Consider the following 60,948-nt stretch of genomic DNA (forward strand, 5'->3'; position numbering starts at 1 on the left):
CTCAATGCACCAAATTTTTACTATTACTCACTGGCAAATCAACTTCAATATATATATAAATGGACACATCACACTGAGTCAGATAGCACATGGTTAGATATAGAACAGACAATCAGTAAAGAAGTAGAGATTTGCCATTTCTTAGTCAGACAGTAAAACAACAACTCTGTTTCCAAAGCCCTACAATATCATCCTCTCTGACAGCCTGGTGGAAATTCTACAACATCACTAACTCCACTTTGGCCCCGTCTTTCTTTACCCCGATCTAAAAATAATAATAATAATAAACAACCATTAAACATAAACACATGGATAGAGAAAGGGATCACCCATTTTAAACACATCATTCAAAACAATACTCTGGTTCAACTGTCTGTCCTGGTACAGAATTTCGGCATTGGGAGCCATCAATTTTTACATTATCTACAAGTTTTAAAGTCTATCCAATCAAAACTGAAAAACAAGAACATAAACCTAGACCTTCCATCTTCAGCCTCTGCACTCATTAACATTTCTTCTTCAAAAAAACTTCTTTCTAAAATCTATAAATTAATATTACAGGCTGACACAACACTGTCCTTACCCTCAGAAAAATGGGAATCTGATCTGTTCTTTGCTCCCAATGCCGACTTCTGGTCCCATATCTGCCAAAACATTTACTTCATGACAAAAAACGCCAACTTGCAACTTATACAATACAAAATCATCCATAGAACTCACCTAACTGGACAAAAAAATGCAAAAAATGGGTTTCTCATCTGGACTCTGTTCACATTGCTTACAAAACTGCACAGATACAGATAGTTACATCTATGCATTCTGGCAATGCACACCTGTCCAACACTTCTGGAAAAGCATTACAGACATTTTATCCTATAACATGGGCTGCCACGTCCCTCTCTCCCCCTCCCTCTGTCTGCTAGGAGACATATCCTCATTAACACTGGACAAATCACACAGCCGCTTACTTCTTGTGGTGCTAACCATCACCAAAAAAGTTATCCTCATGAACTGGAAATCATGGAGCTCTATACACATCACACACTGGAAAAACCTGATCACTGACTACATCTCCTTAGAAGCTACAAACTCAGCCAACCATGATCATAACCCTATATTTACAATCATGACCCAACATAAAATACATAATCAATACATCATTTTGTCAGTTATATTCCCATACCCCATAATCATTATTTATTTATTTATTTAGTTTCAATTCAGTTTGTTTCAGTTTTCAACTAATTTTTATGACCACACGTTATATTTTTTGTAATTTTTGTTTCTGTCTTTTACTACTGTTAGTGTGGTTTTCATGTAGTCTTGATATCTTTACTGTTTGATAAAAGATTCTGTCTGATGTCCCTCATCTGTCTATGGCTAACAATGTCCTTAAATGGTGTTTTGATTAACACCTCACGATGTGTGATAAGTTATAGAGTTCCCGTCAGGATTCGCATGGTCTGATGGTAACACGGAGACACAGAGAATCAGAACTGGAGGGACTGTATCACCAGATACTACCATTGCAGTACAGCTACTGGTAAATGAGAAGTCAGCTGAATGAGAAGGACAAGGTCAGCTGCCAGCTGGTACTACGAGCTGGCCAAAGGAGGTTATGGAGGCCACTGACCTCAAGACAAGAAAGTTTCTCACCATGCATCCAACACAATGAAACTGTACACTTAGGAAGGATGCTGAGGTCAAGTAGACATTAAAGCTACTATCTAGGATGATAAAAACAAAGACCAAAAAGATGTCACCAAGCAATGAAGAGCTTTCGGAATAGCACAGGCAGCACAACCTCAAGGAAGGACAAAACCATCTTGGCAAGACAAATGGTATGTTCTGCTGGAGTATAGCAGGAGTGAAACGTGTTGAAAACCCTTAATAGTGGTTAGGGTTCGGGTTAGGAAAAAGGTTGGACCACAGCATATAAGTTCTAATCATGGCAGCACAGAGGGTGGGGTCTACCACACAAGACAGGGTCCTAGATACAAGCTGTGCAATGACACCCTATAGAGACAATCCAGCACATAACAGCGGGGTGTAAGAGGAACATGAAAAGCACAAGAAATACCAAAGTCTAAAGAACCCTAGGGCACCAGTACAGTTCTTGTCATGGCTACCTGCAGCTTTATATGCTTGTAGCGGGCACAGCAGAGGTCAAGCTGTTGACCAGGTGTTTTGTAAGAGACACTTGTGTGGGCCAATCACAGTCCAGTATCTGGCTCTGAGCAGTATTCAATCCATCATTGTTCAGTCTGAGTGGCAGAACAATCTAACCATGGTCTGCCCCTGTGAGAGGTCATCCTGTGTGAAGGGCCTTGAATGAGTAACAACTTCTTTGCTATATGAAGAGGGAACAGTGTGTTCAGTGGGAATGACACTGTGAGTGAAAACACAGGTTTCCTTGAGTGGCTTCTATTAGAGAGGGTCATCCCTACAAGTCAAACACTATACAGCTCTCTCCAAGCATAGCAGTTCATACATTTGCATTAATTTAAGTACTTTTTCATAATGTCTGGGTAATTGAATTTTAATGACAAAATATAATAATCTTTTAATGATTTTTTTCTAGTGTGCACAAAACAAGCCAGACACTACAACACGAGACACAAGAGGTTTAATATAAATATTACATAACAAATATACTACACTGCTCAAAAAATAAAGGGAACACAATGTAACTCCAGGAGATGTGGAAGGGGCCATAGGAGGGCAACAACCCAGCAACAGGGCTGCTACCTCCTCCTTTGTGCAAGGAGGAACAGGAGGAGCACTGTCAGAGCCCTGCAATATGACCTCCAGCAGGCCACTGCTGGGGGAATCATGAAGCTTGTGTCTACCACTCCCCTTTCCATGTGTGGCCCAAAGCTTTCCTTAAAAATGTTTGTCACCAAAAAGAAACTAGCTGCTACAGGCACTGACTCTACCAGCTGTACCCCTCCTGGTACCATCCAGAGCAACCGAACCACTCTCACTGTGCTGGGCACTTCCTTCTACGTATGCCTAACTCTTCTGCTATTATGATCCCTGGTTCGGTTGGTCCCTGGTTTTGCTGGTTTTTGCCCCATTTTGATTGTTTCCTGTTCTACTTTGAAAGTCTAGTTTCCTTGTGTGTGTTTTACTTCCTCTTCCTTACCCAAATGTGTTACCTATGCCTTGTGCTCTAGGGGTGGGCGATATTGAAAATTTTAGTATCGATCCAATACCAAGTAAATACAGGGCCAGTATCGCCCATGATCATTTCATGATCATACAATGATTATTTTTTGCCTTCTTTTTGCCTTTAATTAGTTGATCATGATTAGCAGAATAATAATACACAATAAACATTTGTTAAGTAAATCAAGCTGCAAACAAAAGTGCAAAACTGTATAACTTGTATGAAATGATAACTTCACAATCATATCAGCGATGCTCCTTGTGACAGCCATGGCTCTTTATGAATCATGTAGGTTTAATGAAGATAATTTGATAAAAGTCTAACACCTATATGCATGTAGCCTGAATATAAAGAATAAAGGTCCTTCTACAGTTAATAATAATTATACTAACCATACTGAAATACATATCATTATATAAACTTATATAATTATTTTATTAGATATATTTTGGAATTTGAGAAAAACATTTATTTCATCTGGTGATATGATGACATTTAAGTCATTCTGCTAAAAACACATCTTATCACTGCACTTAGAAAGACACCATTAATTCATGCTGCAGATTACTTAAGCACATTTCTGTAACTATTGGCTATTTGTGCAAAACTCTACACACAAATAAAAAAACCTTACACCAAATCAGCAAAACATTGTAGATCTCTTGCAAAAGCCAATACATCTTGCTTAACTCTTCAAACCTTTGTAAAAATGGTATTTTTGTACCACACAGTTAACACAAACCATCATATTACTAAGCACACAATGTGCCAACTACACACTGATGGTATTAACTGAAAACACATCTGGCTTTTGCTTTCTCTGTGCACAAGGTATGTCCATGTGATGTCAAACTTTTGTCATAAATAGTTCTATAAACACAAGGATTCAAATTTCAAGTATGAATGTTTATTCACACACATCAAAACAAACACAAGAAAACATACAATTTCACTGAAAGAGAGAGAGAGAGAGAAAGTCAGTCTCATTGTCTCTCTGGGTCTGGCCACAGAATTTCATCAACATCACATGCATGCAATGTCTTCTAGTCCAAGGCACCAGGGAACATGTCTCCTGGAGTGCCGTATCCAGGCCTGACATGATGCCTGGTCCATATCCTCGCATGCCTCCTTCCAGATGCTGGATGTCTAGTAATTCTGTGGAGTAACAGTTTCAGTTTTACATGTACAGTATTGTTGTTTTTCTCATTAGAGTATGGTACAGCTACAAAACTTAGTGTGAGGGAACTGTACTAACCCATTCTCATCAATATGTCCTTATGATGCTTGCTACAGTGTAGCGGCTCAGGCTGAACCCGTTGTCCAGCTTCCCTCAGGGTCATTCCATGGTTGATCACATGATCCACTATTGTAGCTCCGATGACATCAGTAATTCTATTTCTTCTTACCCTTCCTCCTTCCTCTTCACCTCCTCGTCCTCTTCCTCTAAATTCACCTCCTAGTCTTCGTCCTCCTCCTCTTCCTCATGTTCCTCCTCTAATTCTCACTCTTCTCAGTTTCCTTCTCCCTCCATTGTTCTCCACACTGAAGCTTACCTGTGGCTTATTCACAGTGCTCATGCTGATTGCAAAGTGAACTAAAAAAAAACAGTTCTCACATGTGACAGTGTAGACAGAGAGTTGGCAAAATAGTGTAAATACTAGCCATACATGTGTATAGTTTTACTAGGAGTGTGTTGATCATTTGGAAATTGTGTGTAAAGCAGTGAGTTGTGTTTACAGTTCAGCAACAAGAGTGCTGTGAAGTGGATTATATTTATACATTTGCAAATTGTGTGTTACAAAAGTGCAAATTGAGTGTAAAGCAGTTTTTTTGCTTTTAGTTTTGCAAACTCAGTGAGTGATTTTGCTATAACTATTAATAGTTTTAGAAATTGTGCTATAAGAATCATTGTTAGTGTTTAAGCAATCAGAAAAAACTGTAAGCAATCAGAAAAAACTGTAAGCAATCAGAAAAAACTGTAAGTTTGGTTGCACACATTGCCGTGCCTCCCTCATAGTCATGCCCTGCACCACAACATGATCTATGACAGTTGCTCGAAATTCATTTGAAATTATTGATCTGCTTGGTCTTTGTCCTCGCCCACCACCTCTGACACAGACTCCTCTTCCTCTTCCACCTCTTCCTCTGTTCTGCTCCATTGTTGGATCAACTCATGGCTTAAATACTGCTTGCTAATTGTGCGCACTGATTAGACACATGTGTTTTCAATTTTGAGTGGTAGTGTGTAAAGGATGAGAACAGTGTGTTAGTTGTGTTTAACTTCTGTAGCCTGTGTGCACCATTCTGGGTACAAGTGTATGACACTGCAAAGTTGTGTTCTGTGTTTGAGAATGTGTTTAGAGTTTTGGTAAATGGGCGATTCAGATTCGCAAATTGTGTCCTAAACAGATGAATAGTGTTTAAGATTTTGACAACAGTGTGATTGATTTGATAAAAGAGTTTTGGCAGTTGCCAGTTTAGTTTTTACAATGGGATTTAGTGTTTTAGCAATTCAGAAAAACTGTAATATAAATTTCTCAGTTACATAATGTAACTAATTACATTTGATGACATTACTTTTCTAAATTATAGGTGTCAACCATATTCACATTTTAAAACCTGGCAGTGTTAACCTTTCAGCAGTAGCCTGTTTAAAATACTAACCGTATTTTCTGGACTATAGGTTGCACCGGAGTATAAGTCGCACCAGCCAAAAAATGCGTAATGAAGAAGAAAAAACCATAGATAAGTCACACAATTCCGCTTAACTTCAGTGGTGCGGCTGCAGGACATTGAGAGTGAGACACACGCATTTCAACAAGTCCTCACACGGAGAAATGATTATCTTCACCACACAGAAATTCCTATAAATATCGTATAAATGAGTAAAAGGCAACGCAAATGAAAGTGCGCTTCACCTGTGCTCGGAATGCAAAGTGTGGACAAGCTGGAGGTGGAGGAGAACCATCAGGAGAGGGACAGAACAGCTAACATTATATTTGTAATGGGACGTCAGGACGCAAGGCTAACTAATTGTATATTTTTTCATATATAAGTCTCACCTGAGTATAAGTCGCATACCCAGCCAAAGGATAAAAAAAGTGCGACTTATAGTTCGGAAAATACGGTACATTATAGATAAATACAATAATAAAAGCAGTCACAAGATTGAATTTCAGTATCTCTTTTGACTTTAGTGAGGGGGATCTGTAGTTCACTGGTACAGGCGTCTTATTAGATGTCAGTAGCTCTAAAAGCAGGGGTGCCCAATAGGTCAATCGCAGAGGGGCTGCGGGTCGATGGCGTGCCATTCAAAAAGACTTTTCATGTTAGTCTCATCTATCCTCATGGTGCCTCAAAGATCCTTTATAACACAGATGTCTCACTCTCTTCTGATCGCCCGCATCGTTGCGTGTTTGTGTGTGTATGTAGTAGCGAGAATGATCGAAGGAGTGAGAGGACTTACCATTAATACAAGACCTTTGGGGCAAGTTTTTGGGCGGTGTCAACAAACCGGACAAACAGGTGAGTGCTGCAGACGGAGAGACAGAGGACCGTAGCCTGATGCCAGTTCAGACTGGATGCTGTGCACTGTGTTTTTATAATGTTCTTCAATCATGGTGCCGGTGCTCTGGCTCGTTAGTTAGCTAACTTGTTAGCTAGCGTCTGCTAACATAAGTCCGTCCGTCAATGACAAGCTGATTAACAATAAACTAAAGTAGGAACAGCGGTTGAAAATGGATGAAGTAGGAAGACTTTGCTTGGTGTCAGCTAGTTTTATCACTTAAAACACAGTAATAATAAAAAAGTAATAAAATAATTAATATAAATATAATACATATAAATATAATAAAATAAAGTAACAGGGATTGTTTTTTTTTATTGCCTTTATTTATCATCCATTTAGCAGCCTCTCTCTTCACTTAATGGCCACAGCCTGCCTCATGACACCCAGAGTTGACTGGGTACCTTTATAACGTGTTTGTACTGAAAAATGTAATTTAACTACACATTGTTATTTTTAATTTGATAAAGATGTGTAATTTTATGATTTCTGTGTTGATTATTATAACCTTTTTATATATACTGTTCATATATCCTAAAATGGAAATCAATTATATACACACACATATACGTGGATTAGAGTAGGTAGATCATTTTGACTTGGTCATTGTAAAAAGTAGCAAGCGAGCCGAAAAAGTGTGGGCACCCCTGCCCAAAAGGGTCCTAAACCCTATGAATTTCACACCAGCATTTGTGGAGCTTTTCAATAGGGAGAGTGATGAAATGACAGATGTGAATGTTTCATGCTCAAAATTCATTTGTACATACATAATGTAGCAAAAAAGTGAGATATGTTATGACTCTCCAGAGCTAATATGCTGCTTTTTTTAGTGCTGTTGCCTTGCATGATGCTCATCACTGAATTCAGGGGCCGAGCTTCTGAAGGAGAATTAGAGGTGTGCTTATTTTCCTGTTGAGTTCAAATATAAACACTCCATCTCCGGGATCTCTAACTCCACCTTTGAGTGTAATATGTAATCAGCCTACTGCTGTGAACTGATAACTGTACTGGCAGTACATCAGATAAATGAATGTATTTTCCTATGCAGTCATACAGGCCTTTGTAAGATCTTTGTTCCAGCTCTGCACTGGGAGCATGGGTAATGTGTTTATTTAGCAGACGGCAGCACCTTCATCAGCAGAGCCTGCTTGCTGCGCAAAGTGGCAGCCAAGCAACAGACGTCAGTAGGTGATGATGATGTAAAGTAGATGTGTGTCTGATTACAATCAACTCGGGAACTTGCAGCAAAGCATTGAGGTGGAAGTTCTCCATCTGCTCCAATTATTCACCATAAGCTTTCAGCTTGAAAAGGCATCATCTATACTTTACAACTCCCTTGCTGTGCACAGATTCTTTCTTGAACATTCACTACTGTAACTTCTTTTAGAAACTGTTTTTTTGTCAAATACTTCTTTTGTACAGTGTATTTAACACATCAATAATTCTTTGTATACTCACATGGTATATCAGGAAACATGGAAAATGCTGTATTTCCAGAATACTGCTTTGAATCGTGCTCATGACAGTTTTAGGTCAACTTTAAGTGCTGAAACCAATTTCCTCCAATGAGTCAGTCACTTTTTCCGCTAATTGTCAGATGTAAATGTGTTGTCAGGAATTTTGACTGCTATGACATCATACTATGTTCACAGCACAGACTGTGCTGTGCGAGCTCATAAGCCTTACATAGGGCTAGTGGTGCAATGGATCACGTCTGACTACGGATCAGAAGATTCTAGGTTTGACTTCTGGCTACCTCGTTTGGCTTTTGGTTGCTCATCTGTCTATAAATTTTTCCACATTGACTTTGTATAACAGGAAGTGTTCCAGAATGTAGTGTCAACTTTCGTAAAACCCGGACGAAAGTTACTCTCCATGTCATTCTTCTTCTTCTTTTAGTTGTAACTCACAGTTAAAGTAAGCAAGATAATACTACAAGGATGCAGGTGAAATCCAAGGACTAATAGTGTAGCAACCACTACACTGGCTCAGTAACATTATGTCAAGGTACAGTATTCCACCCTCAAAATAAGTGGCCATAAATGTCATTTTTAGAATGTAACTCCTGTGATTAACATGAGACCACTGTACAATGTAAATAAAAGCTTTGATCGAGCTAGCCAGGAGTCAAATCTAGAATCGTTATCCATTGCGCCACTAGCCCTCTGTTTGGTTATGTAATAATGGGTGTTTCACAGCAGCATCACAACACATCACAATTCCTGATATTGATGACCACATCTTGGCTACCCATAGACTACCTCACGGCCTGGGCAACTATAGAGGAGCGCAGGAGGAACATTCAGGCTCAGATGGACGAGCTGGAGTCTCTGTCCCCATCCCCACTGGACAGGCTGGAGAATTTGCGACTTGGACACTTGTCTCTATAAAATAAATGTAAGAAACACAAATAAGTATAACAAAATACATATTTACACAGTATGATTACTTCATTTCTTATTGTCATTATATATATTATTTTTCAGATGGAAAAATCTTCTGCCAGTGACTTTTTTGTCCCTGCAATAGTTGTGTGGCAAAAGTTGAAAAATGAAGCTGCGCTACATGAAAGCGCTGTTTACTGTGAGCATCTGACAGCGAGCTCCCCTGTTCATCCGGAACGTCTTCGATGTAACTTCCGGGTTAGCGTAACAAAACATAGCACCGCTAATAAGTCAAATAAAGGTTTCCAGTAAGAAATAACAGTGAATAACAGTATATAACAGGGGTATGCAGAACAATGCACCTTCCGGCTGAGATAACAGTCCGCTACACATCTATTATTGCGTTCAGAGATGCTTTTCAGTTGTGTAGACGACTCAGCTAGTTAGTGGAGATACTTCTCTTGTCTTCAGAAGACATCTTTGATACACCACGTCAGAGGCACAAGGCTCTACAATTGGATATTTGAGCCCCTTGTGATATCGCTCAATGGTCCGATTGGACACTGACTTGCCCGTAGAATAATACAGCCGGGTTAGGTCACACAGACATGCCTGAAGTGTCCTCTTTTCGAGGAAAGAAATAGAACGTCTCTAGCTATTACTTTCCTGATATATGAGCGACTTTGTAAGACATATGCTCTCATGACATATACGACGTGGTCAACTCCGAAATAATCAAGATAATAATAATAAATAAAATATTGCCGCAAATTATAGGGGGGCCTTGGATTATTTTAGGGAGGCTGAAGTCCCCCTAAAATTAAAAAATAGGGCTAGCGACGTCCACGACTTGGCCTGCTCCCTGCACCTGAGTCTTCACCTCTACCCACCTGGTTCACCCCGTTAGCCCCCAAGCCTGCCGCTGTTGCAAGGGGCTCCGCCTGGCTGGCTGGGTTCATCCCGGAAGCTTCCCGGCCAGCAGAGAAATGCTGGCAGTGTTGCCATTGGTGCCCAGCTGTTCTTGTGGATGCCAAGGAAGCTCTGGCACATGAAGATACTCTGCCCTCGTAAAGACTGTGGGAAGGAGGAACTGATATCTGCTGGACTGCATCAAAGGGTACGTCAGGTCATTGGTGTCAATGGCACATATTTCTTAGGTACCCGAATATCAAAAGAATACTTTTTTTTCACAAAGTTCTCTGCAAAGAGCTTAGAAAGGACCAAGAAACTGTGTCACAAAGATTCACAAATGGTCATAGGCAACTGTCTAAAAAGAAACAAGAAAAAAAGAAAAAATATCTCCAGCTCATCAGCCAGACAGTTAAGGAATTCTTTGAGAGCTCATTATGCATGATCACTGATAAAACTGACACAATCACCAGAAACAAAATCAAGCGCCAGCAAATGGTTCTGACTGACTCCATGCTAAATCTCCATGCTGAGTTCCTGAGTTTACGAACCCAACTCTGAAACTCAGTTATTCTTCCTTCTGTGCACTGCGGCTATTCTGTTACACTTCATCTGACAGAAACACATGCATGTGTCATTACCATAAAAATGCCAACTTTATGTTTCAAGCTTTTGTGACATCAGGAATCTCAAGAAGCAGTGATATACCGTTTAATTGCACACAAATGATTTGTTCAAAGAAGTTTATAAAATACAGCTTTATGAGCAGTAAAGACTGCAAATAATCTCTTGCTGCAGATTAACGCATTACAGCTTGGGACAAAATTTATTTGTATGCAATCCTGGGAGTAACAGGAGTAATTAAAAGCAACCTTATGGAAACAGGCTCATTCAATGCACCCATGTGTAATTAGACTATTAAAGCAAATGACACATGAATTTTGTCATCCAAGCACTGTGTATTAGTCATTTCTCGTTGTTTTAGTTTATAACATCACCTCGGTAAAATGACCAACATATTTAGTGTAATTTAAGTGCAAATAGTAGTATTCCTCCTTTTAAATGTGGCCATCAATGTTAGAAAGTACCTTGATATGATGTGATGCTGCTGTGCAACAGTTATTACACAAACCATACATGGGGCTAGTGGCACGATGGATAACATGTCTGACTACGGATCAGAAGATTCTAGGTTTGAGACTCAATGAGTCGATGGTTCGTAAGTGGAGGAAGCAGGAAGACGAACTGCGGCAAGCAAAGAAAACAAAACTGAGTTTCCGTGGCAACAAAGCGAGGTAGCCACAGTTAGAAGACCGACTCGAGCAGTGGATTGTTGAACAAAGAACTGCCGGGAGAAGCGTCTCTACTGTCACCATTCGACTGAAGGCAGCAACGATAGCACAGGACATGGATATCGAACACTTTAAAGGAGGTCCCGCTTGGTGCTTTCGTTTTACGAAAAGGCGTCATGTCTCGATCCGCACATGGACTACCGTGGCGCAGCAACTTCCAGCGGATTATAAAGAAAAGCTGGCCAGCTTTCGCGCCTACTGCAGTGGCAAGATTTCCGGTAAAAACATTCAGCCCAGCCACATTAACATCATCCATGTCCATGGATGATGTTAATGTGGATGAGGTCCCCCTCACTTTCGACATCCCCGTGAACCAAACTGTGGAGAGAACGGGGACCAGCACTGTATCGATACGGACCACGGGGCACGAGAAGTCAGCGTTCACTGTTGTTCTCGGTTGCCTTGGCAATGGACAAAAACTTCTGCCTATGGTGATTTTTAAGCGGAAGACGGTGCCTAAAGAACAGTTTCCAGCAGGACTCGTCATTAATCAGTGGCTCAGGGAAGTTTACGTAAAGAGACCGGGTGTTTTTTTCCACGTATCACCCTCGCTGCTGATCTGTGACTCCATGCGCGCCCATCTCACCGCTGGAGTAAAAAAACCAGGTGAGGCAGACGAATTCGAAGCTTGCCGTTATCCCGGGAGGGTTAACCAAAGAACTTCAACCGCTGGATATCGGAGTAAACAGGGCGTTTAAATACGGTATTCACAAGTGGAAAACATTCAAGCCAGCTGTCTGTCTTCACTGGAGTGGACATCCCAGCTAATTCACTCCAAGATCAGAGAAATACAAGAGCTACGTGTCAGAGCCTACAGGTCTCACTGAGCATGCTCAATGTAAATGTGACAGCACAATTATTAGAAGACTGAAAAAGTACAGTTTGTTTGAAGGGTTACCATGAGAAAGACTCTTCTGTCTAAAAAGCACATAAGAAGCACGACTGAAGTTCACTAAACTAAACAAAGAACAACACTTGTTGTCCTATGGACACATGAGACACATGAGACCAAAGTGGAGTTGTTTGGTCTTAATGATCACCACCATGTCTGCTGAAAACCAAACATAGAAACACTTCATACACACTGTCAATGATGGTTTTGACTTTTTCTGCAGTCACAGGACCTGGACACCTTGCAGTCATTGAGTGGACCATAAACTCCTCTGTATACCAGAGTGTTCTAGAGACAAATGGGTAAAGTCCATATGAAGACATTGGGTCATAAAACAATTCAAAGCACAGCAGCAAATCTACCTATCAGAAAATGGCTGAAAAATAAAAGAATCAAGGTTTTGGGATGGTCTAGTTAAAGTCCAGACCTCAACCCAATAAAATACTGTGGTGGGAGACTTTAAGAGTGCTGTAAGTGAATGTCCATCGGGGACAGAACCGGAAACGGGCCGAATAAGGGCTGTCGCAATGTTATCTTAAAAATACAGAAGACAGGTAGTCACCATGTATATTTAGATAAAAAAAAACTCTGTATTGATAGCTGAAATATTCACACCATGAAGGAAAACAGTGGACTTTTGAGGTAAACAGGTACAATTGAGTAGAAGAAGTCCGGCCTGGAGGCGGACTAATTTTTACTCACACACTAGCTGGACAGAGGAACACACAACGGAGTTAGGTGAACAGTTAGGCCCCGTTCACACTGGAGAAAGTCATTCCAGCTAGAGTAGGATTGTATCTGGATAGGCTTTAAGCTGGATACGTTCAGACCTATTTTCAAATCTGGCTATCACACAAGCGTGTTCGCACTCAATCCGGCTTAATCCGGCTTGTTTGTGGTCCTCCAAACCACTAGGTGGCTCCTCGTAATATACAGAGACTGTTCAGGCCACTGTAGGACCGCATGTGCGCATGCGTCGTGCGTTTTTTTTTGTCCCGGATTCGCTAGCCGGATTCGCTAGCCACATTTGCGTTCACACCTGAGCCACATTTGAGCCAATCAGGCTAGATCCACCTCTCGTAGGTGGATCTAGCCAGATTGAAGTCAAACTGGATACAGCCGGATTCAAGGTGTTCACACAAGGTGTTCACACAAAAAAACATCTGGATACATCTGGATGCGGCCCTAATCCCGCTTTAGCCGGATTTATTTCCCCATTGTGAACAGGGGCTTACAAGAATAGCCACAAGGTAAGTGATTAATTTTAACTTTCTTAAGTTTGGTCAGTGGTCATGTGTTTGTGGTCATTTGTGGTAAAGCTGAGCATTTTTAAGCCTTGTCTGAGCGTTAATAGGAAAAAGAGAGAGAGCCAGAGAGAGCACAAGAAAGTAGTTCTTTTACAAGCTAACGATTACATTTTAGCTAAATTTAGCTGATGTTACAAGGGTTGTGGGGGCTCAGCAGTAAAAACACTAAGTGACTACGCACTTATGAAAAATAAAAATTCAAATACAAAAATTATGTTTTCAGAGATTCAAAACTCCTTTTCAGCCTTTCAAAATATTATTCAAGGTTTCAAAACTTATTTTCAGACTTGCAAAAAATGTTTGTGAGGTTGTATTCATCTGTTGTTAAGACTCACTCTAATCAGATGATCTTTGTGATGTTTTCACACATAAAAACAGAGCACAGACTGTATAGAAAACATACTGTACATTACACAAGGTATGTGGTGGGCTCAGGTTGATAGAAAAAAAAAACAGTCATCCCATTTTTTTCATCAGTTTGTTGATAAATGGAGATGATCAGTGAGTCCAAGGCAAATGATGCAGTGTCTGATTTTGGGTGTGACACTGAAATAATGTGAGAGCCAACAGAGTAATGAGGTGACACTGGGACCTGACCCTTCCTCATCTGTCTCTATTTGTCTGTTTTGTCCTTTGCAGCCACCCTGGCTGCTGCATTTTGTTAGTTTTTATTTTTTTTATCTCATTTTCTGAAAATTTCATAAGCCACAAAAAACGTGCAAGGTTATTCAATCATGTGATAATAAATATTTTTTTTTTATTTACCCTTTATTTAACCAGGTAAAAAACCCATTGAGATCCAGATCTCATTTACAAGGGTGACCTGGCCAAGTGGTCAGCAGCACACGTCAAGAACATTAGAACAACAATTTAAAGTTGGTAAACAAGATGAACACAGTTATCAAAGCAGTAAAAAGTGAAAAAAGTGCAGCAATAGAAAGATATCTTAAAAACACAGGCATTGATGAATGGATGCTTTTTGCCTAATGCATAATAAAGAATTAAAAGTTTTAAATGAGATAAGCTCAGAAATTTTTAAATCAGTCTGGAGGGTATTCCAGGCTGAAGGGGCAGAGTAGCTAAATGCCCGCTTTCCTAATTCATATGACTGATTCTCCAGACTGCTCCTGTTTGTAAGATCCCATAATTACACTCTTATAATTAAATATTATTTGCTTCTAACTACAGCTTGAAGATGCTAATCGGTATGAATAAAAGCTGCTATAGCTCTGTGCTGTGTGCCTTCTGTATAATCATGTGTTCAGACTGTTGGAACAGGTTTCTTCTTGTCCTTTTTAATGACACGTTCAGTGTTCCACCACCAGCTGTTATTACACGACAGACTCTTTGTGTTGTCACATCCTGAAGAGATGGTTTCATAAAATGTGAACATTTTAAGCTTCTGGCAATGGTTCCTGAAGGCATTTATACTTCTTTTACAATTAATATATTTCCTAAAATGCATGGGACTATACAGTCTTCACAGCTCATATTTGGATTGACATATGAAAACTTAAAAACCACAATGTAACTCCAAGTCAATCACACTTCTGTGAAATCAGCCTGTCCAGTTAGGATCAACACTGATTGTGAATCAATTTCAGCTGCTGTTGTGCAAATGGAACAGACAACAGGTGGAAATGAGAGGCAGTTATCAAGACAGCCCCTATAAAGGAGAGGTTCTGCAGGTGCTGACCACAGACCATTTATCTGTTCTCATCCTTTCTGCCTGATGTTTGATCACTTCTGCATTTTGTCAGTGCTCTCACCCCTAGAGGTAGCATGAGGCGGTGTCTACAACCCACACAAGGTGCTCAGGTAGTGCAGCTCATTCAGGATGGCACATCAATGAGAGCTGTCGCAAGAAGGTCTGCTGTGTCTTCAGCACAGTGTCCAGAGCTTGGAGGAGATACCAGGAGACAGGCCAGTACACCAGGAGACGTGGAGGGGGCCGTAGGAGGGCAACAACCCAGCAGCAGGACCGCTACCTCCTCCTTGCAAGAAGGAACAGGATAACTAACCTCCCTTAAATATAGCTAGTATTTCAAAATAAAATCTTATGTGACCAAAAGCTGTCCTGACTGCATGATATTTTTTTTAATATGTTTTTTAATGTAATAATAGTGAGATGAAGGACAATGGTAAAAAAAATATGCTAATGTATGTGGATTTAAAGAGTCATTATCTGTGAGATAATAAATGAATTTTATGTACTTAGTTTCTGTGGGCGGCATAAAAACCAACTGCAAAGACTTTTCTATGTTTCTATGTCTACATTAGAGTTTTCTACTTGTTTTCCACAGTGGAAATAAAACCTTTCACTTCTGCAACACACGGCAGATATGAGCACCTTTGAGCCAGAATCTAGAGTTAAGTGTGAATTATACTGAGGGAGATCCATTCCAGTTACAGAGAGAGAGAGATAGAAGGTGCTATAGGTGGGGGGCTTTATGAGTTTCCTGTCCAGAGCAGGGTGCCATTACTCAAACCATGTCAGTGCTGATCTCAGCCCCAGCGCTTGCTGTCCCCACTGAATGAGGAGCCAAATAAAGTAAACACACAGATATTCCCCTGCTGATCAGGCTGCTGTGTGGCCGCTGCTAAGTGAAAAGTTATTTAGGAGGCCAGCTGGTGTACTGATAAAGAATTTGCCCTTAAATGTTAACTTTGAAAGTTGTTGCAGGAACCTTAAATAAAACCTTCACTGCTATAATATACAACTTTAACATGGTATTATTATAGATATTTGAAAAAAGGTTTTTGGATCAAACCATCCTGGATTGTAAAGTTAATATCTGTCAACAAGACATTTTTAAAACAAATTAAAAACAGATTTAAAAATGTGATTGTGTTTTTTTTTGTTTTTGTTTTGTTTTTTTTTTTTTTTTGGGGGGGGGGGGGGGGTCTATGTATATAGTGTAATATGTCATTTTCACCATACCGGATCATATTGTGATAACAATTCAGTACTGGTGCTAACACCAACTGAGCTCATTACCACCATGGTGATACAATAAAAAGTTTGAAAGCTAATAGTGTCAACCTAATGTTTCTGATGTTTCCATGGCAACCTGAAAATCAGTGATAAAAAAATAATAATGCTAACTGATGCTAATGCTAAATACACAAGCAGACAAACATGTAACGTGTATTAAAATTAAAATTAAGGGCAGCAGTGGTTCAGTGGTGAGCAGGGTTGTCCAATAACCGGAAGGTCGGCGGTTCAACCCCAGCTCCTCCCTAGTCATTGTTGTGTGTCCTTGGGCAAGGCACTTTACCCGCATTGCCTCCAGTGCACTCACTGGTGTATGAATGCGTATGAATGAATCGGCGGTGGTCGGAGATGCCGTAGGCGCACCTTGGCAGCCACGTCTCCGTCAGTCTCCCCCTGGGGAGCTGTGGTTACCACTGGTAGCTTACCACTGCCACAGTGTGAATGTGGTGTGAAAGAATAATGCATCTCAATGTAAGCGCTTTGAGTGCCTGCCCAACAGAGCAGAAAAGCGCAATATAAGACCAATGCATTATTATTATTATTATTATTAAAAGGCAAACTGGTCAAGAGGTCTGTCCTGGGCTGTCCTGGGCTCAGTAGGTGAGTGGAGGATGTTGGACAAGCTGTCAATATTCCAGAACAACCCCTCTGTAGGAGACAGTGGGGACCTTCAGTTGCTCCTTGAGTATGTACTACCCTGTATTTTTTTATGACACCAATGTTAAAAATACAGTACAGTTCTCTTCTGTGCAATAATATCATCAGGGTCCAAGGTTCAAGTCCCTGTTAAGGTGTGTCCTGTCTTTTAAGATCTCTCTGTGTGACTTTCAAAGATATAAATATGATTGCTCATGCAACAAATAGGCCGTACTCTTAGTTGATTTACTCCCATCAGACAACTGTACTTGGCCCATTTTAATTTGATTCTGTGCATTAAAGTACAACGCACTGACAATGTTTTACTTCTTCAATCCTGAATTGATCCTGATTGAATCCTGATTGATATAAATCTGAAGATATCATTAGGCCCCAGTCGCATAGCATGCTGTTGTTGCACCTTTAATGCACTTTGGTGTGCTGTTTGAGGTGGAATGGTGGATCATTTTGTTGTACCTTTGGGCTGGCATCAGAGGTAATAACAGTGAATTGACTGCTGACCTAAATGTGGCCATAAACTCACTTTAAGTAGTCACACCGTTAAAAACTATAACTTTTAATAAATGATTAAAATGAGTAAATTATACAAATGAACTCCATACAGTTGTCATAAAAAATGGAATTTGTTTAGAGCCACCAAAATCTTTTTTTTTTTTTTGGTACCAAGCTCTATATGTGGTGTGGTGAGACAACATCTCCCTCTAGGGGCCTTTTCTGTACTCTTCTCCTTCGGCTGTTTTTCTGTTTTTGCTTTCTCTCCTCAGGTGCTACGGGGCTGTCGGGTCTGCTGGGTGGAGCCGTGGCTGATTGTCTCACCTGTCTTCAATTACTCCACCTTCCTTGGACAGCTCTTAAGCCTCTCACTCCTCCGCCACCTTCACCAGTTTTTCAGTTGATCTGTGTAGTAAGCTGACTTAGCCTCTAGCTGTATTTTTGAATCTGTTGTGCAGATTTAACTCGCCTGTTTTTCCCTTCAGGAGACCACCTACCCGGTGAGACCCAGCAACCCGTCCTTCCACGTGCACCTGCACCTACAAGCGTTTTTTCTTTCGTTGTCTCTGATTTTTTTGTAATAAAGACTCTTACCTTGAGATCTGCGTTTGGATCCCCTCCTTTATCTCACATAACACTATACATGTGTTTAGACACTAGGAACTGCAGATTTGAATAAAAGCTTTGGTCAAGCTAGCCAGGAGTTGAACCTAGAATCTTCTGATCCATAGTCAGATGCATTGTGGTATAACAACAGCTGTTGCTTGGCAGCATCACACCATATAATTCCTCTTTATCACACCATTGCAAATAATTTTGTGATGTGCAGTCACCAGTAATTACTTGTAATTAAAAAAATTACTATATCTGTGAATAAGAGTTAATGACCAAGTCAAAGCTATAAACTTTTGATGCCAAGTAACCATTTTTTGAAGCTCAATTTTTGAAAATTTGTTGTGCTAGTCAAGAAAACATGTTTTTATTACAAAAAATGTATAAAAACTAAACATAATAAACTTTATATCTATCCTTCGGTCTGAAGTTGCTGAAAAAGACGGGATGCAGTTAAAGTTTATAAAAATATTTTTATGTAGCATAGTGTTTGATATTATTATTATTATTATTATTAAGGTTATTATTATTTTCATCAGCACAAGAGAGAAAATATTAAAAGAAAAGGCAGTCCAGAGAGTTGTATTGCTGCTCAGGAAATGTCGTTGCTACTGTTAGCAGGTCAATATATCCCTGTGGAGATAATGGTAGGAGAAGGCTGAGAACGTGGGTATCTGTATATCAGCACATCTTCATTGGAGAGAGGAGGTGCAGGTAACCGGGGGAACGCTCATGTAAGCTTTAGCACAACCAGCAATTTCTCACCATCACACCTACAAATGACCTCTGTGTTAGCAGAGAGAGAGAGAGAGAGAGACAGAGAGAGAGAGAGAGAGAGAGAGTACAACAGGCAGGGGGGATACAACTCCAGGAGGAGATCAGGGGGTACTTAACTGAGAGGAAGGTTAGATTTATATGTACTGTTAGTGCCAAACAAAGAGTGCAACTTTACCTCAGATACGAAGGGTTTTTTTATGTGTACGGATCCTCAAGATTATTTGTGTTAAATTTATCTTGTGGCAGCTCTTCAAGCGTGTTAGGTATACTCGCCAGGAACTCTCTGATAGGGTTATATAAATAATTTATTCTCTCTTTATCGGTCCTTGTCCTTATCCATCCGCTTGCTCTGTCAGTAAGTAAACTTACACAGGTCTCTGCATCGGCAAATAGAAGAAAAATCAATTCTCAGCAAGCGGAGAGGAGAGGAGAGAAGGAGGTTCAGCCTGAACGACCCCGAGCAAAGACAAAAAAAACAGTGAGAAGTGGAACACAAAATGTCTCAGCCTCGGACGGCAATGTACTGTGCTATTCTGCAGAGGCTGAACGATAAACATGCAACCAGAGCTGTTTGCCGTAGATGTGGGAGTGGTGATAGAGAACCTGGTCCTCTTTGTAATAAACTTACAGTGTGAACACACAAAAAGAACCGTTGGTCCACTTTTTGATCCACTTAAAGAGGACTGAGTTCGGTTCTTTTAAAAGGGACCAAGTGTGAAAACACCCTTGATCTGCAAACTTAGTCTTAGCCCTGCAGGGCCTGCTGGATGAGAGAGAATGAAAGGAGGAAGATGGGCACTCTTAGGCCTTGTTCACACTGGAGAAAGTCAATCTAGCTAAAGTGGGATCGAATCTGGTTAGCCTTTAAGCTGGTTATGTTCAGATCTATTTTCAAATCTGGCTATCACACACACATGTCCATGCTCAATCCAGTTAACCTGGCTTCTTTGTTGTCCTCCAAACTTCTAGCACCTAAAATTTAGTGCCAGTTCAGACCACAGTAGGACAGTGCGTGTGCATGTGTCATGCGTTTTTTTGTCTTGTTCGGTTCAAAATGCAATTTATTACTTTAAAGCCATGTCGAAAATAAACTCAAAGCTGTCGTAGTTCGACGGTTGTTTACATACAGCTTTGGTACGCGACCCGGACACTGTCCAGGTACAAATGATCAGGTGGAGGTACTTAGTAATATAAAAGCAAGCTAGCCAGGAGGCGAACCTAGAATCTTGTAATCCATAATCAGACACTTTATCCATTGCACCACTAGCCCTCTGTATAGTGATGTAATAACACCATATCAGGTGTTATTACATCACTTCCTGACATTCATGGTCACATATTTACAGGGTGAAATACTTTATCCTGACATACAGTTACTGAGTCTAATAAATGCAAGATTTGAGGCAATGACTCACTACACCATCTAGTGGTCCAAAGTGGCATTACACGCTGTGTATAACCTGTTGCTTCTAAAGCTGGATCCGTACTCCACGACAACAAAGAACTCTCTTCTCCCTCCCCGGGTGGCAAGAACAAAACAAAAGTTCATTTCGGCACAGAGTAATCATAATTCCTGAGAAGCGTGTATGCAGAACTCCTCATACGGGCCTCCCACTGCAGCACACGTCACGCACAAAAGGTTGACAACGCAATTGTATTGCAAATTGTGTGCACAAATTGTGTGTTTAATGTGCGTGTCGAGCCACTGTACATGATCAATACTGGGATTAATTTGTTTTTACGCAGGCATCGCCACCTTTTGGACAGACATTCTCCTCTGTGCGCCGAGTTTCTCCTTCCAGGAGTTGTTTGCCAGCTGCTCATCTAAACTGTCCATCGTCGTTGTGCTTCCTCCTTCCAAGTCTGTGTATTCTGCGCACCTGAAGAAGCTCTTGCACTTCACCACATTCATCACGCCCACTAAATTCTGACCAATCACAGAATTGTTCTCGCACTCCACTGAGAGAAAAAGTTCTGCCCGGGCCATGTGTCTGTGAGAGCTGCTGAACAGGTGCTCCAAGAACAAAATTTTCGTCATTTTGTAGTCGTAGCGCCAGCAGCGAGAAGAGAGTTCTTTGTTCATGTGGAGTATGGATCCCACTTACGATCCAGCTTAACAGTTTTTGTTTTAAACATACAATATTACATTGGACTTACACTGGACACAGAAGCACTATGAGGTTCCTGGAAGGCTCGCTTCTTCCTCTCCAGCTGTGCAGCCCACAGAGCTTCACAGTAATTCTTTAAGCATCTGCTCTATTTTGTTCTTCATGCCAAAAGCGTAAAAAAAGTGTGACATGAATGATTGTGATGGAAATTTTAATATCTTTATATGCAACCTCTCCTTTAATCATTGTTACTTCCCTGACTTGATTGGGGGGGGGGGGCGCTACTGCAGGTATAACTGTTGCATGTTCCCCATGTTCAGGGTCTTTCATTCATTCTGACTGCTAGGGTGTTTTGATTGACCTTCTTTGCAAAGAATAAATCCTTGTCGGCCAGCAGAAGTCCCTATTTCATTTTTCACCAGAACAGAAAATACTCCACTTTTACAATGCAGAGATGACATGCACACACACGAATGGGTTAATCAGGAACACTGTGCAAAACACAAGTAACCAACACATTCTGGATTTTGGATGCATTTCTGTGACATGTTGACATGACTGCATTATGTCATGGCTGCAGCTGTGCATTCACACCATGACTGAAAAAGAAAGTGTTAAGAAAACCTTTCTCGCACCATCAAACATGAAAGATCAGCCTGCACTGTTGACACAGAGCAGCTGGGCTTCATGGAGTCATGCTTCATGAGTCTGATCTGCCGCCTGCAGCCTCTACACAAATGTGGATTTCTCAGACCAGGATATATTTGGCAGCTCAGTTGTTACTAATGAAGGTCTTGCTGAGTGTCAAATATTCTTTATTATCCTTTGATGATGAAAAAAAAATGGATGAGCCTTTGAGGTCTCTGAGCCGAACTTACAGTCTTTGCCGTTAATATATTTACCAAGTCTCATAGCTTCTTAATAGCCTAGAAATTAATCGATATGTGCATTCACAGGGAGCTTTCTGAAAAGGTCATCTGTTCTAATTATCAGATAAATGTGCAGTTGCCACACACAGTTGCACTTTAACTGAATAATTATTTCCAGTCAATGAGTCTTTTTTGTCAGCACACTATCGATCTGATAAAGGATGAAGCTGTAGATCTGGTTCCTACACTCATCTCATCACAAATTGGACACAGGGTTGGCGTGGCATGGAGGAAGAATCCGTAAGAGATCACTTATAAAAGAGCTTTCAAGCAGGAGATGGTTTTTGATTTTAGTGGTGTCAGGGGGACATGAACCCCAGACTTCTGAGTCAATATCTGCTGCGTTGCCTGAAGCCCTCACCCTCCGAAACTCAGACGTTTGTGGCTGCATTGGTCCCATAATTGGATGACATCTCTTGGAGTTAGTCATTGAAACTACTTAGGTGTAGGAATTAACAATACTGGGCTAGGTTTAGAGAGAGACATCATACTTTAGGTCTCAGTTAAGCTGCAGCTGCCTTGCTGAGGCATTCTTTCACCTTCAACTTTTAGGACATTCTCACAACATTTTTTTTTATTTGACACTTACCTCATTTTTTTTATTAGGATCTTGTTTACCCACTTATGGGCCCGACGTCCACAAGTGGGGCTTGTGCTTACAGCCCAATACCGTGCAGGGTGATTGGCATTTGCCAGAGAACACCAAGATTGGCAGATTCACCATTGGTGCCCTGTGCTCTTCACGGATGAGAGCAGGTTCACACTAAGCACATGTGACAGATGTGACAGAGTCTGGAGATGCTGTGGAGAACGTTCTGCCTGCAACATCCTCCCGCATGACCGGTTTGGTGGTGGGTCAGTAATGGTGTGGGGAGGCATTTCTTTGGAGGGAGGGCCGCACAGCCCTCCATGTGCTAGCCAGAGGTACCCTGACTGGAGATGCTGTGGAGAACGTTCTGCCTGCAACATCCTCCCACATGACCGGTTTGGTGGTGGGTCAGTAATGGTGTGGGGAGGCATTTCTTTGGAGGGAGGGCCGCACAGCCCTCCATGTGCTAGCCAGAGGTACCCTGACTGCCATTAGGTACCAGGATGAGATCCTCAGACCCATTGTGATACCATAGGCTGGTGCAGTAGACCCTGGGTTCCTTCTGATGCATGACAATGCTAGGCCTCATGTGGCTGAAGTGTGTCAGCAGTTCCTGCATGATGAAGGCATTGATGAAAATGAAGATTTCATGAAGATTTTTTTTTCATTCATTGAGAACTAAGAGGTGTTATTTTAGTTTTAAGCAGTGTATTAATATATAAGTTAATATAATGTTAATAGTATTCATATATATATATATACATAAAACAGCTGCAGACCCCACCCAGGACACAAACTGTTTGTGACTCTTCCCCCAGGAAAAAGGTACAGGAAAAATATTGCACTGCAGTATGTAATGTATATTCATCTTGAGATAAATATATATATACATTTTGGCTTTAAGTTTGATTAAAGCTCACTTTTTGTTGGTCACTTTTGGCTACATTTGGGTTCTTCCACTCTGAATTTGAAAATAATAACAGCAGCTCTATGTGACAAAGTCAAACTACCATTGCCCTGGATCAGCATACGGATAGTGAGAATAAAGTGTGTGCTACAGTAAATTAGCTTTTATATAGCATTAAACTTCAGCGATGCCACAGCACTCCTATCTGGCTGTGCACTCGTCTGTGGTTAGGATAGTTGAGGACCAGCAGGCCGACCTAACCTCCAAATGAAATGAGAGCGAGAACACCCAGTTTATCAGCTCCCATGGTGCCCGCCTGTCCTCCGCAGAGCCATTCCCTTTAATAAAGGTCCCACGACGCCATTTCTCTTATCGGATAGTCTATTAAAAATTTTAGAGGAGCCACTCATTAATTCAATTTAAAATTTAATGCATGAATTTCAGCTGACTTTCAGATGATAAATCCAGAGGATTGGATGACGTGAGGCTGGCAGAGATGTACCTCTAATACTAAAAAAAAAAAGGAGATTAAGGCGAACGTACAACTGTGGAGCTTTAGTGGGAAAACAGGATACTTTGTGAGTGATTTTCATGTGTGTTGCATCAACACATGAAGAAACAGCTGGATGTGAGCCTCCATCCACACTAGTTTATAATTTTCATTCCATTTTCTCCAGCTGAGCTCTCCCCCGTCACTTGCTTGACTAACCACCTCCCCCACCACAACCCACCCCGTGTGTTTGACTGCATCACCGTTAATGTTATCAACTCCACCTGTGTATTTCCTGCTGCGACAAATTAAAACATCTGCTGTGAAAAGGGTCTGTGTGCACAGATGACGGTCCTAGATGAGGTGATTAGATGTTGATTTTAAAGGGACAGTATGCCAAAATGTAAATACATTGATGGTTGTCATGTAGTGCCATTTGTTTGTCAGTTGCAGTTTTTAGTGATTGGAGATTTGGAGATTTTTTTTCCATTTTAAAGTACTAAAAAAATATTATATATTTATTATTATATTTATTATATATATTATTATTAAATCTTTCATTTACTCCCTACTCCCCATATGGCAGTACGTGCTACATGCTTGGCAGTGCAAAATTTTATATATATATATATGTATATATATATATATATATACATATATATGCATCCAGCCCTCTGACGAACCCAGTGTCCTCGGTCAACACCTGCCTGTGTCGTTCATCTTTGTAGTGCTAGTGAAATCAACTCAACAATATATAAATACAAATACATACAACACATAGTTTTTCAGCGTTCCAATTATAGCAACCTGTCATGTTTGTCTGTCCAGTCTACCTCTTCTTCTCCTCTTCTACCGGGCTGACTATCAGCCGGCTCGCTCTTGCGAGCTGGGTCCTGCTCAAGGTTTCTTCCTCGACCGTGGTATTTCCATAAGCATAATTTTAAAGAAATTCTCAGTTTTGGTTCCAGCATGATGCATCTATCAGTTTAATGTATTTACATGCATTGCAAGAACTGTATCTGACATGTATCTGACATGCCGATCTTTTTTGAGATCATCAGGAATAAGCCGGGTCAGGATGTGTGAAGTTATTATCTTTAAAATAAAATAAAATAGCTTTCAGTATTGTGTCAGTAATTGCACTCACTTCAATACTGACACAATACTGACACTGACCCCTGAGGGACAATGACATGTTTGATGAGGTGGCCCCTCTGGTGGCTGCAGGGCTCTCAGTAGAGCTCCTGCACACTTTAGCTTCATGCGTGCCATGGTAATAATAATAATAATAATAATGCATTGGTCTTATATTGCGCTTTTCTGCTCTGTTGGGCAGGCACTCAAAGCTTACATTGAGATGCATTATTCTTTCACACCACATTCACACAGTGGCAGTGGTAAGCTACCAGTGGTAGCCACAGCTCCCCTGGGGGAGACTGACGGAGACGTGGCTGCCAAGGTGCGCCTACGGCCTCTCCGACCACCGCCGATTCATTCATACGCATTCATACACCAGTGAGTGCACTGGAGGCAATGCGGGTAAAGTGCCTTGCCCAAGGACACACACACTAGGGAGGACTAGGGAGGTCGAACCGCCGACCTTCCGGTTATTGGACAACCCTGCTCACCACTGAGCCACTGCTGCCCTGATGTGATGTGGTTTGAAGGATGAGTCTGCAACAAGGACATGCTGTAGCTTTAAGTTATCAGCTGGTCTTACAAGTACACACACACGCAAAATATGCCACAAGACTGTCATTCAAAACGTGACCATTAACATGTACAACACTGTCTCTATGTGCTTAGACTAAATATTGTTGTAAACCAAGCAGCAATCACTGTGACAAAATAAAAACTGCAGTTTCTGAAATTGCCACTAGGGGACGCAAAAAAGAATTGAGATCAATCCCCATAGACCTGCATGCTAAAATGTTACAGAAGCTTTTAATGACATAGAGTGTGAGCTGCCTGTTTATGTAACTGACCACATACTTTAGTTGCACTTGTGCTCAAACAGGTTTTATAGGTGTTGCCAACCTCCAGGGGGAGGTGTTTCAAATTGCAGTTTACACAACAGCCACTAGGGGTTGGTTTCCAAACGCGAGTCAGTCCCAATTGACTCCCATGTTAAAATGGAATCAGCCAATCAGCTTTTTGCTGTCAAGCTCTAAACTCTCTCTTCTTTTTTTGAACATTTCAGTGCTTGTCCTATGTTGTATATGCCAAAAATATACATATGAATTTCATAGTTGCTAATGTATATTTGCTTGTATGTTTTTTTACATCAAGCTTTGGGGTTATTAGACATAAAAGTCCGCATCACAGATGTCACACATCATGTGACCTGCCTCTGTCTGTCTGTAGTGGAGTTTCCGCTCCACTCCTCCCCTCCTCCTCTGACTTGACGAATCTTTACAGATGGCTATGACGGAGGCAGGTAGAGTGGCTGGGTGCCATCTCCCAGAGGGCCCAGCGCAGTCTCCTCACGTAGAACTATAATGGAGATTGTCTGGGGCAGGCCTATTGAAGCAATCAATCACAGCACGCAGGCCTTTTTCCTCACGGACAGTGCGGCATACAGTTTATCACCAAAGCCAAACTATTCCTCCCACCCGTATCCTCCTTGATGTTCCCACCTGTAATAACTAAGAGTCTGATTTTAATGCCACTCTACTTTTTTTTAAAAACTGTAAGAACAACAGCAATAAACTGGGCTGAAGCCGACATGTATCGAAACATTCTGTACCTACTCAGCATTTGAGAAATTGCTTTGACATTTTTTGAAATTGCTGTGACATTTGGTGAATAGCTTTCAGAGGCGGCTTTTCTTTGTGATTTTAAAGCCTGGCTCACAGTGTGAAGGAAAAAATTCTCATTTTCTGCCAGTCAGAGGGAGAATGCAAAAATATTTGGACGCATGTCACTGTTACATGTCTGTCCGATGCTAGTAACGGCGCTGTTAGCCTCGTCCACATATGCAGAAAATCTGATCATTGTGGATGTTAGTATTAGGCCAATACAACTTCACCACAATGATCAGGTGATCAGGTTGTTTCATTTCACACAATGGTTTCAAATAGAACAGCTGTTCTCTGCTGTAAAGTTGGACATTTTGATATGTAAGTCTGTGGGGATAGACCTGAATGTGCCACCTCAAGTTGCCATCAGAGGATGGCCAGAATTCTTTCTCTCTCTCTCTCTCTCTCTCTCTCACTCACTCACTCACACACACCTACACACACACACACTGCTCGTCCAGATATAGGTTAAAATGTACATTAGAATACAATAAATATGTGACACGTGAATGTTTTCTTTTACTTGGTTGCCACAATCCACTCAGTTGGTCTTTCCTTCTCTTGACATATGTTGACTGCAGCCTCCGCTGATGCATTTTTCCATTGGCACTGTATGGATTTCAATTTGACATCTTTGAATAGTTTGATCATCTCTATATCCATCTCCAAGGCTGCATAAAAGCTGTAACATTCAGCTTTTTTTACTGTTTATTTTTTACCTTTCCTATCAAAGCTTATGTGATAATAAATGCACACTAAAGTTGATGTGAATGAAGAGCTACATGTAGATGGCTTGCCTCATGTTTAAACATCAAATCCACACGGTTGGGTTTAGGCTAAATTTGGTCTCATCCAACCTTAGTAACTCCCTGTGATGATTGTCTGTTCCTCCTGCACTTAGAGATGTCCCTGTAAATTACATATAACTGCAGCCTCCCCTTTTTTCTGGGAAAGCCATTTCATTCACTGCATGCATTATTCATTCATAATTACACCGTTCTTTTACCAAGGCGACGTACCTCTCAACAATAACACACACACACAGGGGAGATGGAAGCAAAAAGCTATGAGTCTTAAGTCTTTTAATACATTTCCTTTTAATTGGGCTGCATGGCACACATACACAAACAATCTCATACACACACAGCAGGATCCAGCCTTCTAAACACACCTCTGCACCTCAGTAAGGAATCGATACTAGAGGTAAACAACATCTGACAAATGTAGTTTCTTTACCTCCTCCTGGGTTTTCCACACAAACTGCTGTACTCATTTAGAAACATTTTCAATAAATACTCATTTCTCCTGCTCATACTGGCTGCTGAATGGCCCCTCTTAATGAGAAGTAATATCCACAATCCTCATTACAATGCTGAAGTATTAATTTAGTTGGTTGTTGTTTAGAATTCAGTGTAACCTGTGAAGGAATGAAGGTAACATAAATGAGGGAAGTCTGCACTACAAAGAAATGGCCTCATGTAGCACCACTGTGACTATGAACCTGCATATAGATGGCTTGAGAAAGGCACTACTGTCATCTCCCTCATATTTTTAAAGTAACCAATCATGCGATGGCATGCAGGACTCATCGCCCCGGCAACCAGGAACATGTAGGAGGAGCATGTTCCAGCCTTCCAGATATTTTATTTTATTTTAATTTAATTTATTAGAATTTAATTTTTATTTAATTTTATTTAATTTTAATGAAACACTGGGATGAAATGCTCCCCAATACCACTTCTGTGAATATATATACTAAGTCGTATGTGGACACATGACCCTAGGGTGCTCATTGGTCAGAATTTCATGACTTATTTATTTATTTATTTATTTATTAATCAAGACAAAAAAAGATCTTCCTTAACCTTTCCAAAAGCGTCTATTAGTCCAGAGCATCTCACAGAAAGTATGTGTACATACATCTTCACTCTAGGACAGCATCACCCCAGTTTATCATTGTGTGATGTTTGCTGCCCTCTACAGTCTCTAGTTGTCACAATATATGTGATGATATATACAAATGTATGTGGACGGCAACTGTTTCAGGACATTTTCAGGACTGATCTGATTCATGCTAAAGTTCTTTGATAGCTCTAAGATCAGGAGGATCATCTCTCAGAGTGATGCTGAAAAACTCGAGACAGACAGTATGTTTTTCTGTGACTACAGTCACGGTTAGAGTAGGACCTGCTAATTCTTACCCTTCATCATAGCTATGCTGTTTATAGGCCTACGCTGCAGGGGGGCATAAACATTATCCACTGACTTCCTTAACACCACCTTCTCTATTCCCCCCACCTCGTCTCCTCTCCTCACTTCTCATCAGGCCGACCCACATGCATTTGTGTGTCTTGTTTTCCTCGTACTTCTCAGTGTGTGTGTGTGTCTTTCTGCAGCCCTGCAGTTCTTGTATGACATTCACTAATAACTCAATACAATGTAGTGTCTTGAATGATTTCTTTGTTCATTACAGTGTATTCACAGTCCTCTCCTGAGTTAATTAGCAGTAATAACCCTGCTGCTTGTCTTGCAGATAAAAAGCCCTCCAGTGTCTCACTGTGTTTCTGATAAGAAATAACAGGGATGGATCTGCATCACTAAACATGCACATCAACAATATACATGTGTGTGTATGTCTTCCTCTCACTGGTGTCATTCAATCCCAGAATTAAAAGCCCAGTAACAGGTTAAAGATATAAATTGAAGAGCACTGAACTTATTTCCTTCATTTATACATGGCTGCCCTCTAGTGTGTAAATGATGGATCAACTGAAGTTGCATTTGCGAAGTCAGACACTGATGTTGGACGAGAAGGCCTGGCTCACAGTATTCACTCTAATTCATCCCAAAGGTGTTCTATCGAGTTGAGGTCAGGGCTCTGTGCAGGCAAGTTCTTCCACACCAAGCTTGCTCATTCATGTCTTTATGGACCTTGCTTTGTGCGCTGGTGCGCAGTCATGGTGGAACAGGAAGGGGCAATCCCCAAACTGTTCCTACAAAGTTGGGAGCAAGGAATATTCCAAAATCTCTTGGTATGGTGAAGCATTCAGAGTTCCTTTCACTGGAACTAAGGGGGCCAAGCCCAGCTCCTGAAAAGCATGTACCTATGTGCGGGTATATTTACATGCTTTCCCATATAGAATATCAGGGTTCTGAATGTTATTCTATCTCCTATTTTATTTTATTTTTAACTAAAATTCAACAGACACAGGGCTACTTTATTTATCTTGTAAATATCATACTGTGACTGATTGGCCCTCTGCTGCCCCTCCCCACCTCAGTATCACTTGTCAGGCTACGTTAAAAAAAAACATACATCTACATACTTCTGAATCCGCGTGTATGCATGTGCCATCCACCCTGCCAACCTAATGATTTTTTTACCTATTTTGAGAACTTATTACATTTTATTTTTCTATTTTTTTCTGTGGATTATAATAGCCTCTACCAGAGCACATTGGTGAAATGGGCACACAGCCGGTTTTAATGTTACGTTACCATAGTTCATACTGTTTAGACATGATAATTATATATTAGTACATTTATTGTAAGTTTATTATGTTTATTGCATGTCGAGAGGGAGAGAGAGAGAGATGTGTGCGCATGGCGCAACGGCACTAACCTCTTCAGTTCCCCCGACTTCTAGGACCCTATTGGTCTTTAGAACCATGGACAGTAAACACAGAGAGAGAGAGAGAGAGAGAGAGAGAGAGAGTGAGAGGTGTGCGCAATTACGCACATGGCTCAACCTCAGCACTAACCTCATCACCTATCCCGAGTACTACACAGTAGCACCCTATTGGACAGTGACCACATGAACAGTGATCACAGAGAGAGAGAGAGAGAGAGAGAGAGAGAATCAGCAGCACGTTTTTTCTCAGATGAATGACTTCGATGTTGGAGAGAGAAAAAAACATAAACAGATACAGATTTTTTTTTAAAATCCGTTAACTCCCTATTCCAGAGTTCTGTTAATGACACATGGGTCCATATATAGATTTCTTAGTTGAGGACGTGGGTTGACTTCATGATAGACTTCCAATCACGGGTAGCTTTTGTTTAATTTCCCTCAGTGGGAGTGGGTCACTCAGTCTTTCATAAAGCCATGCAAGAAGAAGTGAGCAGCCTGTTTGGAGGAACTGTGATATATGACCATGCTTTGGTCTAAAATGAGATCATACTGATCATACTGATACAGAACACACACACAAAGCTGATCCATGTTCATTTAGACAAGAAGCAAATGCATGTTTGTCGTTTATTTGGATTTTAAAGACAAATTTGTGGGGACACATGGCTGAAATAAACTGTATTGCTTATTAATGCAGATTCAGAAAAACACTGAACAGTCACATGGTCATCATCGTCACCCTCCTGCCTTATCAAACCCCCCAGCTCTGTCAACATGGCTTTGTGCAGCATTTTATACTAGGAACAGTCACACAAGACAAACGTTTGGAATGCATCGCTTCACTTTGTGCTTATATTACAGGTTGGATGTAGAGAAAGTACAACATATTTGTAATGTAATGGATGGGCATGCTTTTTGGGGTACACGCAAGGGTTAACATACTGTTCATGATAGGGAGAAATACATGTTTAGACTTTAGACACACTTAAAACTGAATGGGTCAATGATACACAGATGAGTTAGTGCTGTACGTTCACGTGGCCCTGCTGGCAGTAGCAATATTTCTAAGTAGCCTATCATTTCTGATGTGAGCCAGGCACTCCTTGTAGAGGCATCTCAGGTATCCTCTTTGAAAAAAAAAGAGTCACAGGTCAGGATCATTAGTGAGGGTCGGCACGCTGCTGCTGCTGCTGCTAAAAAAAACAAACAAAAAGATGGAGGTTAGCTGAAAGGGCTAGGTAGTTGTTAATAGTGATGTCCAGATCTGATCACGTGATCGGAAATTACGTGGTTTCAAACATAACCGCGAGCAGTAACAGGTGTGAAGAGGAGAGAAAAAAATGTCCTGTGACAGCACAAAGGCGCAGGACAGCACAGCCCCGACAGCACAAATGATCGCAATTAGTGACGCCTTTGTAGAGAACCCTAAAAGTATCAGATCAGGACTGGTATCGGCAGATACTAAAAATCAAATGACTCGGACTCGAGGGCAAAAAAACCTGATCGGGACATCCCTATAGTTGTTACAGTTCAATTGATCCGGATTTGCTCCAAACGAACAGTGATGTCGCAAATCGATGGTTCATACTTACGACACAGTGTTTGTGTGCTGCCTAGCTTTATCCAGAAATCATCAGAATCAGCGGTCAGAATTTTAAGATGATTGACACTTACTAGTGTTAACACAACACTGCGCCCTCTCATGGTCACATGAAATAATGCCAGCAAAAGAAGTTAAGGTTGTCTAATCTATTTAAAGTTGTTTTAAATAATGAAACAGGTCAACACATCGCAGATCTTATTAGGGAATTTGATTATCCAGACGGTTGACTAAGTGAAGTGTGCACCATTGATCTTTGTGGTGCACAGCTGCTAAATGCTAACAGCTAATCGATCGGACGGTACATACACCCGATCATATGAACAGGGAAAGTTATAGAAACAGTAAATAGAGGTGCTACCTCTGGCGATGGCCACTTAAGGCTGGCTTCCAGTCTTCTTACTTTCATGGATCTTATTGATGATTTCCATTTTTTAAGACAACGGTACAGCGATAATCTTTTGACACGGAGGTTACAACTCACTTGTTTTAATTATATTCAGACTTAAAGTTACACATAATTATGGGCGTTGCCGCTTTGAGTAACAGACTGACAAAGACGAGGGGAAACACAGGGCTTAAATATAAGAGGAAAACAAGACAGGCAATCCCAGAGGCGGGAAACACAAGGAAGTAAGACACACAAGAGGGAACACAGGCTTACAAAATAAAACAGGAAACACATGACACCTCTACAAACACAAGAGGAAGGCAAGGAGAGAAGTGAAAACAAACTATAAATACAATTAAATCATAAACCATCACACAAACCAAAAAGCAAACAGAAAACAAATCATAAAAACACAGAATCAAAACACACTTAACAAGGCTTCTATGAGGTGGTTTGAAAAAAATTAAATTAGTCTTCTATTAATCCTAGCAATGCGTCTGATTCCTTCATTTTAGTCAGTTTAGCCACGCCTCGTGCAAGTGTGTGCACCAGGAAATCTGAATTAAGTCCCGCCCACTAATAATTAGAGTATTACAATTTAGGGAAAAGGTTTTGCAGCGTTGCCTATTACCTGCGATCAGAGCTGAGGGAGGCTCCAAAACCCCTTCAGCTGTGGGGAGGGTACGAGGAACGGCACTGTGGCAGAAGGCTACTGACGATCTGCAAAAGACTGGCAGTTAGATGGACACACGGCATATGATACAAGATCTCAATTCAACAAAAAATAACAAGAAGGAAAATCAAAGATATTACACTTACCGACACGTCAGTAGGACTGGATTGCATTTACTAGCCTATATTGACATAAAGTCTTTTGACTAATACTAGAAATTGGAAAAAATGTAAATGTGAACAAAATACAACACAGAAATTATTGATTCATAAATATTTACATAACACTGTACAGTTAAAGCTCTAAAATACTTGGTATGTACACGTGCATATAAAGTGATCAGAAAGCAAAGAAGCATCAGACACATTCAGTATAGTATGACATTTAACAGTCTGCAGAGCAGCGAGGCTGCTAACACACAACTCCCAACATGATTAAGAATAAAATGCTATGTATGGGCATCATCTTCATAATGCTAAGACCTGATGACACTTCCAGAGCTAGCTAGCCTAGCAAGACAATTGGTTCCATACAACCATCTGAAAAGTAGGAAACTTGTTGGAATCCCCTTTCAATCACAAGATCACAACCAGTTAGCATCTTTGTTAGCATGTTGGTAGATGATTTGTGTCACACGCTTCCTCACGTGATGCTGATTGGATCGGAGCCTGTGATGTCACAAATGTTGTGAGAATTCTGCAGCTGTGTAAAGAAACTAGCTTGTTCCAGTCAATTCAAGATTCAGAAGACAACAACTGATATGAAATGGTATGAACTTGCTAATATTTTCACTTGTGGTTGGTTTGCAGGATTCATAGGTGATAATAATGATAATGATTATGCATGGGACGGTACACGTGTCTCGGTTCGGGACCTGTGTTTTATTTCCTATCCATTTTTACCTGCTTCCCAGCCGCCTCCTGGCCCGCTTCGCTTCTTTGCCTAGTCTCGACTTTTGGTAGAGACGCGCTATGGTGGAATAAACCAACGGAGAGCTATGAAAAGGGGTGTTTGTATGAAATGGTAACTCCCAAACTCCCCTCTGTCTCAGAGACAGTTCAATTCAGCATGAACAGCACTGCAAAGATTCATTCATATTCTACCGTGATTACTAATATTCCTCATCGCCGACCGGCCCATGAATGAAGCGGCCCACCGGGAATCTTCCCGACTCTCCCGATTACCCACTCCGCCCTTGCTCTTTTCAATCCGATAGCAACCAATTAGTTAGGCAGTTTCGCATTAAAACGAAGAATATGAATCATCTGTGGAAGCTATAAAACGCTAAAAACATCAGCCAATCCTCCGAGACGACCCTGCGCGGAGTATTGGCTGGTTGTCACTCTCTTCCGGCTCTGCGCGCACCAGAGAGGTACACGCTTGATGGCCGAAGTCACAGACCGTAGCTTGTCTTCAGGTAATGCACATCCATGTGATTGGAGGCGTAGCTTCGGGGGTGAGCTCTGAGAGAAAGGGGCGTGTGTTTACTTGCGAAATCTAGCTGACTCTCACTGAGTTTTCAAAATCTCCTACCCTACCTTTAAAAAAAAGTAGAAAAACCTCAACAGTGTAAACCAAACCGAGAACCGTGACCTCAGAACCCAACCGTCGATTTTGTGAAGCATTCCATGATGTATGTATAGTAATAGTTAGAAGAGGACCAGAGGCACAGCAGCCACAAGTACAAAGGTTTCTTGGTTTTCAAGTTTTTTTATAGCTGCCTTGAGAATATCTATCTTGCCAGTTAGCTCTTCTGAGATATTTGACCAGTCATGAACTGCAAAACTCATACCATATGGTTTATATCAGGAACTTGGATCTCCTAAGAACAAATATGTAAAGTTTTGGGCGATTGGGTGATGTTAGCGCTGTGTTTCATTTCCTGGTGAAGCTATTTCAGCATCATTTTCTAAGGACAAAAACAAAATGCAGTGTGTAATTTTGAAAATGATTGGACTAGCCCCGAGTTGCTGTGGCCCAAAAAAACCTATTGACCTCTCTGACAGTAGCTGGCATTAGCTAACCAGCAGTGACAGCTTTGACAATGACTACCAAGCTAAAAGGTGATAAAAGGTCTAAATCTTTCTTTAGATTACAGAGAGACCAGATCACTGCAATAAACTATATAAATAAATATGTTTTCAATTGAATGCTAATTATGTTGCAGACCAATCACTGACTAGCATGGTTGTTGAAACATTCACCTGGGGTCTCTTTCATGTTGATGTAATGGCCGAAAGTCTTTTAAAGTCATAGAGAGAAATTGAGCTAAAGGTTCCTGTTCCCTGCGGTTCTTGTGGTGAAAAAATTCAATCAAGAGGATTAGTTTACCAATCAAACTGAAGCTAGGCTGGCTAAGCTAATTACCAGCATTTTCATTTGAGGTCACACCTAAGACATGACTCTCATACAGCACACAATATAAAAAATGGACAGCGTACCATAGGGCAGAAAACAACATTTGACAGACTTGATGGTTGTCTCCAATTGTTTTGAATTGATTTCACAGAAAGCAGGGAGGTGTTTGTTTGTGTCAGACAGAGTGAGGGTGAGGGTGAGGGTGAGTGTGTGGAGGGGGGTGGGGGGTCACAGAGAGGAGATCAGACTGGTTTCCTTCTTCAACAAACAGGGCACACCCATGCCAGATCCTAATATTCTATCTGTTTCAGGTCCACAAATGTTGGACGTCAATTTGAAAAGTAAAAAGAACCAAAACATTTAATTTTCACATTACATAACAAGCCAATAAAACATATAATATATATATAATATAATAAAACTAATTAACATTAAATCAAGCAGCTCGCCAAAATGAACACGAGGAAAAACAATGTCCAAATAGTTTGCCACGTGGGTCTTAATAGTGTCCTTAGAAGTAGGAAAAGAGCCTCAGAGCCTGTCCAAAATGCCACTGGCTACAATTTACCTAGAGACAATCTGCTGCATTAGTTTAGTTTTGGCATATATGTATATATATATATATATATATATATATATATATATATATATATATATATTACAGTGGAATAAATGTTGTATTGCCCATACTAGGCTAGCATTCTGCTAATGGTTGCTAATGGAACCGTCCATTGGATGTGCCCAATCAAAATTCTTAATTGTAGTTTGTTATTCAACCAGTAGTTAGGTGTTTTATTACAAATGGAAAACCTTGAAAACTCTAAAAAAAAACTATATTTACTATATTACTATATTTACTTGGTACTTTTTCCTTTATATTGAAAACATAATAAAAATTGATTTTTTTTATCAACATAGCCATAGCATACCAGGTTGTCACCAGGCCTGCTGACCTCCCTGCTGCTAACTATCAAACCAGCTCAACATGCCACATTTAAAATAGCGTGCAGTGGAGCAGGCACACCAAAGAATGAGCGCTCGCGCCGAGGGCTGTGAAAAGGAAGGAATTTTTAAGTAGGTTAATTGGTACGTCTGACCAGGCTAGCCAACAATAAATGCTATCAGCAGCTCATTGGTTGAAAGTTGGGACTCAGGACTGTAGGCAAGTTTTAGTTTTTTTTTACACTGTGCCAAATAAATGGAAACCAGTTGCTTGAATTACTACATGTGGGAGGAGGGCCATAATCTGGGAGGGGCTCCAATAGTGGGCCAATCACAAATCTGGTAAATACCCCTGCCTGTCAAATGAGCTTTTGCCCCATGCTTCATTATAAAATAATAATAAATAATTAAATAAATAAAACATGTGTATTGTAGGCATTTACAGTATTAGACAAGTCAACAAACAGTGACAGTCTGAAAGAAGAAAAAGTGATGATTAAAGTTCCCAAAGGTGAAGAAAAGAGTGAACATTAGAGAAGCTAAATGGGACATTCAAGTAAGTCTGTATTATGCACAGCATCCAGACAAAAATACTGACGTTTACAAAGCAATATCCACCCCACTGAATGAAATTCAAGTCAAAGACAAATACACAAACAACAAAAAAAACAGCTTTGTAGCCTGAGGTACAGGAGTGGAAATGAATCAGTCAGCCAGAGCAGGTTTTTTTAGGCTACAATGTGCATTTTAGGTGCTGTAATATAGTGGGTACTGTAAGGCACACACAGACACAGGAGATGCGGTATCATGTGTGCTGAAGTGGTAGCATATCAGATATATATGGTTAATGGAAGTGTCTACAGCTTGCTCTCACAAATCTTATCGGTTTCCCTTCCATGCTGAGCTAGGCTAAGATAAGCCAAAACTCAGTCTACGATGCTAATGGTCACTCTTGTTATGGTTGGTGACTCATTCCTTTTTGATGAGGCGTCTCACACAGTTCCCTGAGTATCTTGCAGCCGTCGTGAACGAGCCTTTTACATAAACTGAAAACATGGAGTCTGCATCACAGATACTACGGCCATGATGGCGGTGAGTTACAACAGTCTGATCACTTTGTCACCCTCTCGCCGTGAGTAATATAAGGATATAAAGTCAGTTAATTTAGTATTTTTTTGACATTTGGAAAAATCATATATTGGCTGGTTAAACATTTGTTTGTTATTTCCTGTTTTATTTTAAAAATTCTTTCTTCTTGTGGTCCATGCTTTTTTACTTTTAGTGCATACAGCAACATACGTACTATTGCTGTACATGAGTATGCATGAAGGTCATATAAATTGTTGGGGCTGAGCTCTCTCTCTCTCTCTCTCTCTCTCTCTCTCTCTCTGATGATCACCATCTACATGAAGGATTGTGGGTAAAAAATATCCAGACTTGCATATTCTGGCTGTATTCAAACTTACTACACTAGCAGTATGTACAGAAAGTATGTTAGCAAATGCTGCAAGTGCAACTCTCTTCAGGTCGGTGTTAGCTGAGGCTACATGAGTAGCATCATGTTTTTTTGTTTACTTTGGATTTCCAAAATTGGAAACCAGAAATGCATACTGTAAATACATACTGGGAGTGGTGGATGCATGCAAGTTTATATACCCCTGGTAAAAAAAAATCGTTGTTATCAGCATGGCAACTTTAAGTTGTCTGACTGTCTTGGTCACATAATTGCAATTATCAATGAATTTTATTTATTTGACCTCAGATACACCCAAATAATATTCTGCTTTTTTCATGTGGTGTAACTTTCTTGTGCAGAGGATTGTGGGTAAGGGGAAAAAACTATGACATTCTGAAATGTGACAATTTCAATGTACTTTTTCTTTTACTTTTCATCCTGATACGTTGCATAGTATGCATTGGGACGTACCAATTATTTATCAGGTGAGCTAAACAGATGTATAGAGTACTTCCTTATACTTCCTTGTGTGTCACTTTCTGTCTTGGTCTGGTTTCCTGTCTGTGTGATTTCCTGCTTATTTTCACCTGCTCCCAATTACGCCTCTCTCTGTATACAGAGTTGTCTTGTGTTTTGTATTTAGTATATTTAGTATATGTGTAGCATTTTTCTTGGACGTTTGTACAGTGTGAGTCTCTTTATGACATACTTCAATTTCCACAAAATAATAATACTATAAATAATACTATAAATTACTATGTCACTATGTATGTTGAATTTTTATTTTGTTTATTGTATAAGGAGAAAGTGATATAGACTATTGAGACACACCCCACGACTGACGTCATCATATTGCTTCTTTGTGCTCAGCTTGTCTCATGACAGACATACATGTTTGTGCGCTCTCACCTCCCTTCACCCCTTCCTCCTTCTCATGTACTCCATACACTGCTATCAGATCCGCTTTCACACAGCAGGAGAAGTAAATCCGCAGCATAAGAGCATCCTAACATGAACATGCATAGCTGAGGCTTTATAAGAACAAACCACTGGGTGGTGCTAGATAGTGGCAAATCTTGCTAAATCTTCTTCCAACATTGGATGAATACGCTACAGTGGCACCCTTCTGTAACAGAAAAATATGCACAGCTGTGTGCAATGTGTCAGTATGCTTCAAACTACACTTAATCAAACACAAAGGAGAGACTGTCACACACAATCAACCTCTGAACTCCTCATTCTTTGCAGATCAGCCACACTCACTGAATGTATGTCATGTGATTTTTGTCAATTATGGCTTTCTAGTTGCGCTTTTCAAACAAACAAATAAACAAGACTCATGTTGCTTGTTGATTTTTCAGTTAAAACATAAAATACAGCGATTGTAGTGATGGATTATACTTTCCGAATGAACTATAGGTCACACAAGATGCGTTTAAGGACCACAAGAAAGTTTGAACGTCTGACTTTTCTACATATACTGTATTTAAATTCAAACCTGCCAGCAGGTCTTGGGATTCTAAGGCTTGTGTGTTAAATTCTGCACAAACCTGATACACACGTCAGTGCATCAGTTTGTTTGAGGATAATTTAACCTACATGTTTTACTGTTTGCTTGCATCTCCGAGGGCAAAACACTCGTAACCCTACCTTTGTGTGTAACAATCAAAACAACCTCTGAAGACAGCATTGTTGGAATCATATTGAAACCTTAACAACAACAAGAACAAAAAAGTATGCTTACGTTGAAAGGTGTGTGGTTTACAGTGTTTGTGTATACATTATATGAGAAGAGTGTGGATATTACATTGAATATAGATGATATTTAATGTGTCAACATATGAGCATCCACCAAGTGTCCAGTCAGTGTCTTTTTAATCACTTCATGCATGTGTGGTCTCGACCTGAAAAACCAAAATGCTAAAAACCGCTCGTTTAAAAAGTCTCTATTAACGTCCTCCTGTGTGGACCAATCAGCAGTCTTAGAATAAAAGGAAGGCGGGACCTCTTGTGCTCCTTATTGTCGAATCCCTGAGCAAAGTCACTGAACATTCAGAACCCGCTGGCCAAGGCTTAGGCACCGGAAAAAAAATGGAACTGGGAGACAGGAAACCACTTTGTCCTCTCTGTTAACCCCCACTCTCTCAGGTGACAAAACAGAAGGGATGATGGGAGTTGCAGTTTTTGTGTCAGTAAGACGCCAGGTGGAAAAAGCTTACGGTAAAGGGTTTACAGAAGCGGGTCATTCCCGGGGCCGGTAATAGCTGTAGTGTCTAGGGTAAAGGGGTGTGTAGTGGGAGGAGTGGCTGTGGGAGGTGGAGGTGCTAGAGGTGAGGTAGGAGCTAGACGGGTTAAAAGCAGCAGAAGAACTGTAGTAGCTGTGGGGGGAAGAAGGGGAGTAAGGGGAGGAGTAAGGTGATGATGAGGGCGGAGTGTAAAGGACAGAGGAGCGCGTCATGCTTGACAGGGGCCGAGTTCGGGATGATGAGCTCCAGGTGGAGCGCCGGAGCCCTAGAATAGGGGACCGATAGGGTGAGGAGGGGGCAGATCCGGGCAGGGTGGGCCTGATGGTGGAGGGGGAGGTGGTAGGGGTGTGACTTTCTGTGGTGTAGTGCCTGGTGAGGCCTGAGCTACGGGGCGGAGCGGGTGAGATGTTGACGCTGACACTGTGGGAGTCGACCACAAACGTCCGCACCCCTAAGGACCACTGCGAGTGAGCCAACCTCAGAGGGGTTGAGGGTGGAGTTTGCCTGGAGGGTGAGGAAGGGGGCTCCAGAGAAGGGGGACTCTCTGACACTGTAAGGCCAGCCAGTGAGGTGACCGATGGGGATGATGGGCTACGAGGGGGTATTTGTGATGCAGGGGAGGTAAGAGCTGAGGCCAGAGCTGCAGCAGCTGCACTGACCAATGATGGGCTAAGAGGGGCAGAGGGATTGTCAAGAAGAAGTGACGTAGGACTAGTGAGGTTGGATGGGGAGAGGCTGCTGGGGGCCAAAGCTGAAGAAGAGCCTTGGGCTTGGTTTTGGGTTGAAGCGGAGGCAGAGGAACTTACTTTAGGGGTGCTGGTCTTCAGGCGGGTCAGCCTGCCCCCCCTGGTGCGATGGGTTTGCTCTTGATCAAACGCCAAATCCTCCAGGCGCTGGGTGAGGGCCAGTTTCTGCTGTATGGCCATTCGCAGGAGGGAGTTCAAAGTTTTCTTCTCATCCTCGGCTGCAGCCAGCTGCCTCTGCATCTCATCCAGCTGGGTTACATACTCATCACACCTGTAGGGGGCAGACATTTGAATTGAATGCAAGAGAACTAATGACAATGGCTGATACACACAGAGAAATGACCCCAATACTAGTTAATGGTGTTACTAGTGTGTTCTTCAGTGTGGTTGCTGACCTGGTGGCAAACATGGCTCGCAGCGATGAGAAAGTGGCAGCGTCTTCCTTCAGGGCCTTCAGCTCGTTCCTCAGCTTAGTCATTGTGTCAGTCACCATGGATTTCTCCGCCTCGTACTTACTCTTCAGGTTGGCCAGAGCCACCTCTGCTGTCTGGGTAATTAAATATATGAAGACACACATACAGCACTTATAAACTAGATGATTGTGCAATTTCTGGAGAAATTGTGGGATTTCTGTTATGGTTGTCCTTTGTTGCGGAGTTTTGCAGAGTCTTCACCTCAATTCAGGTCGGCTAGAGCCACCAGGATGCCATCAGGGTGAAGTCAGACAAGCGTACACCAAGCTGCAACCTTCGGGGCTTAGACTTAAAGCCAATGAGTAAGTGTTAAAACTTGTTGTTGACGTCACAACCAAGGGCCCCAAAAGCGAGTCAATCCCCATAGACTCCCACATGTTAACATGTCAAATTTCAGTGACATGCCGTTTCTGAATCACAGCATGACTGTTCTGCTTCTACGATCGCCCGCCTACCTCAGCTCCACTCTTGCTGTCCCCTCTTTGTCCATATTTGCAGTTTTGATGGACTGTGACGCTGCCAACATGGCAGCGGTTGGAGCGTCCTGGAGCCTCCCACCAAGCCACAAAACGGCTCATGTTTGTTTGTTTTTAACTATCAATGGCATACAGATACACAAAGTACACCAACTGGACTAGATTAGAAATTCCAAGGAAAAATGTGATGTATATGTTTCGGATTGCCTTTGTTGGCTTACAGGCTGCTGCCAGTATTTGTCTCCTGTTAGCTGGTGCAGGTACATAAATCATAATGTGTATAAAGATAGATAATGAAACAAGTTTGGCCAAAACATTTGAATTGCCCCCTGGTGGCTGAGTGTAGTATAAGCAACATTGGAAGCAAGGTATTTTGGTCTCACTTTTAAACAAGGGGCAGACAGAAAATCACTAATCTAAGATCCTCCCTTCAGCTAATCCTTCCACTTCATAATAGTGTCAGTCAGCCTGGATTTCTCCACCTCGTACTTACTTTTCAGGTTGGCCAGAGCCTGTGTGAAGTGATCCATTGCAGCACGTAGGAGAGGAGCTTTATTATGTGCTTACCCACATCACATTTCTTTCAGTGGTGGAGTTAAAATTAGATAAGACTCTCGTGGCAGAGACAGATTTAAGTGCAACTGCAAAGTGCAACTGCAAACACAAGTGTTACCTAGCATTTAAAGCTAGGTAACACTTGCGTTTGCAGTTGTATAATAGTGGTGATTTCTAAGTACTCAGTCACCTGTTTGTTAGCCTTGAGCACCAGTCTGAGGGTGGCGATCTGCTCTCTCTTGGTGCTGAGTAAAGACTTGAGCTTCAGGATCTCCTCCATGCAGCTCTCCTTGTCCTTGTCCAGCATAGGTGCCAGTTCCCTGGCTGCAGCTCTCTGTCTGGACAGCTGCAGAGACCTGTCCACCGCCCGCTGAAGGTGCTTCACCTGGGACAGGAGAAGGTGGAGAGGAGAGGAGGTGAGAGTAAGAAACGAAAGAGATGATAAGAATCATCTGCAGGTGAGGAAAAGACGAGCGACAGGAAAGACACAGAGGGAGTTCTACCTGGTCTCTGATGATAGCATTGAGATTGTAGATGTTCATGGGCTCCCTGCGCAGCTCGCCAGGTGGCTCCAAGGCAGGTGAAGATGAAGATGATGACGATGAAGAGGCACTGATGCTGGGTGAGCGAGTAGAAGGCGTGCAGGGCGTCGGGCTCTGCTCAGATGGCACCTGAAGGCCTTCCCTGTCCACCTCCTTCTCCTCTTTCCTCCCCTCTCCAGACAGAGGCTCTTTGGATGGAGACTCCGAGGGGCTCCGTGACTCCGCTGGAGTTGAGGAGGTTGAAGAAGCAACAGCGGCCAGCCGCCTGGCTAGGCGTGGTGTTAGGAGAACTTTGCTGTTGTCCAAAGACATGGCTTTGAGACTGGCACTGAGGCCCCTGAGCCCCCTGCCTTGTCTGGAAGAAAAACAGAAGGATTTTTTTTAAGTCTGTAGAACCTTCAGGGTGTTGGTTGGTATCTGCTCTGAAGTTTGAGCAATTCTTTTACTATAACTGTGTCTTGGTTTGCTAGAAGATTCTTCTAGTTTACAATCAGTTTCTTCCTGACACTCCCCGTGTCCTCCTTGTACCTGTAGTAGTCCAGCATGACACGGTTGGGCGTCTCATTGTTGCACAGGCAGACGTGGTGGTAGAGCTGGGCGAGCTCTTCACTCAGGGTCACCAGCTCATCCTGAGCTGCATTCAGTGCCCCCTGACTCTCACTGGCTCCTGACTGAGCTGCCTGCAAGTCTACCTCAAGGGCAGAGATCTGAGGGTAGAGGAGAGGAATCAGCGCATATCTCATTCTATTCAAAGAGACACAGTCAGTGTGACAGGGTTACCTTTTCTTGTCCCTCACGGCAGCTCCTCTCCAAGGAAGCGACCAATTGCTCCAGCTTTTTGAACTGACTGTTTCTCCTTGGCCTCTCCTGTGCTGCCCCTTCCCCACACTGAGCCAGCTTCTCCCGTAGAACTTTCACCTCAGCTTTGAGCTCCACCACTTCTGTCACAGCACCACGGTACTTGTACTGCAGGATCTCCAGACCCGGAGTTTGGTATGAAAACACCTGGCTTTTATTCAGATCCTCTTCAGTATCTCCTTCGTCTCCAGGCTCCTCCTCATCTTTGTCCTGCTCCATCAGGGTTTCAGAATTACCATGGGCTTCCTTGCTTACCCGTCGATGCAGGCGGCGCAGGGCAGTAACTTTCTGGCTAAGATGGAGGGTCTTCTCATGCTGCTCGGTGAGGGCCCCCTGAGTGTGCTGGAGCTGAGTCTGGGACTCCTGCAGACTGGTCATCAGTGCTATTTTCTCACGTTCAACCTGAAGGGGGCAGCAGTAAGATTAGAGAAAAATATGCTATTACACAGTGGACACATGTTTGTGGAAGCACAATTTGTCTAGTGCTAGTGTTTGGTAAACCATTGGAACACCAAAGACGAGACAAATTCATCATAAAACACAATTTTCTTGTTATGCAGATGGTTATGGTTCATACAGCTGAATTGCAGGTCACTACACATACATTTATTTCAGGTGTCTTTGCATTACACCAGTATGAAGTGGCAAATTCATTCTAGAAGACACCCAAAACACACACGCCCCTTCTACTTCTAAGAATCTAACCATGGACTGTAAAACCTTAAAGTTACTCCTCCAAGCTTCGCTGGGAGTAAAGAAACATTGTAGCACATTCGACTTGAACAGCAACAGAAGGAGCAATGAAAGCCACCGTGTTGGGAGAGCGGTCGATAGTGTAGTGTGTCAGCTGAGATATAAATAAGCTCTTCCTGCCGACCAGCCTGTCAGAGCATCTGCAGCCTAGACTACGCCTATGGGAACTGAAGCAGATACATGATGTGTGTATGCGTACCGCATGCAGCTTTTGGTGGGCTCTTTCAAACGCTAAGTTAATTGGATTTATGGTTTTGCTAAAAGTTTGGGGAACACAGAGTCAGATGAAGTCGACTAGGTGCGTGAGAGGAGGAGACAAATGGAGGAAAGTGAGACGCTGAGAGCTCTGCGCAGTGGGGATACTGTATGTCAGCATGGTTTCACTGTAAAATATTCAAAAGCCTTTCAAGAGGATTCTGCTGCTGGATTATGAACCCCACAGACAATGAAAATAAAAGACACATTTCTAAATATCAAAGCCAATGCATGGCTGACCAGTATAGTTTGGAGCTTGGCGAGATGGATCTGAGCAAACTCACCGTCAGTAGCTGCTGCTTCAGCTTCTGAATTTCTGTCAGGTTCATCTCATTTAGGAGGTCTGAAGTTGGCCCCCCCTCAGCTTTCCGACCTGGCCCTCTGCATTCTCCATTGGCTCTGGTCCCCAACCCTGCAGCCGTCCCTGCTCCTGTTCCGCTCTGGAGATGCCCATTACACCTACCCACATCACAGGAAATACATTAATTCAAAATATATTTGGAGTAAAAAAATCATTTAAACTACGTGTTTGTGTGTGTCCACCTTGTTGGCTCCTCTGTGCTTGGAGAGAGCAGAGTAGTTGGTGTAGCGGTGCCACTGGGGGGTGCTGAGGAGAACATCAGGTGAGCGCTACCAGTGTAGGCAACATCACACATGCTAAGGTGATGCACCAGCTCTCTGCGCAGGTGGTTCTTCTGCTCGCGCTCACTCTTCAGGGACTCTAGCGCCTCCTCCAGTTGGGCGTCTGAGATGTCTTTTAAACGCAGTGCGTCCTGTAACTGGGTGTTGAGGACCTCTGTCTCCTCTTCTAGGACCTTGATCTCGTGCTTCAACCCCTCATACTCCACCTGAACAAGGGTGGAACAAGAGATACAGAGATCACCATTCAAATGTCTGTCTAACATATTGGAAACTTCACCTTTACCTTACCTTATCATTTTCATATACGTAACATATGCATGTATAATCTGTACCTGATTCTGCTTGAGGGTTGACACTAGTTTCTGCAGAGAGATGTTCTCCTCTTCCAGCTCGGTGTAATCCTGGAGAAGTCGTGACTCTCTGAACTTGTATTCCCTGATCTCCTCTCGCATCCGGCTACGCTGCAGCTCCAACATCTCATTACTCTGCTGGGACAAGAGAAGGCTGCTAATACAAAAAAGCTATTGCTATCAGTCTTCAATAAGCTTATGATACGATACAATATGATACAATACGATACAATAAGATACAATAAGGTATGATGTGATGCGATATGATATGATCATAGAACAGAATGTAATCATATGTAATATAATATAATAATATATTATTATATATAATATATAATAATATAATATGGTACAATAGCATATGACATAATGCTGGATACAATATAAAATAATTCAATATATCATATCGAGTGATGAACAAAATTAATAACTGTGATAAAAAGTAATAAAATACTGTATTTTTTACTATGTAATACAACAGCCATGCTGTACCTCCCTGAGCTCCTGCAGCAGGGTGCTCAGGTGTTCGTTGTCGGCCTGGGCATTGGAGGTGGTGACACGGCTGTGCTTCAGCTCAGACTGCAGCTCCAGGAGGCGAGCCATGTAGTAGGCCTCCTTGGAAGCAGATTCTTGCAGCAAAGTCTCCTCATTAGTCTCCCCATCCTCTGCTACTTTACGTTGGGTGGAGTAGGCCTGGCCAAAAGCCTGGAAAAGGACAAAGAACAGATGGGTGAGTTTTTGGATATGAATTTGTTTTGTTCTGTGCTCTTCTGCTGTTGTAGTCTATCTGTTTCGTGGTTGTTGTGCATTCAGAGATGCTCTTTTGCACCAGTGCTCTTTGAAGTCTCTGTCAGCTCTAACTAGTCTGACCCTTATCCTCTGACCTCTGACATCAACAGAGAACTGCTGCTCACTGGATATGTTCTCCTTTTCAGACCTTTCTCTATAAACACTAGTGACCATTGTGAAAATCCCTGAAACACTCCAACAACTATGCCATGGAGTCACTGAGATCATCTTTTCTAACCGTTCTGATGCTGACTTTGAACTTCAGCATTGATGTCTACATGTAGATATGCACTGAGCTGTTGCCTTGTGATTGGCTGATAGATTTGGGGTTAACAAGCCGTTGAACATGTGGTCTCATTAAAGTGGACACAACACTACAACACACCACAGTGATTTTTGGTTAGGGTCTCTGGAGCCAATTTCTAGTAATAGAACCCTGAGATTTCATTATTTTATGGCAAAACTGATGCTATTTTGTTTGTTTTTTTGTTTACTTATAGTATACATAAAGCAATGTAGGCTGAAAAAATGTCTTATTTGTGGAGTTATAAACGTCTCTGCATGGGAAAATAAGGCCAATATCAATTTCAATAAACTGTCAGTCAGTGACATACAATGTATTCACAGCAGTCAACATGCACCGATGGTAGTCCGTTTTCTACTTGTAACAGGATCAACAACAGCTCATTGTTATTGACAGCTGAAGCCGTGCTCCTGTAAGAGTGACAGGATGCAGCTAAGAGATCCAGCGTATAAAGCAGAGGTCCTCATGATCATCGAGCTGCTTCAGCTGAGAACTCTATTGAAGTATAATCAATGATGGGCCCGTGTTAGGCTGACTGTAGAAAAAAGGAATCACTCTCTCTCTCTCCATTACACCCCTCACTCTTCTTTTGTGTGTTGCCTCAAAGAGAAAGCCGGTCAATGTGGTGGTGGGGTGGGGCTAGTTTACACGCAGGACTGCAGGAATCCCCTCTGCATAGGCAGAATGTACACAGAGCATTTTCCCACAGGAGTCATGTGTAAGTACAATTTGCTGTGTTTACTCGGGGGAGTAATGAGCATCCACAAAAAAAAAAAAAAGACAGCCAATGTTACTATGAGACATGCAGCACCTACAAAACCACAAGGCCTTGTATGTATTCTGGGTTTTAAATGCATTGATTAGTTGATGTCATGTTATAAGAGAAAAACACCTGGGTAATACCATTGAAATTATAGACTGATCATTTCTTTGTGAGTGGGCAAACAAAATCAGCAGGGGTTCAAATCAATTTTTCCTTACTGTATGTCTCAAGCAGCTGTGATAAAATGGCATCATGTTGAGGCAGTGTACACATCCAGCCTAGATATTTTAAACCCCTGATGCTGCAGTGTAGCGTGTCAGGGACAAACCATTGATTTTAGCCATGAACTCCCTCTGTAGTGTCCCATAGCTAATAAAGCTGGACAGCAGTGGCTACTTAGGTATGACATGTGCAGTGCGGCCATCTGCTCACGGCCACACAAGTCATTACAGAGGGCAACAATATGTCAATATGTACAGGTAGTCTATAACCTCAGGTTGCAACATGAAACCGCAATGAAATATGTTTGAGACACACAAAATGTAACTTTGCCATATTTAGGCTTCATATTTGTGAGGCTGTTAAGCTGTTTTGGGGGAAGCTGCTTTATTGTAGCCCACCTAAGACAGTGGTGACAGCGACGTCACAGAGAATATGAAGAAATTTAGCTGAGGGAAAATTCTCAGCCAGATTTGACGACTTTGGGTTCATTGGATCATCCGTGACGTGTTCACTATTAGCCATAAGCCTGACAATAGATAAAATGTGCATGTAAAACACTACAAACAAGGTTTTCCCTACTAAATCCTAAATTCAGTAATATTCAAGGGGCCAGATTGAAAGCCAATTGACAATCATAGCCGTTAAAGGGCACATTTAAAGACTGATTGTGTCAGTTTTGTGTTATGTTTGACACTGACAAAGTGATACACTAAGACACTAGTCACACTGGATATATCCAGATTGAGTCTGAACAACACGAATCTGGATATATCCGGATATATTTCAATCTACCTCTCGGAGGTGGATCTATCGGCTTACATGGCTCAGGTCTGAATGCAAAGAACAGAATTTGACAGCACAGAACAGATTTGAAAATAAGTCTAAACGTATCCAGTTTAAAGGCTTTCAATACCTATCTATCTGGATTGTCATTCTCCAGTGTGAACTAGGTCTATAGGTAAGAATTAACAACATTGGAGGGATGGGCTGGAGACACCGGGATGAACAAACAAACACAGATGAACAGACAAAGAGGGGCACAAGATTTTAAAGAGATACACAAGGACAACCGACTTTCAAAGTGAAACAGGAAGTATTTACGGCGCATTTAATGGTGTCGCTTTTTATAATGACCAACAAAACTGTAAAAAACTATGCATTTTACAACAGACACGTTAGAAAGTGGCAGTCTTCTGTCACTCCTGGCTTGCCAAACTGGGACACTTCTGATTTAAATACTGGTAGAATGGAAGTGTTTCACAGCGTAAATCCAGTTTTAGACTAACAATGTCACGATATTTCAGGCATAGTCTGCATATCTCATGACCTACTGCTGTCTTTAAGCAGTGGTTAAGTAAGTGCTTTTTTAAAAAAATGCTTTTGTTGATCAGTATTTTAAACTGTCTGAAGGACGTTCTTATACCCTCAGAGCACAGACTCTGTTCCTGCATGTAGGTCAGACATTTATCTTGGCAGTTAAAAAGGTTGGAGGTGATGTCTCAGAGGTTTGAGCTGGCCAGCAGCAATATGTTAAGCTGCTGCTGATTGCATTGTTGCTCTTAATAAAAATATAATAGTGTCCTAGTTAGCCAACAGTACACTGCCAGCTCTGACTTTTGTCCTATCTCAGGCTAAATAGGGACAAAGAGAGTGAGAAAGACAGACAAAAACAGTGTCCTACCTGGTCACCCTGACAAGACACACTGGCCTCCCAGAGGCAGAAATGAGCAATGATTGTGATTATAAAAAAAAGATTCACAAAAAACACACTTTATGTTGTCCCTTATCTCTCTCTCTCTTTCACCTCCGGATTTTACTCCACCCAGCTACTCATTTCTCTGTGTCTGTCTTTCTCCCCTGTGTCTTCAGCCGGCTGCTCTCTCAGAATACTAATATACAGTGGAACTTAAGATTTTCTCATAAAGCTGTCCTGCGGGAACAGCAGAGTGGTTTTTATGGCGCAGAAGCTAAAGCTAACTGGGACTTTGGGCTTAAAGATGCAAAATGCAAAATGTGCTCGAGTATTTAATGGATTTTTATTAAGCTGTGACGGAAATCAAGAGACTCTCTCAGTCTGAAAAATAAACGCGTCATGCACGCTTGTTTATGTTGTTTGGAACATAGTGGGTAAGACTCATGATTTATCATGCCATCCCTAATTTAATCCAATCTGTGTGACTTCAGCCTGACCTACAGTCATTGTTGTGTAGACAGATGTGCAGACATTGTTGGCTGCCATGGTGACAATCACAAACGGCAACACTTTGGACATGTAATATATACATAGAACCAAAGGCTGATGCAAGATATGTACACACTGGTCATTTCAATGTCTTGGAAATACTGACCTGTCATGATCCTTTGTTTTTATTGGGGTTTTTTTTGATAGACATGTTCTATGTTTTGTTTTGAAGGGTTTTTTTGTGCCTTTATTATCATTTCTCTATTCTATTTGTCATTGTACTTGTGTTTTTCTGTCATATTTTCCCTGTTATTTCGGTAGTTTTTGTGATCTAAAGTCTGGTAAATGTTCCTTCTACTTCCTTGTTTATTTATGTTCCTTGTTTTGGGTTTTTAGTTTGATCTGTGTTTAGTTATTGTTATTTTCCTGTAGTTCTGGTGTTTTGTTTTCCTGGGTTTGTGTTTAGTTGTCTTGTCTTGTGTTTCCTGTTTTACTTTGGTAGTCCTGTCCTCCCTGTGTATTGTCTTGAGTTTTGCTTCCTGTGTTTTCCCTCCTTGTATGATTACCTGCCCTGCCCTCATGTGTGTCACCTGTGCCTCGTTGTCGTCCCTGGTCCCTTTGTATATAGTCTGTGTCTTCCCCTTTGTCCTTGCTAGTTCGTCTCGTCTGTGTGGGCTTTGTTTCGTTCCCGGTCTCGTCCATGCCATGCCATGCTATGCTTTGCCCAAGGTAGTCTCTTTGTTCATGTTTTGGTTTTGAACCCTCGCTAAGTATCCTAGTTTTTGCTTTTCTAGTTTTGCCACGTGCAGTGTGATTTTCAGTTAGTTATTTTGTACTTTACCTTTTGACCACGACAAGTGTGATTTTTAGTTTTGTATTGGTTTTGCCCTCCTGGCCTTTAAATAAAAGACTGTTTTTTGGAACTTAGAATTGCTCTGCGTCCTGCAACTGTGTCCGCTCTCACTCACAAACCCCTGACAGAGGTCTCGGTTACATGTAAACATTTCGTTGATGAGTTTGATGTCAAAGTGTTTAAACTACCACTGTTTAATTTTTTTTTAATTCTGCCATTGAAATATGCTACATCCCGCTCTGTAAACCAGATTGGACGCAGAGTGGTGTGGGTCTCCTCTCTACTCTGACTGCAGCTGAGAAGCTGCGTGAAGCTACTGTGAGACTGTCTGTGAGGGCTTTGGGGAGGGGGCGGAGCTCACGGTTGCCCGTTGAGGACAGTAACTAAAGTACGATACGTGCTTTCACATCAGTCACCTGAGAAAGTCACCAGCTTTGTTGCTAGTCGCTTTTGACCAAAAAAAAAAGATTTGGAAAGTCGCCAAGTTGGTTGTTTGCGCCGTAGTTCTGCCAAAAGTGCTGGATGTACCATCATGACCTTTGAAAATCATTATGGCTCATTTTGTATTTGGAGCAGATCCAGCGTGCCTCCTGATAACATCATAGATAACATGAAGAACCAGGAAGTTCAATTACTGGATTACAATGAATTCTTATGTGCTAATATTAACAGCAGGCTCACTCTTATTTCAGTGTCACTTTCAATTATGCAGTGATGTAATTTAGTGGGACAGCCAATACCCATGTTTCTTACTGAGGAGTTAGCAACACTGGAGCATCTCTCTGAAGCACTAACACAAGCAGTGACAGAATGGAAACTTCAGAGGGCCAACAGCAGCAACACAATGTAGTAACTGATTCTTTAGTATGGTAAATGTTGGATAATTAGGCTATATATTTTATGCTGATCTATGGTATTTCCATAGCGTGTTAAAAATGTAGAAAAAACCTCAACAATGTAAACTGAACCAAACCGAAAACCATGATGTAAAAGTGCCACTTTGCACTGGCAGGTGTAAACTGCAGTTGTCAAACTCAAGGCCTGCCATGTACTCCTGCTGGTCCCCTCCACCCAACCCCCTTTCATTGTCCAAAGCATTAGTATAATCTGGGCCTAAATTTAGAAAATTAAGATTTTTACTTTTCATGTATTTTGCATACAACACACCAAAGTAGACTTTGTTTTAGAACAAATGGGTTTTCATAAATGGTGTGATTGTTGCCATTACATTTAAAGCCGGTAATGGAGAGAGAGGGGTTGGAATGGTCAGGGGGACACCTGCTGTCCACCGGCTATTAAATAATAATAAATATAATAAAGAGCATGTGTGTATGTGTCTGTTTCTCTGGTTTCTATTGCAGTATAATTGGCAGTGAACTGACCTTAATTTATACCTTGTCTGCATTTAGTCATGGAACAGCAGGGGTTAGAAAAAACCTATCGATGTGGCACACCTGTGAGGTGGGATGGATTATCTCAGCAAAGCAGAAGTGCTCACTATCACACATTTAGACAGATTTGTGAACAATGTTTGAGAGGAATGGTAATATTGTGTATCTGGAATGAAGTTTAGATCTTCAAGTCCATCTCATGAAACATGGGAGCAAAAACAAAAGTGTTGCGTTTATATTTTTGTTGAGTGTAAGTATATATTAGCAGTATATCATGTATAATATTACCTGACAATATTACGATGACCTGCCATCTACTGTCATATCACTATGAACCTCCCACCATGATATGTGATCCAACAGCAAAAACAAAAGTGTTGCGTTTATATTTTTGTTGAGTGTATATACTAAGCCGCATGTAAAAATTTGACGTTTTGGACCACAATGAAAGAAACCGTGTGACGCATGTGTGCACCCTGTCTGAATTTTACAATGTGACACCTAGCGGTTTGGAGGACAGCGGACAAGTGTGTGCAATATTCAGATTTAAAAATAGGTCTGAAGATATCCGGATTGAAATCCAATCAGGATTCGATCTCAATCGAGCTGGACAGAAAGGGGTGTGAATGTGGTCTGAACATCAGAGACAAAAGAATGAAAGATGTTCCAAACACAGACCCAGATCAAAGTGCCTCTTCTATTACCCATCCGAACCCATACGGCAGTTATACTTTTGACGAATACGCTTCTTGTATTAAAATTTGATGTGTTATCTGATTTCTCATTGACCCCTGAAGAAAACCTTAAGAGTTATAGCCTTCATTTGTGAGAGAAGGGCTTTCGCTCTCTCTCTCTCTTCACATTATCTGTGTGAACAGCTTGAAGAAGCACAGATCAATATAAGCCCTGCAGGCATGGGAGAACAGTATCCACTTTAATCTGGGACCAGGAGACCAAGACAGAAAAAGACAGCAGCAGCACAGAGAGAAGGTCTACAAGTTTTATCTTCAAGAATTCTTTATGGATTTGTTGTGAATTATGTGATTTTATCAAATCAGGGCAAACAAACAAAAAACAAGCAAATAAATAAATAAAAATTCAGGAAAAATTAAACTCTAGCCAACAAATGTTAATAAAGCCCAACTGTCATTTCCATATTTAAAAAGCTAATTATACACTTCGAACAGGGGCTGGAACTGTGCACAAAATCCACGGTTCGGTTTGTATCACGGTTCTGAGGTCATGGTTTTCGGTTCCGTTTACATTGTTGAGATTTTTTCTCCTTTATAACTCTCTGAAAATACCATAGATCAGCATAAAATATATAGCCTAATTATCCAACATTTACCATATAAATATTTGGCACTGATGTAAACACCTTTTCTTAGTGCCACACTGCCATATTTCCCCAGAGAACGTCAGACAGTCTACTGGCAGTGAATCTATCACAACAAAATATTATTAAAAGTTTATTTCTACAACATCTATAAGGCCGCTTCTTTAAACATCAACGTGCTGCGTGATTGTAAATCAGAAACAGTACCCCCTCCCATTGCACTAAACGTACTGATACATGTAGTAAAGAAGAAATGAAACACCAGTGTGTATGTAAGCATTCCTTTAGCTCATCCCGCACCTCTTTGTTCTTGTGTCATCACAGCTGAGGTGTGTGTTAGACAATGATATTGTCGGGTGAGTCTTAGCAGGGTGAATGATCTCACATCCAGAGGAGTGATTGTGTAATCCATGAGGGAGACAAAAGAAATGAGCAATTGTGCTTCATCCATCTAACTCCTTCATTACCCGCCTGTGTTGTAGCTCATTTTTTGACTGACTCCTCTTCATTCTGTTGAATGAAGGTATGAGTGTGAAAGAGGGAAGAAAAAAGAAAGAGAGCTGAAAGTTGGCAGCGGGGAGGGGTAATTACATTTGATAGCGCTCTGTGCCACTCCCTTTGGATCAGGTCCGGTTACATCTTTCCATGCCTTTATTGTTTACAACGCCTCTCCTCCTTCCCATTCAGCCTTCTACACCAAACAACCATAAAAACAACCAAGGATGAAAAATGTACTAAACCGCAACAAGAATTACACAAATGTTCTGGTCCTACCAGCTGTGTATACCACCAAGACCTAGACCATTCAAGGTGCCCTTTTGGCACTAAGACAGGATCCATTGGCAGCAGGTACTGTAGGTTGAAGCTGTTGTCGGACAGCGTGTGTGTCCAGGGGTGGTCACAATCCAACCGTGTGCACAGTGCGTGCAGTACAATATGATGCGCCACCTGACAAGGACACAGTCATCCACAGTATTTAGTGGCTCAATTGGTCGACTATAAAACATTAATGTTGGGTTGGGTTGCGATTGTGGTAGTGAACCCATGCAAGGATTTATTGAATGCAGTCCTGAAGCTGGCTCCTCCCCTCTAATCAGAGCCAGAATATGCGGGTCACCTGTTGTCTCCTCTCACTTCCGTCTTGGTGGTGGTGGCCATGGCTGGTTAACTCTCTTAGAGCAGGTATGTGTGTGGTGGCACCCCCGAGCATCCTTCTGTGTAGACTTCCCCTCACTGGTGGCTCCAGCTAATATTTTATGGTAACTGCATTGACTTTTAGGCTTATTTTTGATTTGTAATAAAAAATTGTATTTTTATTCCCACCATTTTCATTTCATTAATTTCTTTGTCTTGGTTATTCTTGACCAAGCTGCAACCTCCGGGGCTCAGACTTGAAGCCCATGCGGAAGTTTCAGAGCTTAAAACAGCCAACTTCACATCAGAAATACGGGTGATGTCACTGAAGCTTTGTCCATAGTTTTTACTGTCAATGGTCCTGATCCACCAAATGCACATTTTTACTCATTTTTGGGTGTAGCTCTATCTCTTACCATGACCTTTCCACAAAATCAAGCACTAGCCTCGAAGGGTGAGACATGAAGCCCATGTGGAAGTGTTGAAAAAAATTGCAGTCAATCCTCATAGACTCCCATGTTAAAATATCCAGCTCTACAGAAATGTTTCTTCAGTCTCACACATCATGAAATCATGATGACCTCATACTTAATCAATAATTCAACAACTTCTCTCCACTTCTATGTGTGTGTACCTTAAGTCACTTGTGCAGACATGCATCTTTAAGACATACAGTCTGTTCTTAAGTGCATCTGAAGCAATGTGGTTGTGTTTCATTCATGAAGCAGAAGAATACAGGCCGGATGCATTCAGGGCCTGTCTGCTGCTTACAGACTAGAGAATGAACTTTGTTTTTGCATCTTTAGCACATTACATATTACACCTACACAACAATCCCACAAACACCCACCTACAGGCTTCCATTTACAACATATAATTTTTTAAAATAAACGACAGACTTCTGATTTGAGGACTATAGTGACAAAGAGAGGAGGAATGCTTGACTGGGATTCGGTGACACAGATGGAAGCATCCCATTGGTTGTGTGATGTCACAGGGGAGTAACAGGAGGAGAGTCCCTGCGGGTCACTCAGTCCTGTTCTGTTTTTAGAATTGCCGTCTGCGCTGATGCACTCGCTGCATTTTTCATCACTGCTCATCATACAGCCCAAGCAGTAGATAAAACAACACTACTCAGAAATATGTGTTGTCATTACTGAGAGAATCACTGCTCAGAGTCCCTGATCGGACATTCCTGTGGATGGGCTGTTTCTTTGTCCTTAATTTTTACCTAATGGATGCTTTAGTTTTAAATGTAGGTTTAATACATTTTGTTCCAGTAATTGAACAAAGATTTCATACAACACCACAGAGTGAGGAATTGGAGGAATTGCTCACTGGGTCCCCCTAGAGTCTGATTAACACTATTGTCTGCTACAAACTGTGGTATCATCAGAACTACCATCAATTACCTAGCATGTTAGCTTCCAGCTAGCAATCACCTTTACTTACTGGTCCAATAGTAACAGCGTAAGGTAGTGATGGGGGGTAAGTAAAAGATGTGATTGATTTATTTCCATTTCTTAGCATATAGACAGTTTTCCAAATTCACTCCATAATGTTACTGATAATGACAAATTGCTATCTTGCATGCCTAAGCAGCACGCACTGAGCCCAGCCGCCTGCAGCACAGTGAGCAGATGAAGCTCACTGTACAAATCAATGTGATGGACTCCTGGAGGGCTAATTAGCAGTGAGCTGTGGCTAGCTCTTTACAGTCCAGTGATGGGGGCCTCCACCTCCTCCTCCAGCCGTATCAACTGCCCATTTCCATGGGCAAAATATTTTGACAATCTGCCCAAAACACATAGCCGCAGACTATAAATACCTCATCTATCCTAAACTGGGAAATTTCACAAAGGAATCAACATCCGAGTCTTGAACCTAGGACTTCTCATACCCAAAGCAACAGTCATACCCCTAGACAACAAGCCAAAAAGTCTTCCTGCACTGCCAGTTCCTTTGACAGCTCTAATACATATATATCTGTGAGTCCTGATCGGGAGGTAACGTCCGATTCCAATCGAGTCGAAACCATGTAATCGGGCCGATTTCCGATCATGTGATCGGATCTGGACATCCATAGTCAGAATACGTTTAAATTTTCATTATTATAATCATACTGTATAGGTGCTAATGTAATAAAATGTGCAGTGATCGCACTCTGACTAAGTGCCATATTTAGTTCCAAAGCTTTTGGCTTGTATTTTCCCAGCATAGATATCAGGTTCATATCAATGTCCATTCTTGTCCACATGTATTACTGCATTAACAATTAACAAACATTTGTTTTCACAGTTTCCCCTACCTTTTTTCACCACCACCCAGTCTGAATGACGTTGGAGTGTTGATGGTAGAAGGGTAGGTCTACTTTCTTATCTTAGCACATTGTCACTATTTGGTGTGCTAATTCAGGAAAATGCTCCTGTGCATCAGAGGATAAAGCCAGATCTTCACAGACATATGCATATTTATCAGCTGGGAACTAGAGATATGGTGTACCAACAACAGGCAAGTGAAGGTGGAGGTATGACTTTTATGTTCTAATTTATTTGCTGAAAACAGTGACCACTAACAAACTGTCTGTGACTCTGACACAGCTGAACTGGAGGCCACTGAGTGCAAATATAAATAGTTTCTTCTATAAATGATTCACTGTAGCATACTTTCGGAAGCATTAGTATTTCATGGATCAACTGCTGTCGGCGTGGCTTTACTCTGTAATTTCACTGTGATAAACGGCAGTATAGTGGCTGTTTACAGACAGAACCGCTGAAAAAAAAACACTTCTTCTATATTCTATACACTTAGCACTCCTATATTACCCAGTCCTTTAAAGGTAGGGTAGGAGATTTTGAAAACTCAGTAATCAGTCAGCCAGATTTCGAAAGTAAACACATGCCCCTTTCTCTCGGAGCTCACCCCGAACCCACGCCTCCCAATCACATGGACGGGCATTACCTGAAGACGAGTCACATTACCTGATGACTTCGGCCATCATGCATGTACCTCTCTGCTGTGCACAGAGCAGGAAGAGAGTGACAACCAGCCAATACTCCCCGCAGGGTCCACCCGGAGGATTGACTGATGTTTTTAGCATTTTATAGCTTCCACAGATGATTAATATCCTTTGTTTTAATGCGAAACTGCCGAACCAATGGGTTGCTATCAGATTGTAAAGAGAAGTTACACTAATTTAACAAAAAGTGCTTTAGAATGAAATCTCCAACCCTACCTTTAAGACTACTTCTAAGCTTAAACTAAAGAAGTACAGGAGCCTCCACTCGATGAGTGGAGCCTGCTGAAAGTCTGTACAATGATGCATCACAGTGGTATGAAAAAGCTGGTTGTCTTGCAATCCTAACTATATTTTTGCACCATTGTGATGTTCAGCTGAAGTTGTATAAAAGCAAAATACAACACATCGTGAGTCAATAAGACAACATTAGACCTCTCCAGAAGTGCCTTTCAAAGAATGCCTTCACTGAGTTGCTAAACTGTCATGTCTTTACTCTACTCATGTAAACATATCTTATCAAAGCAGTCTCATTCCATAATATTATATAGTTACATCATTTTGAATGTCTGTGTCATTTATTCTTTTCATTCAGTAGGTAACATGGTTGTCAAGCCATCTGGGGCCCCTAAGCTTATATATATATACACCTACACCTACAGCAGAACACCAAATAGGCAGAGGGAACTTTATACTGTTATTATAACAAGACAACATTGCTTAAAGCCACACATGCACACACATGCACGCACACACTGACCTTCACGATGTAAATGCACTGGCAGCTTCCAGTCCATTTTGTAATACAGCTAACAACACTGGTGAATCAGTAAGTTCCTGGAAAACACCAGACTGTGATGCACATTGATTATAAAAAAAAAACTGGATCCCGAGTTAGGTCAGCACAGCTCATTAGCCCACAGATTGATTATGAGACTCAGTGGAGGTAAATCACCTCCTGCAGGTCAGTATTAACACAGGCTGGCTGTTACGACACCAGCCATGAGAATTAAGTATCCTGACAGTCACACAAATAGCTTGTAATGAATGGCTCCTTAAGTTCCTTCAACATCCACACAGAAGCACACAGCAGAGACATATGGTCGGAGCCTAAAGTTGCACACAACATGGATACTTTGACATGAGCAATAAAGTTTAAATGACAAATAAGTCAGGTATGAATCAACAACCATCACTGGAGCTCCGAAGGGTTCTTTCTGTGCATTGTTTTGGTTTATCGAATTTATCACATGGGCAGGATGAAGGCTGTGCCTCATATTGAACAACACTAATTTCCAATATGAGTCAGCCAAAGAAATATATATAGAGGCCTATATATACACAAAAAATTAAAACATTTTATAGATAGTTTTATAGGTAGTTTATCATGTAATTGCATTATTGCATATATTTGTTATATTAGTCTTGCTTTTCTTGTTTGAAACCTGAAAAAAGGCCAAACAAGCCAATAAAAGTCCATAAAAGAAAGATTAAAATAATTAAAACACAAACATTTCTAATTTGTATTTATGCAGTTACAATAGAACCTAACTCTTTTATAATTTATTCATTTATACAATTATTTTTCTAGTGTGTTTAAAAACAAAACATGTAGCATTTCCAATAAGTTGTGGAAGCCAAAATTTAAAAAATAAATAAAATGAAATGAAAATATAAAAGAAATAATAAAAGTTTTCATAGTAGTCTATATGAAAACCAATATGTTGTGATATATGTTGTAATACATGTCAAAGGGTCTGTATTGCAGCAGACTGTTATGAGCTGGGCCTGTCTATTGTTCAGCAGGTGTAACTAAAGGTAGAATAAAGAAGAGGAAACAAAATGAGTTGGCGTTGTCTTCCGGACACTTTTTCCTTGTAAACTGATTTCATCTCAAGCTTTTCCTCCAAGGCGTCAGAAACCTTTACTTCGTAACAAAATAAAGCATAAGGGCTACTTTTTCCAGTAAGGAATCATACCCCTGCTGAGCCCACCTCCTGCAGCTGCTCCAGCTCCAGTCTCAGAGCCTCCTGCTCGGCCTCCAAGTCTGCATACTGCTGCTTCAGACTCTGGTTCTCCTCCAGAACCGCCAGTCCGCACTCCGCTGCTCGGATCTTCTCGCGGTTGGCCTCGGCCAGTTCCCGGCTCAGACGTTCCACCTCGGCCCGGCACTGTTCCACCGTGTCCCCGCATCCTGCTCCACCGGCAGCCATCGCCCCCCTCTCCCTCCCCTCTGCGCCTTCTGCTCCCTGCGTCGGACAGAGCAGAGGAGCCCCGCCGGAGGGAGAAACAGCTGAGGTAGACAACAACCCCCCCACCGCCGCCTCCCCTACGAGGAATCACACCGCTGCTTCAAAGACAATAAACATCCGCACTCTCAAAGCGCTGCCATGATCGCGGAGAAAGTCATCTTCTGCCATGTGATGCTCTAAATGATGCAGCTCCTCATCATCCGCTGCGCACACTCATCCCTTTCCCCTCCCTCTGCACTGTTTTTCTGCTTATTCACCGGCATCAGGACGCCATCTCTGCCTGCAGACCGTGAAGCAAGGCACACTCCCCGCTCTCTGTCATCCTGCTGCAGCCTCACAGAGTCTGGATCATCACTGTGAGGAAGAGGCGGCCTTTCAGAATGACACGCCAAGTATATGCGCCCTCTGGAGATCAGACTGATCATCACTTTCTCTCTTTACTTTTACTGTTAAACACCAATTAAAACTTATTCATAAGAAATGTCTGCATTACATCAGGAGCAGAGGCATGGTGCAGGGAGGTTGAGGGTTTGTGCGTCTGGCTCAAGAGCACTTACAATGAAAATGTTGATAACGGAAATACTGCTAATGCACTTCTCACAAAAACATTTGCTCATGCCCAGTGGTGGAAAGTATCTCAGTATTTGTACTTCGTTACTGTACTTAAGTAATTTTTTGATGTAAAAATGTATTTTAGTGCATACTTTATACTTTTACTCCACTACATCTGTACTTTCTACTCCACTACAAATTTTAAAATGTCTGTAGTTACAAGTACATTTATGAATACAGCTATGTTAATCAGAATCAGAATTACTTTATTTATC

The 60,948-nt window shown here is 41.5% G+C and overlaps 1 protein-coding gene across 1 annotated transcript; it reads right to left on the minus strand.

The window, feature by feature from the left end:
• Positions 1-31,193: 31,193 nt before the first annotated feature.
• On the minus strand, positions 31,194-60,082 carry LOC114446823 (protein bicaudal D homolog 1-like). The gene is made up of 13 exons (XM_028422623.1): positions 59,864-60,082; positions 46,372-46,584; positions 45,862-46,014; positions 45,486-45,735; positions 45,172-45,356; positions 43,802-44,281; positions 43,550-43,728; positions 42,983-43,376; positions 42,670-42,864; positions 41,371-41,522; positions 41,036-41,246; positions 33,186-33,274; positions 31,194-31,756 (listed from the first exon to the last, which is right to left on the minus strand). Exons 1-12 carry the CDS (start codon positions 60,080-60,082, stop codon positions 33,221-33,223), a joined length of 2,685 nt encoding a protein of 894 aa, XP_028278424.1. The 3' UTR covers positions 31,194-31,756; positions 33,186-33,220.
• Between the last annotated feature and the right edge of the window lie 866 nt (positions 60,083-60,948).

The sequence above is a fragment of the Parambassis ranga genome, chromosome 2, assembly GCF_900634625.1.
Source record: "Parambassis ranga chromosome 2, fParRan2.1, whole genome shotgun sequence".
In the NCBI taxonomy this organism is placed as follows: Eukaryota; Metazoa; Chordata; class Actinopteri; family Ambassidae; genus Parambassis; species Parambassis ranga.

Bases quoted from the DNA above. Each gene is read 5' to 3' on its own strand.
- LOC114446823 (XM_028422623.1), bottom strand. From the start codon at position 60,082: ATGGCTGCCGGTGGAGCAGGATGCGGGGACACGGTGGAACAGTGCCGG. The intron at 43,729-43,801 runs GTAACCCTGTCA...CTCTACCCTCAG, and splicing joins GCCGTGAGGGACAAGAAAAG to ATCTCTGCCCTTGAGGTAGA. The intron at 33,275-41,035 runs GTAAGTTCCTCT...AGTCTTTTGCAG, and splicing joins TGAAGACCAGCACCCCTAAA to ATCGTCAGTAGCCTTCTGCC.